Below are 72,089 nucleotides of genomic sequence, written 5' to 3' on the forward strand. Positions count from 1 at the left end.
TTTTTGCATGTTTTCTATTTTGGTTGTTATATGTCTGTTTTAAGTATTTTGAAACAGGTTGAAAATGAGAAAAGAATTAAATAATGTCATTTGCAACAACATGAAAAAGTTTTATATACTATTAAACCTATGGTGTTCAAAATGGTAGCTACTAGCCACATGTGGTTATGAGGCATTTGAAATGTAGTTAATGTGACTAAAGGACTGAGTTTTTAGTGTTATATTCTTTTTTCCGTGTACACATACCCATTTCAGGTGTAAAACAGTGATTTTTTTAAAGTAACTTCACTGACTAATGCAACCATCACCATAAATCAGTTTCAGGACATTTTCATTCCCCAATTTTATATATTTTAAATTTAAAATTGAAAACTGATACTTGATTTAGATATTAGAAACCTTACACAAAGTTAACAAGGCTTTCTTTTTCATTTCAATACTCGGGTAAAGGGAAAGTAAGGGGTATGAGGGCAATGGCACCCCACTCCAGTACTCTTGCCTGGAAAATCCCATGGGCGGAGGAGCCTGGTAGGCTGCAGTCCATGGGGTCACGAAGAGTCAGACACAACTGAGCAACTTCACTTTCATTTTTCACTTTCATGCACTGGAGAAGGAAATGGCAACCCACTCCAGTGCTCTTGCCTGAAGAATCCCAGGGACGGGGGAGCCTTGGTGGGCTGCCATCTGTGGGGTCGCACAGAGTTGGACACGACTGAAGCGACTTAGCAGCAGCAGCAGCAAGGGGTATGAATTCATACCCTTTCCTTTATTGCTCAAATCTACCAATTCAAATCCATGCCACCTTTCTTTTTGATATATTACCCCTAATTCAGCATTTCTTCAAATTCCCCAAATATATCATTTTTTGACCCCTCCTATTCTGTTTTTATCACTCCCCAGAAGGAAACCGTAGTCAGGGTTCTTTAAACAATGAGAAAGTGAGCAAGGAGTATGTTCTAGGATTTAGGTGGTGATGGTGGTTTAGTCACTAAGTCGTGTCCAACTCCTGCAACCCCATGGACTGTATCCTGCCAGGCTCCTCTGTCCATGGGATTCTCCAGGCAAGAATCCTGGAGTGGGTTGCCATTTCCTTCTCCAGGGGATCTTCCCAACCCAGGAATTGAACCCAGGTCTCCTGCATTGCAGGCAGACTGTTGACCGACTGAGTTACGAGGGAAGCCCTAGGATTTAGGTATCTGAATATAAACTGAGATGACAAGAAGGCAGTGTTCTGGGAGTGGAGATGTAGAATAGGTAGTGATAAAAGGTAAGAATCTTTCTGTAGTAAGAGTTGTCATATGATCCAGCAACACCACTCCGGGGCATATATCTGGACAAACCACAATTCAAAAAGAAACATGCACCCCTATGTTCATAGCAGTACTATTTAAAACAGCCAAGACATGGAAACAACATAAATGTCCACTGACAGAGAGTGGATAAAGATGTGGCACCTATATACAGTGGAATATTACTCAGTCACAAAAAAGAATGAAATAATGTCAGTTGCAGCAACATGGATGGATCTAGAAATTATCATACTAAGTGAAGTAAGTCAGAAACAGAAAGACAAATATCATATGATATCACTTATATGTGGAATCTAAAATATGACACATATGAACTTACCTATGAAACAGAAACAGATTCATAGATATAGAGAACACACTGGTGGTTGCCAAAGTGGAAGGGATCAGGGAGGGATGAACTGGGAGTTTGGGACCAGCAAATGCAAACATATCATACACAGAATGGATAAACAAGGACCTGCTGTATAACACAGGAACTTTATTCAATATCCTGTCATAAACCATAATGGAAAAGAATATGAAAAAGAGTATAAATATATGTATTACTGAATCACTTTGATGTACAGCAGAAATCAACACATTACAAATCAACTATACATCAATAAAATAAATTTAAAAAAAGAATCAGTCTATGGTAATGTTCCTCAGACATGAAGAAAGTTCTCCAAAATTATGTTTAAAGAGTTCCTGAGTAAATTTTACAATGGTCAACCATATGAAACAATTACTATGTGAGATAAAATTTCAGACTTGAAAGGATTTGGGCCAGTTCACATAGTATTTTTATAACCTTTAGATGTTTTCTCAAAAGGTCAATTTCTGCCATCATAGGTAAAATAAGCACTAATTGTTAAATGTGAGATTTGCCAACTGTAAAGTACTTTGTAAGCTGTACAAAGATTAGCTTAATGAAAAACTACCAGAGGATAAAATCTTGTGCTGCAGAGCCAGAAGGAGAACAGATGGCAAGAGTGTTAGAGAAGGCTTAACCTGCAAGAAACCAGATTTAGGTCATTGCTGGGATGAAAATTAGAAGAGAAGCAAAGAAGACAAAGGAAAAAAATAGAGAAAAACATTTAGTAGGAAAGGGAAAAAAGAAACTGAGGAAATAAGAAGTCTTCTTAAGTCATTTATTTTCACAACATTTCCTTGAAAGGACTGGGGCCTATATTATATAGATTCCACAGCATCATGTACTTATATTTAGTAGCAATTTATTATAAGCAATTGCCTATTTATTCATTTAATACTTGACTCTGTTCTGTACTGGAGTGGGTTGCCATTTCCTTCTCCAGTTACAGTATTTAGCACAATTGCTTATTACATAGCATGTATTTGTTCATAAATACTTGTTCAATAAATAAGTAAAATTTCCACTGTGGCTAATCTTACATTATTAATAACTATGTAATGGTTATATGCACTCTAGAATCAGACTTCCTAGAGTCAGAATCTTAGCTCCATCAAAAACTAGCTGTGCCACTTTAGGCAAATGATTTAATTTCTTTGTGCTTTAGTTACCTCACCTTTAAACTGGGGATAACAAAATTGCCACATGAAAAGTGCTTCACACACAGTTATAGAAAAGTTATGTTTTTTTTCCCTATTATTAACATAATGGTGACCAATAATACTTAAAATCAGATACTACTTGACCTCAAAACCACTAGATGTCATGATTCTGAGTTGCTTTAATATATCTAATTTTTTCAGGCTTTATGGATAAAGATTTTTTTGCTTATTTTTAAATTTCTGAGCTCAAGGTTTAGTTATTAAGAAAAAGATTAAAAAGTTCTCTGATTAAAAGATATTCAGGTAAAAATAAATCCATATATACATCTTTTAAAAATCCGTAAAAATCTATACCAAATAGTTAAGAATGAATGTTGTTGGAGGACAGAGCACATAGATGTTTTCACTCTCTGTATTTTAATTTTTTATAATAATCATGAATTATTAGAAAAAAAAACAATAGGATATTTCTATTTAGAAAGCTTTAAAATAAAAATAGAAAAAAACCCTAAAACACTAGAAACCTTGAGAAGGATATATAATCCAATCAAAGTGACCAATAAACCAATAATATTATTAGCAGTGTGTAACATCTTTTTTGGAGAATCTATACCCTGCTGGCAATGGCACCCCACTCCAGTAGTCTTGCCTGGAAAATCCCATGGACGGAAGAGCCTGGTAGGCTGAAGTCCATGGGGTCACTAAGAGTCGGACACGACTGAGAGACTTCACTTTCACTTTTCACTTTCATGCAATGGAGGAGGAAATGGCAACCCACTCCAGTGTTCTTGCCTGGAGAATCCCAGGGACGTTGGGGCCTGGTGGGCTGCCGTCTATGGGGTCGCACAGAGTTGGACACGACTGAAGCGACTTAGCAGCAGCAGCAGCAGCAGCATACCCTGTTGGAGAACAGCAGGGGCTGCCAGATGCAGGGCCTTGTGGAAGGGATAACTGATAAGTAATGACAGGCCAGTCAGGAAAGAGCTGTGAATGAAACAATGAAAATGTAGGACTGGAACAGAGCACTCTTATAGGATTTTAGTATGGGAGTCACAATAAAAGTGAATGCTTTCAAATGATTATCATGAGAGCAGTTTGCAGGATCAGCTTGGGGGACAGACTCAATATAGTAAAACAGGATGCATTCAAAGTTTAAGGGTCTTGAAAGTGCTGTGTAATATCTTTACCATATCGTTTTTCTGGTAGAATATAGTTTCCTGTTGGAGAAGGCAATGGCACCCCACTCTAGTATTCTTGCCTGGAAAATCCCATGGATGGAGGAGCCTGGTAGGCTGCAATCCATGAGGTCGCTAAGAGTTGGACACGACTGAGCAACTTCACTTTCATGCATTGGAGAAGGAAATGGCAACCCACTCCAGTGTTCTTGCCTGGAGAATCCCAGGGACGGGGGAACCTGGTGGGAGGCTGTCTATAGGGTCACACAAAGTTGGACATGACTGAAGTGATGCAGCAGCAGCAGCAGCAGCAGCAGCAGCATGTTGCCTGTAGAAGATAGATTGTCAACAGTCAGAAAGGTCTCTCAATCAGTGTAAAAAAGCATAAAATAGTGCTGGGTATTTGGAGAAGGCAATGGCAACCTACTCCAGTACTCTTGCCTGGAAAATCCCATGGATGGAGGAGCCTGGTAGGCTGCAATCCATGGGGTCGAGAAGAGTCAGACACAACTGTGCGACTTCACTTTCACTTTTCACTTTCATGCACTGGAGAAGGAAATGGCAACCCACTCCAGTGTTCTTGCCTGGAGAATCCCAGGGACAGTGGAGCCTGGTGGGCTGCCGTCTATGGGGTCACACAGAGTTGGACACGACTGAAGCGACTTAGCAGCAGCAGCAGTGTTGGGTATTGGAAAGTCTGCGAAATTTTAATTAAGTGCTTTGTCTGGATCCATCAGAGACCCCCTCCTCACTCTCCAGTGGAAGATGCTTTTTTTTTTCTTTCTTTCTTTTTAGAGCATTAGCCCTCAATTTTCTTTGTTGGACACTAGATGCTGTTGTTCAGTTGTTAAGTTGTGTCAGACTTTTACAGCCTCTTGGACTGTAGCCTGCCAGGCTCCACAGTCCATGGGATTCCCTAGGCAAGAATATTGGACTGGGTTGCCATTTCCTCCTCCAGGGAATCTTCTTGACCCAGGGATTGGACCCAGGTCTCCTGCACTGTGGGCGGATTCTTTACTGACTGAGCCTCCAGGGAAGCCCTGGAAGATGCTTTTGATATCACTCTTGGATAATAAAGGATAGAGGAAGAGAGGCAATGAGAATTGTATTGGTAAAGTCCTATTTGACTTGTTGACTAGAATAAGGTAGATAACTAGGTACACTGAGGGTATGTAGGAGGACAAATATTGAGGAACATATTCAGCCAATAAGTCAGGTAAAAAGCAAATTAGGCATTTCAAAGCCGTTGCAGCTTTTCCTTTCTTCTTCCTCTTGACAGGCGGCTTAGAACTGGGAGGAAGAAAGGTTGCAGGGGACACATTATTCTGGTAATACCACTAAGCTACATAAAGCCTTCTTAAAACAGAAATTACTTCTTGAATCAAAGACAAAAGTATAGTTTTGATTTTTCTCTCTAGCCCAAGGTAAGGCATTTCACCCACCACTCTGGGTGAAACCAGATAGTTGTGAATGATTATAATCAACAGGGTGCTTTGCATTCTGCCTTGTATTATGCTATTTTTGCTCTTGAGCATCCCTTGGACTGCAAGATCAAACCAGTCCATCCTAAAGGAAATCAGTCCTGAATATTCATTGGAAGGACCGATGCTGAAGCTGAAATTCCAATACTTTGGCCACCTGATGCAAAGAACTGACTCATTGGAAAAGACCATGATGCTGGGAAAGATTGAAGGTGGGAGGAGAAGGGGATGACAGAGGATGAGATGGTTGGATGGCATCACTGACATGATGGACATGAGTTTGAGTAAGCTCTGAAAGTTGGTGATGGACAGGGAAGCCTGGCAGTGCTGCAGCCCATGGGGTTGCAAAGAGTCAGACATGACTGAGCGACTGAACTGAAAAAGTTACTATTTCTATTTCCTTATCTCTTCTCCTACTTCCCCGCCATTACTGAAGTCTGGCTAATGGCTTTCTACAATGTATACAGAGTCACTTAATAAAAGCAGCCAACTTAAGAAGTTTAAGGGTGTTTAAGTAGAAGAGATAAAGGAAACTTCCTACTCTCCATTTCACCTGCCACTCTGTAAGAGTCTTAAAACTAGATAGTTGTGAATGATTACGATCAACATGGTGCTTTGCATTCTGCCTTGTATTATGCTATTTTTGCACTTGTTTTCTCACCCTTAGTAAATTCAACTTGATGGAGGGATTGGACGTTAATTCTTGGTTCCTCCATATCCACCCCATCTAGCAACAGGGAGAAATCAGTAGAAACATAAATGCTCTCTCTTAAGTACTCCCTTGCACCAAATACAGTGATAGTTAACAAGTGTGTGCATGCATGCTTAGTTTTGTCCAACTCTTTGCAACCCCATGGACTGTTGTCTGCCAGGCTTCTCTGTCCATGAAAATTTCCAAGCAAGAATAATGCAGTGGGTTACCATTTCTTCCTCCAGGGGATCTTCCCAACTCAGAGATCAAACCTGCATCTCCCATATTAGCAAGTGGATTCTTTACCACTGAGCCACTTGGGAAGCCCCAGTTAATAAGTAGGTCATGTCAAAGATCATGCAGTAAAATTGATTTCTGGTAAAATGAATTTAAATATTAACACTTTATAAATATTTTTATTCTATGAGAACCATGATTAATAAAACATGCTAGTATTTATTTTTGTTTACTTAAGAAACACATGAATAACATGTCAATCAAGCCTCATACTATCTGGGTTCCTCTGAGTAAGAACTGTATAAAATATTTAACAGAAAAAAGGATAGTCTACCTGTTTGTCCAGGGAAAATAACAATTTCTCCTGATAAATAAAAGCTAATGATTAATTTAACACAAATTTCAGACACTCTCTGTTTAAGGTCCTAGGACATGTAGTAGGCAAAGGGAATACAGAGAGCAGTAAGAATTAAACTCTGTAATCAAAAGACATACTATCCACAAGAGGAGGAGAGACTAATGTAAAACTAACAACAGTGCAATGAGGTCATTTTAAATAAAATTGCAATGTGGCAACTGAGCTGAGGCTTTAAGCACTTGGAGATGTTTCCTCTCTGATTACTTGTTCAAACTTAATTCGTAAAATATAGAAAAGCACAGGCAAGTTTAAGGGGGAAAAAAAAAGCACAAGTTCTCCCACCAGGGGGGAACCACTATTAACATTTTAGTTTTTTTCTTACATGCTTTTTGTTTTTGCTTTTTAGATTTGCTTAAAACAATGCATGCATATGGCAAAAAGTTCAAATTGTAAAGAAAGGCATACCATTGAAAAATGTAAAAGGTACGCTCCCCAGAGATACATCCAAATAAGTTTTTTAGGCCCAAGATGGAGTCGCTCCTGCTGGGGGTGTCACGGTAGCAAACTGAAACTTCAGGTTCCTGTAAAAGGTCAACTTGACCAGAAACGCAGTACACCCAGTCAATCTTCTCAAACGCCATACTTTTTAGGCTGTAAACTTATTTCCTTGTTCCTTAATCTTTCTAAATAAGGTCAGATACACAATCGCAGGCCATCAAACCCGATTGCCTTGCTGCTTTTAATGCTGTATTAAGCTCATTCTTGCCCAAACTCCCTGGGGTAGTGCCCCACTGTTTGTGAGTCACCGTACTCTTCCAACCATGAATGGTTTTCATTTGAGTAAAGGACATTAAACTCGTTACTAAATTGTCTTGATTTTTGCCATTTGACAGGTAGACAGTTTCCTTGTGAATCTCTCTGAAATTAAGAATTCGAAACTAATGCATAAAACTGTATTCACAAATGCATATATTCCTTAAAATGTATAGAGTATCACATTCTCTAGATAAGTGTTCTGCAATCTTGCTTTCCCCAACTACACAGAGAAATATCCTTTATTCCTGTTTCTAGCACAGCTGGCCCTTATTGCATTGCGTGCTCGGCTGCTATAATATAACCAGAGGGACTGCAGTGCAGACGACGGCAGTAGGTGGGAGACAGGATCGTTTCAGGATGCGGAGAATTAATGGACGCGATTGTGGGTTCGGGCGGGGGAGAGCTAGCCAGTTGAACCAATTTGGTTGGCATATAGGGTATTAGAAAGTGAGATGACCTGGGGCCAGAGGACGAATGCTGTAGTAGTATCCCAGGCCAGTATTTTATACTTTATTTTTACCTTTTGCAATGGAGAGGTGAGTAAGTCAGTTGTTTTGCGTAAGATATGGGTTGTTTGAAGGGCTTGACAAGCTGAGACATGTTCAGAAAGGAGCTCTAGGGTTGGAAAAACTGCAGGGCTGGTTTCTATTCTAGCTTTTAGTGCTCCCTCCCCAGTCAAAGAAAAAACAATTTTTTTTGTCCACACCGCGGGCTACAGCTTTTCCTTTTACCTAGGCCGGAAGCTAGGGCAGACCTTTCGGAAGTCTACCAAACAAGACCCGGCAATCTTTACCCGCCCCCCGCGCCGCGGGAATTCCGAGATCCGGGTGAGCCTGCTTCTATGCGCTCTAAAGAGCAGATGGGATACTGAGACCGCCAATCAGACATATCGGATACCCGGATGTGAAGCGGTGAGCCTTACAAAGGCAAGTTTCCACCCAGAGCTTCGTCAGGGTACAGTGGCCAATAAGCATGACTCAGAAGATAAATGACAGGAAATATAACCAGTTACAAACTAGTTTTTCCCACGCATGTGGAAATTCTCTAGATTAGTCTAACCCACTACTGATTGTGATTGGATAGAATTGTGAAGAGCGGTAGAACCGTCTAATGAGAAGCGGGAGCGAGAAAACTCGCAGCCAATAGGAGGATTCTCAGGAGTGGGGCGGGCCTAGACCTTCGCCTCGGCGGCAGAGGAGACTCGGGGGCCATTTTGTGAAGAGGCGAAGACTGAGCGATTGCGACCGCGTTGCCGACCTCGAGCAGCAATCGGCTTCTCCACGTAGAACCCAGGGGTAGGAGATTCAGAATCGAATCTCTTCTCCCTTCCCCCTCCTGGTAAGTGGAGGGAGCGGAAGCAGGGGAAGCGCTGGGTTCTTTGGGGAGCGCGAGGTGGAGTGGGAGAGAGGACGAGGGAACCCTCCCCTCGGTAGAGTAAGCAGGCCCCCGTTTATTCTCTGGTTTGGGGGATTAGATCTTACGCAAGAGTTTTCTAGGCCTCGGCCCTTGCGTAGATTTTTAACCCAGTGTCCTCTAGGCCACAATCGGCAGGGAAAATGCTGTTTTTCTTATTCTCTCTCCTGTGTTAACGGCTGTCCTTTAATTTTCTGTGACCATGAGGACTCTGAGATTGTGAAAGGGATGATCAAAGATGCTCATGAATGTAGTTCAAGTTAATGTAGTGCCGATGCTTCCTGTTAAATTGAAAATTAAGTGGGGGATGGGGAAGGGTTATCAAGCAGAAATTTTTTGTACCGCAAGCCTCCAAATTCTGGAGCGTACCGCAGGGTATAAATATGAAAATAGGTTTAATATTTTACTGATTACTTTTTAGTTTACGCCTCTCTGAACAAATGATGGACCTTGAAATATTTTCAATTTTATTTAAAAAATTGTAATCTGATTTACATATTAACAGTAATAATTAAAGCTGGATTTTTATCTGCAGGTTACAAATCACTTGAAATATATAAGTTAGTGGAACTTGCTTGAGGTAGGTATTACTATCTTTCATAGACAGAAACCGAGGCATGAGTGTTGATTGCCTGGGTCATATTAATCAGCCGAACTAGTAAGGAATTTGGTCTCCAGGTTAAGTCAAGTGGCTTTACCTCCCTGTTGGAATAGTAGATATTAAAAGTAATTACAGCAAGGACTAGCGGTAACTGGAAATCCCCAAACTGCTCTTGGGGAAAAGATTATGAGTATTGCGTTTATTAGTGTAACGTCCTAAGATTTTGTAAGTTTATTTTCGGGATATTCTGGCATTAATTTTCCAGACCATCCCAAAGTTGGCAAAAATGCATAACTATATGCCTTTTGTTAAGCAGGTATTATGGTGGTTACTATTTGCTAAGCCCTGAAAATTACTAAACAATTTTTGCTCAGTTTGTAGAAATTACATAAGTTTCAAAGTATCACATTCACTTACCCAAGAAACCGCTGTTTTTTAAATATTTTTGTAAGCTTTAGGTGATTTTGTTTTTCGTAATGTGTTACACATTCACAAAAAGTAATGTTAAGTACAGTTTAAGCCCATGCTGGGTAAATTTGTCCCTTAGGAACAGAAGCTAAAAAACTGTTACTCTAGGTAGCTATGTATCAATCCCTTAGCATATAGATTTTGTAATAGGAATCAAAAGCTTTGCCTTAAAAAAAATAAAAGCTTAAGCATTTAGATTGTCACATGGACTTTTAAAAGGGCAATGATTGGTTAATTTAGGAAATCATACACCTAATATTGTTGGCAAATAGAAATGTATGAAATCAGTATTTAAGAATGGTTAAATTCTTAAATGGCAATAAAATTATTTGAAGGGCACTTTTCTTGCCTTGAGGTGTTAGAAATGTGTTCCTTAGGATCAGCATGTACCAAGGTAACAGTTTAATATCACTCATCCGGAATGATTTGGCCACAAAATTAATATCTGAAATAATTGTAGATTTGATTTCAAATAGATAGGCATTAGTAACATTTTCATGTTGGCTGGAGTAGAGGGATTTAAGAAGGGTGGGTTAAGTTGGAGGACTCTGTTTCCCATGCTCATGCCTCCTGTTTTCTTTGGTAGAGGATATAAACACACCTTATTCCTGATTAGGTCTCTAGAGGGTTTTGCATAGTGTGTGACCTTGTTTTGGATGGAATTGCTGTAGAAACAAGCAAGGAATAAGCTCCAAAATAGCTAGTTATTCTAATCTTAAAGATTAGTTTATATTAACCGGTGGATGTGTGAGATGTCAAGTGGGGAGTGTACAGTTGAAAGAACCCTGGTCTAGGAGTTAAGAGAACTGGATTTTTGCCCTCCTGCTGCTTATTACCTACCTGTTAGGCAAATCAGTTAAACTTTCTGAAATTCAGTTTTATATTTATAAGGGGGTCTTAGACTTCTTACCTCTTAATTTCTATTTTTTATAATTCAAGTCATTTGTTGCCAGAAGGCTAAATAGTGTACAGAAATAGTTTTATTGTGTGACAACAGTTTTTATATATTAGTAATTACTGTTAACTGTCTTAACAGTATTTCAGTCTTCACGTCATTTTATTAGTTGTCTGGGGAGCATTATTTGCTCATACTTAATATATAGTCATTCATTCTCATTGGGATCAGGGAGCCTTAAAATTTTGTACATAATAGATTTACTAGATAGTTGACTATGGTGAAAACCAGAACTTTAAGATGTAGCATAGCTGCATGTGTTCTCTTAGACACTGGAAATCTAAAGTTTATAAAGGGAAAAGGAATTTCTGTAGGGCTTTGTGGTATAGCGTTTAGTGTGGTAGGTTATAATCTTCGAGTTAGTATGTTTCGATACTAATTAGGGGATAGAGATTCCTTATTAAACTCTACACAGTGGTTCTTAAACATGAGCAGACATTAGGACCAGCAAGAGGGCTGGTTAAAACAGATTGCTGGGCTCTCCATCACCACTTTCTAATAAAGTCAGTCTGAGGTAGACCCTGTTAATGTGCGTTTCTGATATGTGCCACGCTATCTTGGTTGGCAGCCCTCACTTTGAGAATACCCCTTTAGAAGAAGGGATGCAAATCTCCTAGAGGTTTGACAAAGTAAAAACTACAGGTGTACTATTAATTGCAAAAGTTACAATTAGGTGTTAAATTTGGTTAATCATTTTTATGAGGGGGTAGCTCATCAATTAAGCATAGTATCTTGGGAGACATCTTAAGTTCTTGAATTTGAAAGATGTAAATGTTTTCATATTACTTTTTAAGCTTATAACATGTTTACTGAGGATTTGTTTGTAGATGAACCAGTTATTTAACATCCTGACATTACTGAGTACCAAGTTCAGGCTGTGATTCCAAAGAAGAAAACTGAATGTCTCACCATAATTGAACATCCCTTACACTTACACATTCAAAATGTATATTTGAATGTACGTTCAAATAATTGTACATTTTCTGTAACTTTTTTTTAATAGTTTGTGCATTTGTAACATTTAACACATCAGTTAAAATTTAACACAGTCTAAGCGTAAAAGTAGCTTATTTGGTCTACTACTTCTCAAAAATAGAGTTAATAGTACCTTTTCTATTGCTGTAGTCATTAATTTGTAATTGACTTAAGGAACACTTTTTAAAAGCTCAGCTTAAATTTTTTAGTTCACTGACATTTGGAAAGGAGAATAAAATCTCATGGCTGAATATTAAAATGCAAGTACAGTCATTCTTATTTGCTCAAAGACCTACAATCTAATTGCAAATCTTAGCCAGTCTGTTGTGGTATGTATCAGATTCTTAGAATTCCTATCTTGGAATTAGCAATATGTACTATTTGTAAACAGTGGGACCACAAAGAAACAAACACATACTTTTTGCCTGTTTTTTTTAACACTGTATAGTCAGTAGCCATAATAATCTTTTTTCCTTCATCTGACTTTTCATTCTGTTACTGAGTGGATTAATGTGCTCTTTATTTAAACTGGTTCCCTGACAGGTTCTGTCAGGTCTTATAGATTGACCACTCATTGGTTTTGAGACTAGATGTCATCTCTAGTATGTATCTTTAGAGTAGACCCTTCTCCTTCAATTTGTATGGTAGGAAAAGCTACCTGGGCCTAAAATTTAAAACACAAATCTGCTTTCTGCTGTTTGACATTTGCTCACTTCATCTCTGTGTACCTGGTTTTCTACATTTTCTTTGACCAAACTGATTATCAAGAGGAGTGTTTGAATGTGGATATTTTTCTGAGACCCTTAAGGGAATACAGGTGCATATGTAATTAAAATAGTCACCTACTGACATTGAAGAATTGTGAAGCCAGTCAATGGTAGAGGTGGTAATTCTATAGAGGCTCTCCCCATCCAGTGGGATGTTATGTTTTACCAGAATGTTACATGAAATGGACAGATATTTCTGTCTTGGGGGTTTAGGGCACAACATTTCTGAGGAACTCTGACTCAATCTGTCCCTTCTCCTTTCACAGGGCAGCAAGGCGAACCCCATCCCTACTCACTGGAGCTCAGCTTTGATTTTTAACCTCCCTTCCCCACCCTTCCAGAACACACACATTCCCATTCCAAAATTGATTTTATAAAGACATTTTAAACATAATGATGCAACTTGGTGTGCACTACGGCAAATTTACAGGTGGTTTTTTTTTTCAATTGTTTCCAAAAACGGGACTTGGATTTAAGATGTAATTTTTAAATTTCTATTTCTATTTTTTCTGCAGCAATTGGGTTAGAGGAGGAGGAGCCTTTTAGCCTCTCATAAACTGACCTCTCTACTTCCTCGTGTATTTTTAAGATTGATTGATGATGTGGAAAGGGCTTTGCTTGTCTGCTACTGAGAACTTCACCCTTGGCGGTTTTTGTGGAAACTGCTTTTGGAAAGAGAAAAGAAATGAACTTTACTGACTTGACATTTTTGCACCTCCCGTTTTTCTAATCTGGGCTATTTTTATTTTTGTTTTTTTACAGTGAGATTTTTTTGATCTTCAGCTACAGTAAGTTATTCCAATTTTTTTTTTACATTTTTCCTGACTTTCCGCTGATTTCCTTTTTATTGTTGTTACTAGTTACTATTATTTATTATACTTAATGATGGTGATGATGATGATGATAATGACACTGATGATTTTTAACCGGATTAAAATCGAGTTTTTCTGAATGTTCATTAAGAATTTCTCCGGCCTCCTGATTGACTTTGGAGTTTTACATCTTGGGAGAGAAAGTGAAGGCATTAGCATTTTTAAGTGGATTGATCACATAAACCTTTTCTCTCCCAACCCTCCCCCCTTGCCCTTATCCCCTTCCCCACGCTGGAAAGAATTTTACTGGCTGTTAAGTCTGTGACCTTATTTTTCCTGATCTTTAACTTAACTGTTTTAGAGCATCTCTGGACGTCTGTATTTTTTATTTTTTTATTTTTGTTTTTTTTATTTTTAATCTTTCATTTGTTAAATTTTTAAACTGTGCTGCAATAAAATGTGTGTGGTATTACTTAACACCTATGATGGTGATGGCATTTTCCCAGAAAGCCATCCCCCTCCTGTTTCCCTTGAAATCCCATCCTGCTTTTCCTGTACACTACCCATCATCACAAACCACAAGCTGCAGCAACACGGATGCCCAGCCTGGAGCAGCAGCAGCCAGGATGACCTGGAGCCAGGGGGGCCTTCGGAACAGATGCACACCCTTCCTGGGTGATGGTAAGAGGTGTGAGGTCCACTTGGTTTCATTGGAAAGACTAGGAAGTAACACCTGTTTAAGTTGATGTCGTGCAGGTGATAGCTTCTGGAAATGTTTAGGTTAGGCTTTTGTGTGTGTATCTCAAAAGATGTTTCCTAAGGAAGAACCCTTCAGGGTTTTGTACACTAATGGAATTATGAGTGTCAAACTTGGGGTGCTGAGGGTTTTTCCTAAAGCAAAGAGCAGCTGAAGTTTACATATAGTTTAGAATGAAAATGACGTTTTAATGATCAGCAAGACAAAAATGTTAGGTATTCTTTTTTTCTTAGATTATTGCAAATTAGTAAACATTTTGTGTCATTTAGAGTAATCTTTACATTGTGACAATAAATTTGGATTGTATTTAGGCTTTTTTATCATTAAAATTTAGTGTGAATCAACCCACAAGAAACATGCTTTGATATTGAAGTGCTATCTGACTGGAAGGTTTTTTTTTTTAAAGAAAAGGATAAATAGACTTTTTAACCTCAGAAAGCAGGGAAATCTGTATAATCTCTGTATCCAAACCAGGAAAGATCAAGGATTGACCTCTTTTTCAGTGATTACTTGTGGCCCAGCTACATATTAGGGAATCGACTGTGTTCCAAAGGTTAATGAGACTGAATATTCACAAGAAAAATGCAGAGATTAATAAGAATGTGGATAGTCAAAGTGTTAAAAATAATAGCAGCCTGTAGAAATCACAGAGAGTAGGATGCAACTGAGTGACTAATACACGGTAATATTTTAACAACGGTGAAACGTTTTGATAATTCACTTGAGAGTTGCTTTAATGTTGAGCTGGGGTAAGGCCAGGAGAGAAGTAGAGTGGCTTTTAAAGGTATACTTAGCTGTGTGTACTGGAGTAAATCACATACTTGACCCCTCCCCTTACTCCTATTGAAAGTAAAATCTAGTTAAAGTGAAAACTGAAGGCAGCCTCAAAGGAAAACAAAATGGGAGAAAATTAAGTAAAACGCTGTGAAGTTGCCTGGAAGAGGAATGGAAAATTTTCTTTTAGGTCCAGGTTTTATTGATATCGTTTTACAAATCCATTATTTCATGGGTCATGTTCTTCTGGTTTGCGGAATGCGAAAAGGTGTAATAGTTCTTCGGGGACTCATAGCCTTGTGAGAGAGACTGATGGATGATATAATGTCACTGTGGTTAAAGGTAGGCACAGAGCCTATAGAACTGTGCAATAGATGGGCGCCTCATTGACTCTTAAGAGTTCAGGAAAGGCTTTTAGAGAGTTAAGGCCAGGTTATAAAAATTTTAATACCGCGCCAAGGAATTTGTACTTGATCCAGAAACTGACGACTATTAAAAGATTCTGAATTGAGGAATGATATCAGATTTTCATTTTTAGAAATGTCATTGTAATAGCCATGAGGAAATGGCCGTAGAGGAGAATGAGATTGGAGTAGGTGATAAGTAAGAAACTGGAATAGAGGGAAGAATAATGAACTGGCTTTACTGGCCAGTTCACTGGGCAAATATCACTGCCAAAAGCAATGGTACTGGGATTAGGAACCAGTAAATTTAGGATTTGGTGGTGGCTGTGATACGGAGAGTGACAGATTTGGGAAGATTCCCAGCTTTCAAGTTAGAAATGTTGTTTATTAAACATTGGAGTGCTTATTCTGAAAATCACCATTAGGCTTGGGCATATACAGGTGAACAAAACATGCTGTCTCCTCCCCTCTTGAGTATTGTAGACCATTGAGAGAGAAGAGAATAGCACTTTCACAATCTAGATCCATGAAGGAAAAGAGATGATAGTTAAGGGAGCCAGATACAGATATGGCAATGAAAGGGTGCTGCCAGCAGAGAGACCTTAGGAGCTAAGTGTAAGTAGGACTAAAGACTAGATTAGAAGACCTGTTAAAATAGGCCACTGTCTATTCATCTCTTGAAGCAGATAGTAATCCTAGGCCTGAGGGCACTTGGCCCTGGTTTTACAAATAAGATTTCTTTGTGTGTATTAATGAACAAGAGTTTGAAGAGGATATTTAATTAGGCTTTAGGAAGTTAGTTATTTCTCTAACACCCCTGTTGAATCAGACCTGACATAATAGCTTTCCTATTTGAAAGGAAAAATGAAGTACAAAAACTTCAGTTTCTTGAAAGTGGTAAATGGGGAACTTACCATGTGTCCATTACTGTTAAAGTTCCTGTATTAATTATAACCTTATGTAAATATTACTGTCTTTTCACATTTCAGAGATGAGACTATTCAAGCACAGATTTGCATAATTTGCCCAAAGTTAGACATACCTAATAAATGTCAAGTGAAGCATGGATTCAACCCAGGCAGTTGAAACTATAGATATCAAGTCATAATCATACTAGACTGACTGTACATGACATGTGAAGTATTCTAGAAAAACATCTTTGATTAAAGTGCCTAAAACAAAAAACTGCTCTGGACTTCTGTTTTTAGCAAGTTTTAAGCAAAAAGTCACTGTTAAACTATTTTGTTCAGTTTACAACAGTTTAAATAGCATGACGTATCCAAGGTAGTTATTTGGGTAGATACAGGTTTGTAGTATGATTTTCAAGACTCTGGTTGTAGCAACATTCTTTAGGGAAATAAACAATTAACATTTAAAAGTGAGTTTCAGTTGGGAGAAAAAAAGTAATCATATAATTTATGGTTTTAAAAAATGTGTAACCCAGAGGGATTTACTAAATCCAGTGGTCCTTTTTCAGTCCCTATCAGTCTTGTTGGTATGATTTAACCAGTTGAGCTGCCACTTTTTGAAAATATTTTTTACGTAGCTTCCAGGTTTCATTCTCTTTCTGGCTATTCCTTCTCCCACTTAGCTCTGTGGTTCAGTTCTTCCACTTCACTTTTCTACTCATACTTCCCTGTGTCATTTCATTCAGTCACATGATTTTTTATACTGTCTATAAGCTGATGATGCCCAAACATGTATCACCAGCCTGGACTTCTCTTTATTGTCTCTATCCAGTTACCCAACTGACAGCTCCTGTGAGTGTACTTTTAAGTATATATCAGTTTAAAAGTCCAAAACTGGGCTCCTGCTGTTCTTCTCTCAAACCAGTTTCTTCTGCAGAGTGTTGCCATTTCAGTTAATGAAACTGGCGTTTTCAAGTTTACTTTGGTTAGCCATCCTTGACTTTTTTTTTTCTGTCATACCTCATCTTTGGCATTGTAGAAAACACTATCATTTCTGCCTTTTAATTCTAACAAGGATTCACCACTCATTCTGCTGTGACTTGATCCAATTTCAAGCCGTCATTTGTCTTTGGCAGATTATTACAATAGATTTATATTTCTTTTATACCTCTACCCCAGTGTGTGGTAGCTAGATTGATCCTATTAAAGTAATAATGTTTGACCTGAGTTTCTGGTTTGAAACTCACTTAATAGCTGCCTATTTCAGCATTCAAGTCAAAATTGTATTGTGATTTACAAGATGTGCTGTATGATCTGTTATGCACCTCCTCCTTGTTAATTGTATACTACTCTGCTTCAGCCACACTGGCCTCCTTAACTGAGATTTGAATATACTAAATGTTCCTACCTCAAAAGCCTTTTTTGGGTGGGGGTGGGGCGGGGGGGTGGTTCTTCCCCAGACAGATTGGATTGCTCAGTTCATTTTCGTTCTTACTCAAAAGTCATCACCTCTGTTGTTTTCTCTCATTTAGCCTTCTAATTTCTCTTTAACACTTTTCATCAGCTCACATATTATAGAAGTTTATTTTCTACTGTGTAAGATAGAAATATCTGGAAAGATGCACGTGAAAACATCATTGATGGATTACTTCTGGACAAGCGGGAAGGACTTAGGGTTAGAAGGAAACTTGCTTTGTGTGGTCAAAGACCATTATTGAGCAACACAACAGTATTTTGCTTCTAATTAAACCTAAAACTCCTTGTTGTCGATATACTTCAGCTCTTTGATTTTATGTCTGAATATAAAGAGCATAACTGGCTTCTGTGGTAGTTTAGTAAGTGACTTTTTTTAGTTGTAAAAGCAGCCTTAAATTAGGTTTGCCTGTGATGGAATGAGTCCCATTTGAGGATGTAGGCTGCTGTATTGCTGGTGATGGGGCTTTAATAAAAATTTGAGAGAACTTGGTCATTTTTTAAGGATTTATTCTCCACTGGGAATACATAGCCATTTTTAAGCAGTAGCCATAGGGAAGGAAATGGCAAGCCACTCCAGTATCCTTGCCTGGAAAATCTCATGGACAGAGAAGTCTGGTGGGCTGCAGTCCATAGGGTTGCAGAGTTGGGCATGACTGAGCGACTAACACTTATAGTAGATTAAGGGCTTCCTCTGTGACTCAGTGGTGAAGAACCTGCCTGCAAATGCAGGAGACACAGGTTCCGTCCTTGGGTTGGGGAGATCCCCTGGATTAGGAAATGACAATCCACTCCAGTACTCTTGCCTGGAAAATTCCATGGACAGAGGAACCTGGTGGGCTTCATCTATGGAGTCACAAAGAGTTGGACACGACTGAGCACACATGTAGTAGATGAAAGGGCATCTGAGTTTTTCTTCCTATCTAATCTGATTCCAGATTGACCTTTCTGAAATACTCTTCCTATTTATTGTTTACATTAACCTGTGGCTTTTGAGTTGGTTTCAGAACTAATATAGCTTCCTGGAAATTCATTGAACCAGTCTTAGGCTTTTCTAACTTGTCTGGAATAACATTTAGGAATAGTTGAATACATGTTAAATGAGAAATTTCCCTTAGTCCTCTTACTCAATTCTGAAAATTGTGTAACCATAGTGTGCTATAACTCCTTGAATTTTTAAATTTAAGGAAGTACAGTCTTTGCCTTAGTAGTTTTGTGATAACTTTAAAAAACTTTAGAGCTAAAATTGAGGTAATAAAGTGTTTTTTCCAAGGAAAAAATTTCCCTTGTTATCCTTGAAAGTTTGTTGGCTTCCTGTGTTGGAATTAACGGTTTGTGTTAAGATTTAGTTTTACTGAAACTAAAAAGGAAGACTAATCAAATGACTTGATTGATGTGAATTTTTAAAAGAAGTTACCCCCATCTTTATTTTGGCCTTAATCCAAATTAAGCAATGCATGCACATACAACATTTAGAAAATGCAATGGAGGCCCATCAAAAAGGCATACTTACCCATCCAGAATAAAAGTTTTGATGTGTCCTTTCAGACTTTTTTTTTTTGGTGTATGTATGCTTTTGAAAAAGTAATGTTCTACATATGACTCCTGTCTGTGGGATTTCCCAGGCAAGAATACTGGAGTGGGTTGCCATTTCCTCCTCCACGGGCTCTTCCTGACCCAGGGATTGAACCTGCCTCTCCTGTGTCTCCTGCATTGGCAGGCAGATCATTTACCACCGAACCACCTGGAAGGCCCCCTACATACGGCATATACATTTAAGTAGTCGTCTTTTTTTTTTCAGCATGAACGTAACATCAGTATAAAATGTTATTAGATACAGCTCTCCTAAAGATTATAATAACTGCATAGTATTACATTGCATACTTACGCAGTGTTTTTGCTTAACCAGTACTCTATTGTTGAGTTCTTACGTTTTTCCTTTTAAAAGCAATTGAATAGTCTTACAGCTAAGATTTTGTGAATAACTCTTAGTTATTTGCTTAGAATTAAGCCCTAGAAGTATAACTGTTCAAGAGCATGCATGTTTTAAAAGCTGCAGTCTAGGTTGCTCTCTGAAAAAGGTAAAAACAGTTTACTTAATGTAAGTGACCACTAATATTTGACTTCTAATTTTGTTAATTTCTTGAGTCTCTTTCACTGTGTTTCAGGGTTTGGTCCTGAAATTTAAATGTTCTTCATGTTTGATAAGTCTATTAATTGAAGAGTAAGAATGTTTAAAGAGTTAATACATTTTCTGAGTAAAAGGCTCCCACCAGGTTAATTGCTACGAACTTGTCTGGCTTTGGCAAATTTGGGGTAATCTTGTTTTAATCTATACCTACATCCATTCCCTTCCCTTCATGTTTTTTTTTTTTTTTAATTTTATTTTAAAACTTTACAATATTGTATATAAATAATTGATTTATTTCATCTATAGCTATTTCATTGTTTCTTTGAAAGATAAGGACTCTTATCACACAAAAACATGTAGTAAAATATATTTGAAGACCCTAAGGTGGTACTCTTTGAGGACTGAGTAAGGCATTCTCTAGGTGTGTTTTTTCTATGGGAATGGTAGCTTGGATGACTGTTTTTTTGCTTACGTGTTAAGTTTTGCTTATTCCTTCCTAGAATTTGGAAACTTCTGTTAATCAGAGATAAGTGTAAAATTTTGAGTGAGAAGCTTGGTAATGATTATCCTCATGTGTGATAAAATTTGAGTTTTCAGGCTAGCAAAAGATGGAATTTGCTGTATTCCATATACATTTTGGGCTTCCCAAGTGGCACTAGTGGTAAAGAACCTGCCTGCCAACGCATGAGACGTAAGAAACTCTGGTTCAATCCCTGTGTTAGGAAGGTCCCCTGGAGGAAGAAATGGCAATCCACTCCAGTATTCTTGCTTGGAGAATGCCATGGACAGAGCAGCCTGGCAGGCTATAGTCGATAGGCTCACAGACAGACACGACTGAAGCAACTTAGCACACATACACATTTTACTACTAAATTCTAGGACTGTGCTTTAGTTGCTTGGGTCTGAGAGATGGAGAATGATGTAGTAACTTTAAGTTGGGTTTCCCTATTAAAAATTATTTTGTTGTACCATCAGATCTTTTGTTCTCAATTCAGAAATCCGTGACAGTTTTTCATGTTTGATCACAAAACCTGACTTCAACTGACATGAGATTATTTATAGTCTTTGTTATATTTAGTGACTATGCTTATGTATTAATTGCAGAAATGTTAATGTATTATATCTGGTAACTGGATGCTTTCCCAGATCCCGCTCGCTGTTACATAGCAAAATTATAGTATTATCTTTGCAAAATCTGAAAAATCTTGATTTTTTTCCTAATGTGTCTCCTGGTGAGACTTTAAAAAGTTTATTTGTTGTTACTAAAGGCTCAGTTTGAGTTCACCGATAACATTGAAGCTTTCTACAAGATAATAAATGAAGTCTTACGTGTAAGTATTGTTGACCCTTGCTATTCAGACTATGATCCACAGCAATAGCATATCATTAATCATCATCTGGAAGCTTTTTAGAATTACAGAATACCATGTCCTACCCTTTCACTCCTTTTTATTACTTGGGAATTGGAAATTTTAATAGACTTTCTGATGAGTGTTTTTGCTCTTTGGGGAGCATAGTTGAGGGTCATAAAGTAGCCACATTTTATGTAAATTTGAGATAATGCAGTATTAAAGATGACTCATGTACAAATTTTGAATAATGACTCTTCCTAATTACAAATAGAATTAAAAATCAAGTAATTACCATCAGGCAATCTGAATAAATGGCTGAGCCACTTAAGCTAGTAATCAGATATACATGCCATCCTGAAATGTGTGTATTTTGAATTATCTGAGCTCTTAGGCAAATCATATGTAGTGTGACCAACGTGTAATTATTTCTTTGCAGTAAATGATAGCTGAAACATTTGAAAAATGTAACCTTGTAGGTCAAGGTGGCTCTGAAGTTATGACCATTTTTTCCTTTTCCCAGCTTTTGAGACATAAGAAAACAGAATAATGAATTTCTTTCACCTAGATTGCTATGTTTGCTTTTTCTCAAATGTTTTGCTGAAAACAGTCAAGATTTATTGGCCTTAGTGAAGTAATTCTTAATTCTTTTGCTGTGAAAAGCATTCTCTTACATACTCCTAATGCTTATAGATTCAGGAACTTTTTTTCAAATGGTTTAAAATATTCTGAGGAAACAGTTGTTGATGGGGAGTTTTCCTGTATAGAAGTTGTTTTAGTTAAGAATATGGTGGGTTTTTTAATGCTGTATTTTTTCCCCTACCCCCTAAAGTGTGATGTAATAACACTCATAGAATAGAGGTGACTTAACATTTAATGATGGGTGAGGAGGACGCATTAGGAGTATGGAATTAACTGATAGAAACTACTAAACATAAAATAGATAAGCAAGGATTTAACTGTTTAGTAAATACAGGTGGCATTGTGGGTGAAGAACCTGCCTGCCAATGCAGGTTAGATGTAAGAGATGGGGTTTCAATCCCTGGGTCAGGAAGATTGCCTGGAGGAGGGCATAGCAGCACATTTAACTATTTTTGCCTGGAGAATCCCATGGACAGAGGAGCCTGGCAGGCTGCATTGCATACTGTCGCATGAGTTGGACGTGACTGAAGCGACTAAGCACGTGTACACAGGGAATTATACCCAATATCTCTGTGTGTTGGGACTGCCAACAGACATAGAATGAGAAACACCAAATTACAGAATGCAACATCTAGTGAAAGTTTTGTTGTCCTAAAGATGCCCATTTCCTTGATTTTACATAGATCTGAATTTCATTAAGGAGGGGAAGCACTCAACTTTTCTAACTTCTGTTAAGAAATTTATAGAAAAACATTGATGACTACACCAAGCCATATAATCATTAAATTCCAGGGTAGCATGAAGCTATCTTTACAGAACGAAAAAATTAAGAACTGTTACAGTATTAAAGAAAAATTTGGAGAAAAGAGTATTCTAAAACCTCATGATCTTACCACATCCTGAGATGTCTAACACTTTAGTGTGTTGTCTTCTAGATAATTTATATATTGTGTATGCTTAACATCTTGAAAATCTCTTGGTATCAAGTTTTTTTTTTTATTATTATATATATTTTTGGCTGTGCCATGCAGCTTGCAGGGTCTTATTTCCCCAGCCAGGGATGAGCTTGTGCCCCCTCCAGTGGAAGTATGGATTCTTAACTGCTGGACTGACAGAATTCCCAATTAGTTATTTTTTTAAAGTTGCTGCTTGTTTCCAGTTAGACTGATGTACTGAAATTCATTTAGTTTCATATTATGTGTTTATTTTCCAATTTTTCACTGTAGTATGTCCACATCCTTGATTCCTTCAGATAAGTTCTCAGAGGTAAGATTATTGAGTCACAGAACATGCATGAGGTTTTTTTTTTTTTTTTTTTTTTTAAGAACATGTACAATTTTAAGGCTTTGATAAAATAGTCCACTTCTGAATATACCGTTACCTGTTCATACTGTCAGAAATAACGTGTGAAAATTTCAATTTAAAATATTTCTACTTGTTTGGTAGGTATAGTGTTTGGTTTAATTTTTAATCACCTTTTGTGTCCTTGTGTCTATGTCCCATTTTTTATTGGTATGTACCAATAATAGAAAATGATGTAGTAGTAAGAGCAGCTGCAGTGGCTACACTTGCTGTGTGCCAGGCACCATGTTCAGTGTTTTCTGTATCTTCACTTACACCTCATACCTATCCTTTGAGAAAAGTGCTTTCAACGATACTCATTTTATGATGGAAGAATCTGGTGTTTGAAAGGATTGGCTTTCCAGAGGGAAGTCCACACCACTTATGTGGTTAAGTTTGAAATTGGAATGTCTTTATTTTTTAATATACAGTATTAGCTTAAATTGTTGTGGACAAATACATATTGCACACATTCATCAGTTTTTTGCTTTTTAATGAGGGTATATTTTAGTATGGGGATGTCTCTTTCGTATTTTCTATTCAGGAAGTTCTCACGTCAAAGTTAGTTACTCCTTTAAATGTAGTTCAGTCACAATGGGCATGGCGTGACGGTGGGGATAGGTATCTTTGTATATACCTTTTCAGTTGAAATATTTTTTGAAATAGGGTAGTCTAAACTTTCATAGTTACTAACTTGGCTCTTAGAAGTAAACCTGGTTAGAGCTTTTCAGTATACAGAACATTCGCAGAAAGGTTTTTCAGTTGAGATTAATCTTATTAATTATCATTTCAAAACTAAAATACGGCATAAAAAAAACTTTTGAAAGAAAATTGTGTTAATCTTTGTTGTTCATTCGCTAAGTCATTTCTGACTCTTTGCAACCCCATGGACCGCAGCACACCAGCCTTCCCTGTCCTTCACTCTCTCCCACAGTTTGCTCAAACTCACGTACATTGAGTAGGTGATGCCATCCAGCCATCTCATCCTCTGTTACCTGTTTTCCTGGCTTTAATCTTTCCACCATTACAGTCTTTTCCAGTGAGTCAGCTCTTCTTATCAGGTAGACCGAGGAGTGGGTCTTCAGTGTCAGTCCTTCCAATGAATATTCAGGGTTGATTTCCTTTAGGATGGACTGGTTGGATCTCCTTGCAGTCCAAGGGACTCTCAAGAGTCTTCTCCAACACCACAGTTCAAAAGCATCAATTTTTCAGTGCTCAGCTGCCTTTATGGTCCAGCTGTCACATCCAAACATGACTACTGAAAAAACCATAGCTTTGATTATACGGACTTTTGTCAGCAAAATGATGTCTCTGCTTTTTAATATGCTGTCTAGGTTTGTCATAGCCTTTCTTCCAAGGTGCAAGCGTCTTTTTAATTTTGTGGCTGCAGTTACCATCCACAGTGATTTTGGAGCCCAAGAAAGTAAAATCTGTCACAGTTTCCACTTTTTCCTCTTCTGTTTGCCTTGAAGTGATGGGACCAGATGCCATGATCTTCCCTTTTTGAATATTGAGTTTTAAGCCAGCTTTTTCACTCTCTTCTTTCACCCTCATCAAGAGACTCTTTAGTTCCTCTTCACTTTCTGCCACTAAGGTAGTATCATCTGCATATCTGAAGTTGATAATTCTCCTGGCAATCTTGATTCCAGCTTGTGATGTTCAGTGTTTCTCATAATGTACTCTTCATGGAAGTTAAATAATCAGAGTGACAGCATACAGCCTTGACATACTCCTTTCCCAATTTGAATGAGTTTGTTGTTCATGCCCACTTCTAACTGCTGCTTCTTGACCTACATACAGCTTTCTCAGGAGACAGGTCAGATATTCCCATCTCTTTAAGAATTTTCCAGTTGGTTGTGATCCACACAGTAGCTCAGCTGGTAAAGAATCTGCCTGCAATGCAGGAGATCACAGTTAAATGCCTGGGTTGGGAAGATCCCCTGGAGAAGGGATAAGCTACCCACCCACTCCAGTATTCTTGGGTTTCCCTGGTGGCTCAGATGGTAAAGAATCCGCCTGCAGTGCGGAAGGCCTGGGTTGGGAAGATCCCCTGGAGAGGAAACAGCTACCCACTCCAGTATACTGGCCTGGAGAATTTCATCGACAGAGGAGCCTGATGGGCTACAGTCCATGGGGTCGCAGAGTTGGACAGGACTGAGCAACTTTGACTTTCACACAATCAAAGACTTAACATAGTATAGCTTTAGTGTGTTAATCTTACTAAACTTTAAAATGACGGATGAGCCCGCTTATAGTATGTTGAAAAAATCTGGAGAATTGGGAGAGACTGTTAATACTTCACACAACAAAGTTTGAAATTTTCTTCAGGTTGGAACCAAGGACTAAGAATTAGATAGAAGAGGATTAAATAGTATATGAAATGCAGAGTCTTGCACTTAACAATGAATTCTGCAGATATTGACAGTGCTAAAGATAACAGACATGATAGCATCTGGGTAGCATCTAGAATGTGGTTCAGAGCCTGTTAAGTTTTAGAATTGAGTATCTTTTTCAGGTTGTGAATTCCTTGACTTAAGTGGCAATTCAAGAAGTTTGATGATTAATCATCCTCAGAAGAATTTGGGGACATTGATCTATGTGATTTAGTTTTTTTTTGTCATTGAGGTCTGTTGCAGTATACTTTTACAGGAACAGTCTTTTATTATCATGAAATACTTATTAAAACTTGGAAACATGCAGAGAAAATATTTACTTAACAGCATCAGCACTCAGAGATAACTATTACCAATATTTTAATGTTTTGATCCATTTTCTTGTCTCATTAGCTATAGATATATCTAATCTCTATATATGTTTTATATTCTTTTAACATCTTTACCAGTATGTGAACTGTCTACAACATGTTTTTGTTAAAAAGCTAATCTTTTTTTACTTTGTCCAGGAATTTACAAAACATCTTTTGTTTCTCTTTAGATTCCAAAATAGGAATTTATTTAATGTCATCAGTTGCTTAATTAGTACAAATTTATTGACCTCCCTATTGCTTAGCACTTAGCTTTAATTAAGATTTTTTTTTTTTTTAAAGAGCTTTTTAAAAAATTAGTTTTTGCTGGAGTAGCTTTACAAAGGATTTTCAAATGAGCTTACAGAAACATATACTAGTTTTACTTAGTTACAGCAGTGTTAGTGCCAGTTTCCTCCTCTACCCCACTGGATGATCATTCTGCATATCTGACAGAAAAAACTGTTTTGGGGGGAACTGGCTCAAGAGTGTGTTGTGGTATGTATTTCTTTTCCATTTGCTGTGATAGGTTCTTTAAAAAAAAGAAAAAACTTGAACAGGTAATGTGTACTTCTGTAAAATAAGCCATTCTTGTCTCAGCCTTCCTGTTCTTGTTCTGGTAACAACTGTCTAAATGTACCGTGTTTGATCTGTGTCTTTCCCCCTCCTGAATGATACTAAAGTTACAGGCGTGATACTTGAGATGGGAACTGCAACAAGGCAAACATTGATTCAGTATTATCTCTTACACTATCTGCATTAAATTTCTCTTGTTTTCACAGAAAAGATCTCTTTCCCATGGTGTTGCTTTCTTAATCTTCCTACTCTTGAGGAGTCCTAACAAGTTGTGTTGTATAATGTCCCCACAGACTTGAAATCTGATTGTCCCTGTTGTATTGATTCAAGCCAAATATTTTACTAAGAATATTGCTTAGGTGACATACGTTTATTTCGTCAAATCAGGAAGCATATGTTAGATCACTTCATATAAGTGGTGACTCATTTCTATAGTAGTAGAGGTACTTTTTTTTTCCTTTTATAGTTAACAGTCAGTCATACTTGGAATCCATGTAAATCCTATTGTACTCTCAACAGTCTCTTCACCCAGTGCTTTTGCCATATATTGACAGTTGTCTGAATCAGTTCTTATATTGGTATAATCGTCACTGATTTAACAGGTTGTGGTCTGAGTCTTTTTCAATATACTTTTCTTAAAACACTTCTTCATGTTAACAGTTTATTATTTTATTCCCCTTTTTTGTTGCTCATAACTTTTGGGGGGACCATTTTGTCTTACTGTTTTGACAGTTATGATACTTCTGGCCTGTAGAGTGAGACTGGTCTACGTTTGTTTAGATGGCTGTGGGGTACCATTTTTACTTTTAATCTGTTTTTGTTTTTCAGTTTTAATATTTTTATAATTGGTTCTGGAAGTATAGTTGATTGACAGTGTTGTATTAGTTTCAGGTGTACAATGAAGTGATTCAGTTCCATGTAGTTTATCTTAAAATGGTCAATTTGGTGTTCTTGTGGCCTGAAAGTACCACCATGTGCTATTTTTTCATGTTAATAGTCTTTACATGATAGTCTTTACCTTGGGACTGTGTCTGTGGTTTGATAAATAATTAGCTTTGGGAATGAGCAAATTACAGTCCTTTGGTATCCTAGGAAGATTGATTCTAGGACCCTGGCAGATAACCAGATTCTGGGATGCTCAAGTCCCTTGTATAAAATGGTATATTTTATATACACCATTTGTGTATTTGCATATAATCTATACACATCCTCTCATATACTTTGTTTCTAGATTACTTATACTACCAAATATAATATTATAATTATATTAATAATACCTTAATGTAGTATAGTTGTAAAGAAAATACAATGTAAAAAAAGTAAATTTGTATGTTAATGCATATATATGGAACCTAGAAGAATAGTATAAATGGTCTTATCTTCAAAGAGGAAATAGAGACGCAGAGAACAAACATGGATACTATGGGGAAGGGGATGTGAACTGGTAGATTGGGATTAACATATATACACTACTATGTATAAAATAGATAACTAATGAGAACTTCCTGTGTAGCACAAGAAACCCTACTTGGTGCTCTGTGGTGACCTAAATGGGAAGGAAATCCAGAAAGGGGGCTCTTTGTACACGTTATGGATGATTCACTTTGCTACACAGCAGTGTAAAGCAACTATATTCCAAAAAAAGGAAAATCAGTATGTGTCAGAAGCACCAAACACAGTGCTTAGTGGGGTATTGTACATTACAGTTAATTCATTTAAAGACGGTGGCTGGCTGGCTGCTTGCATAAACAAAGCAGTACCTGCTCTGTGCCAGTTCATATATTCTACTGTTGAAAATGTTCTGAAAATAAAACATACCTGAGTTAAAAAAAAAAAAAAGTAAATATAGTGTAAATGTTATATAAATGGTGTGTAGCAAATTCAAGTTTGGGGTTTTGGAACTTATAAATTTTCCCCCATAATATTTTTTGATCCATGATTGTTTAGATCTACAGATGCAGAATCTGCAGATAGGGAGGGCCACCTGTACACTGGACAACTTTCTACAGACATGGGCAGTTTATTGTTGCCTGCTGAAGGAGGCCAGAGGGAAATAGTTGATGAATGCAGTGAAGACACATAGGAAGCAGAGAATATGATAGGGGTGGGGAAGAATAACAGGAAAGTAGTGTGAAAGGGACTTAAAGGGGCAAAATAGGAGCTTAAGTGTGTTAAAGGAAAGCAGTTCAGATCAGGTGATGTTGCTCTAAGTAGGCAGAGAAATTTATAGTATCTAAGAGGTACTGAGAAACTCTTGATAAGAAATTGTGAAAGACAGTGTGAGATAGGAAGTCTTTGGATTCAAGAAGATGGCTATCATTTAAAAAATTTGTCAACTCATTGCTGCCATCTAGTGACACTTTGTCTTTAAACTACTTCAGAGAAAGGAAATAGCATATTAGGCATATGGGAGTTGCACACCGTAACTCAAACTTCAAGATGAACAGTTGAAAATAAATAAAATTGACAGGTCAGCTTGTGTTCCAACTCCATTCCAAATCTACGTGATGTAGATTTCATGAGTTTTGGTATAGGATATGAGTGATGTGGTAGAATTGGTGATAGAAACACATTTCTGTATCCATGAATCTTGAGCAGTTCTTACCCTTCATAGAGCCACTCATTGCTTTTACTGCTTCAACATAAAACATAATCAAATGGACACATACATCCTTTGGTGTAATCAAGTAACTCAATATTCTTGGTTTTGACTTTTACTCACCAATCTTAGTAATTCTTTGATGATAAAAAATTGTGAAAATAACCTGGGGTGAAAAGATAGCAAGCACACACACATGTATGCATCTATTAAGTAGAGGTTTGAATTCTACCACCCTGTAACCTCTAGGGAAATACTCAATCTTTTTCCGTTTATACTGTGATGGGATTCTGCTTTTCTGGAAACCACTTGATGTCTGCTACTGAGTTGAAACAGTTCACAGAGTAACCAAAGAGTCAGTCATTCCAGAAATACTTCCCTATTTGGTTTTAATCTTTGAAACTAATTTTAGGAAAGAAATTGATTATGGTGTGTTTTTTATTCTATGTGCTTTTATTTACTTACAATCTTTAAAAAGTTAGGAGAAATTGACTTGTCCGATAAGGGTGACTCCAAAATGTAAACTTCTGTGACCCATGAGGCACCCTCAAATACACTCATTTAGATCTATTTCGTTTCTATTTGTCTTTAAAACAAAAAAAAACCCAGCTTAATGAATTATTATAAAGCAAAAGCCCTGTAGCATCTACTCAGGTTGAGAAAATAGAACTTTGCCAGCAAGGTTTATAGTTTGGAATGATTCTGTGGCAGTCCAGAAGTAAATGGAGTATATTTAAGGAAAGAAAATGTGATTCAGTGATTTTACACCCATTGAAACTGACAGATACAAAGGACACAGGCAAACTGTTACTAAAGTTGCAGGAACTGATAAAACTATTTTCAAGCTGTTTCTAAATAATAATGTTAAGGATAAGCTTGAGTTACCATTAATCCCTAGAGAGATCTGGTAGAATTTTTAGCATGAATAACATTACAAAAAGATACTACTACTTGAATATAACCTTGCAGAAGTGTCACACGTGAGTCTGATCAAACCTTTGGTCACAGCTTCCAATTTCTGAAAATACGAAATATGTGGAATTATGCTAAAGGTATGAAATTTTAAAAAACTGCAGGACAAATGCTCAAGATTCTTCAACAGATAAATGTTAAAGGGGAACTTATCTAAAAAGAGCATTAAAAGACATCAAATCTGTATCAGTGGGTAAGAGTATTACTACCCAGGGCTACACATTAGGTAGTAGAATTATTTTAAAAGGAAGAAAGTGATTTTACTGTGAAGTTAGTAGTTTTAGGAGGAGGAGGGAAGGGATTGAGAAAGGAATGCACATGGGGCTTCTAAGTATTGAGATTCTGTAGAGACTTGAGCTGCGTTAGCACCTATGGACAGTTTTACTGCAGTACCTTGTACTCACCCACTGTTGACTCAGGCAAGACCCTCCCTGTTGAAACTGCTTTTCCTAACATTTGTTCTTTTCCTTTCCAGTACATACTACCTGGATATTTTGATGTTCTTCAGTTTTCTGGCACTTCTAGGCGCCTAGTTACTTCTTCTGCTTCTCCCACAGTGATATATAACATGCATGTTAGCTTCTGACTTGCCCTTACCACTGTGCATTATGGAGTTTTGTTTGGGATGCATTGACACAAAGTTGTATTCTGTATGCTCTTCATAGGTTTTTGCTTTACTCACAATTAATTTCTTCTTCTTAAACTCAAGGAGAGGGATTTACCTGGTGGTCCTGTGGTTGAGAATCTGCTTTCCAGTACAGGAGCCTGAGTTTGTTCCCTGGTCGGGGAACTGGAAATGACCCCACATGCTGCAACTAAGATTTTGCAGACCACAACTAGAGATCCTATATGCTGGGGCAGAGATCCAAGATCCTGCCTGCCACAAATAAATAAATACTAAAGAAGAAACTCAGGGAGCTTTTACCTGGATTTATCACTTGTGTGTATATATATGTGTGTGTGTGTGTGTGTATATATTTTTTGTGAAAAAATTTGCTGAAAACTGGCTTATGTCTCCACTTAAAATAATAGCAAACCTTAAGAGCCACGCAGAAGTATTATTTGAAACCAGTTAGGCCTCTTAGAGAAGGCAACGGCACCCCACTCTAGTACTCTTGCCTAGAAAAATCCCATGGACGGAGGAGCCTGGTAGGCTGCCATGGGGTCACGAAGAGTTGGACACGACTGAGCGACTTCACTTTCACTTTTCACTTTCATGCATTGGAGAAGGAAATGGCACCCCACTCCAGTGTTCTTGCCTGGAAAATCCCAGGGACGGGGGAGCCTGGTGGTCTGCTGTCTACTGGGTCACACAGTCGGACACAACTGAAGCAATTTAGCAGCAGCAGCAGCAGGCCTCTTAGTAGGTTTCTGTTTTGATTCCTCTTGGAGTTGTAAGGCTTTTTGGTGTTCCTGCTTAAGTTGAAAGGCTGTTAGTGGTTCTGAGTAGCCACTGTTAGGTTAATTTTTACTGCTGAGTGTCAAAAAAAATTGTAAAGATACAATTTAGAAACTCCAATAAAGGCAGGCTGTTTCCTGAATTTCAGAAGGCTAGGAGCTTTAAAGTTTTAGACTCAGTATGTGTGTGAAAAGACAAGATATTTGAAGGGTCAGAATGGTAGTGGTCATGTGTAAATGTTATACCATCTTTTTTTTTTTACATGTATATAAGACCTTTACATAATCCACAAGAACTAGTTTGTCATTTTCTTCTTGAGGATTGGAAAGTTATGGCACCCCACTCCAGTACTCTTGCCTGGAAAATCCCATGGGCGGAGGAGCCTGGTAGGCTGAGTCCACAGGGTCGCAAAGAGTCAACGCGACTGAGCGACTTCACTTTCACTTTTCACTTCCATGCATTGGAGAAGGAAATGGCAGCCCACTCCAGTGTTCTTGCCTGGAGAATCCCAGGGACGGGGGAGCCTGGTGGGCTGCTGTCTATGGGGTCTCACAGAGTCGGACACGACTGAAGTGATTTAGCAGCAGCAGCAGCAGCAGCAGACACTGCTATTCAGTACCTTTCAAGGGGTTAAATGGGAAACAACCTTAAGAATGTTATTCTAAATCTAGGGTAGATCCCATCTTAAGCCCTGTTTAACTTTGGTGGTTGGAGTGGGAAGGAGCAGAAGATGAAAAGCTGATAGAAAAGTTAAAGAATATCAAAACATCTTGCACTTTAAAAGACCTAAAATGATTTCGTGAATCGCCACATGGTTACAGACTATGCCTCTGTAACATATATAAAAATAATTTTTGTTTTGAAATGGTCTGAGCAAAGTTGTGTTTTCTTCCTTAACTGCTTCTGGTTCTTTTTTGATTAAGGCAGTGTTCTACCTTCTAGTTTTATCATCATCACCATCCAGCATTATTAAATGTCCTAGCTATATTTTGTACTGTTTTTACATAAAGAATCATAACGTTCTGTAAAAATGATATTGATATTTAAGTATCTGTTGGATGCTATAAATCAATCAAAGTACCTGGAAATAGGTTATTTCCAGAGTGAATGAGTTGGTTCTATTTATTGCCTTCATATAATAAAGTTAATTAAACTTTAAGGGCAGAGTGTCACTTGTCCACATTCATCTAGCTAAAGAATAGTTTGTGGGCAGAAACTGGAGTTCTTTATGTGGCAATGAGTGAGACTCAATAAAAGCAACATGCAAAAAGGTGGAGTTATTGATAGATGGCAAGGGATGGTTCGATTAGCATGACTGGGACAGTGAAAAACAGAAATTTATGGTAGAGAGATTAGGTTCTGATTTGCTTGAGGAATTTTAAATAGTGAAGTCACTTGGGATTAATAATTTCCAAGAGGATTGTGTGTATTATGTGAAGAGGAATTTTCCCCCCTTGAAGTGATACTCTAGCAGGAATATATTACAGAAGAGGAGGTTGAATTTCTATAAGGATATATATTCATGGGCTCAAGTCTCTGAATACTAATAAACTTGATGCTGTGAGATCCATTTTGTTTAAGTTGACTGATAACTGTAGGTAGAATGGTTCAAAATAAGAGTAGAACAGGTTTTTACCAAGGATTATTTTGTTTTTAGCATCTTTTCACCTGAATGCATTTTTTTCCCCTCTCAGTTTTTCAGCTTTGTGAGGCACCATATCATCAAAGACAATGGCCAGCAATGTTACCAACAAGACGGATCCTCGCTCCATGAACTCTCGTGTATTCATTGGGAATCTCAATACCCTTGTGGTCAAGAAATCTGACGTGGAAGCAATCTTCTCAAAATACGGCAAAATCGTGGGTTGCTCTGTTCATAAGGGCTTTGCCTTCGTTCAGTATGTTAATGAGAGAAATGCCCGGGCTGCTGTGGCAGGAGAGGATGGCAGAATGATTGCTGGCCAGGTTTTAGGTAAGATCTGTGTTGAATTAATTTTTCATTGATTATGTAATTCAGATCTGGAAGTTTTTCTGTTCATGTTTTCTTTCTCTTTCTCTCCCTCTCCATAAAAGCTGTTCGTCAGAGAGGTGTTCTGCGTGTTATGTCTGACATCAGCCTAATAAAAATTAAAAATCAGGTTTATAGGTCTAAAGAGAATTTTAGACCTATAAAATCTTACCATTTGGTGTAGTAGAAACTGGATAACCCTTAGTTGGCAGTCTTGAGTAAAGTAGGAGAGAGAGGAACAATACTTCATAAGGTACTTTTGCTGCCTAAAATGTCTGTGTCATTTTGAACACAGTCGACTGGGTAAAGACAACAGAGCTTAGTCATGTGCTCTAGAGTCAGATATATGTTAGGGCCTTATAACTATGTGTTGGGCAGCCTACATAGCTTTTCTTTGTTAAAATGTGTGTGTGCGTGCATGCGCTACCTCGGTTTATTATCTATTCCTGAAGGTAATACTACTATGTGGTTGTCAAGAGAATTTAGATAACATGAGAGGATTAATTGAGGTGATTCATAATAAAAGGTTGTCTTATTTTAGTTCCCCAGTAGGGTTCGCCTCTGATCTAGCATGTTGAAATTTTTGAGAAATGAGATCTGAGCTCTATTCAGACAATTTATATTCTAAACTTGAGATCTCATTACATATGTTTCAGTCCTTTGCAAATTGTTGTTTGAAACTTGAGATATCTCATCTTTGGCCAGTGGATAGATCACCTTTAAGTTGGTTCCTGTGTCCTTGAGACCTTACTCTTGTGATACTACATTTCTTCTTGCTTACTGCACCACAGGATATTCTGGGTCATCTGTGTATCTTATAAGAGTGTTGGCTCCTTTTAATGGGAGTTATTTGGAAACCCACTCCCTGTATACTAGGAGTGTTTATTGAATTTTAATTGCATCTTGTTAGTTTCAGTGGGCAGAATAGGGGACACTTAGGTTTTTAAGAAAACAAAACGTCAGATTTTTATGTGCACATTGTGCCACAGCCTCAAGCAATCATATCTCTGTTTTTATCAAAATTACTCGATTTTGGATATTGACTTAATACAGTTTTCCCTTGATGGAATAATACATGTTTGAACTGCATGGATTCACATCTACATGGATTTTTTTTTTTTAATGTGTATTAACATTACTACAAGAGCATTGGTAGAATCCCAGTGCAAAACCACAGATAATGAAGGGCCAACTGTAAATTTATATGCAGATTTTCCACTATACAGAGGGTCAGGGCCCTAACTCCCACGTTGTTCAAGTGTCAACTGTACTATAGTTTAGAATATCACGAAATAATTCTATGAGGTTGTAAAATCAGTTGGATACACAATGTAGTTAACCTTGTTACTACATTTTTTAAACTGCTTTAAAAAAGCCTACCTTTAGTTTTATAAAATCTTACGATTCCAGAGTCAAAACTGTAAAAGTAGGGTTGTTACAAACATTAATTACTAAAAATTAGAAATGAGTTTAGTGAACTAAGAACTCTGAAGATTATTCATAAATGTAATGGTGTTTAGCAGATAAGACAATGTACTTAAAAATCTTTTTCCAGTGGTCACTTGATGAACTGAGTTTTGGAGAGCTGGCTAGCTTTTATTTAATTGTTTTTTTGAGAAATTATCTCATCTGTTAAAATATTTGGGGGAACATGAATTCTTTGATAGGTAGTGGGTGGCATGGTGAGTGACTGGGCAGTTTGGCATAGATGTTTTAAAAATTATGTTGTATAAGGAAACTAGAATTGTTTTCTTTCGATTCTTTGCCTTGGAGTGTGTGCATGCATATGAAGATTTACTTTTATAACTGTTTACTTATAAGCAGTTCACTGTACAGTGTTTATTTTTTAATGCAACTTTTCAGTTTATCCTATTTGTAAGGAGAATAAAAATCCCCAGTTTCTCATTGAGGTGTTCAAGTCGAGGGTAAAAGGTATTAAAGGTACTTCATGTGTTTTGCATTTCTGTTTTGTTGTTACAGAACAGAGGACAAAGAAATGGAGGATTAAGTCCTAACCTTGTAAAAAAAATCTTGAGCATATTTTATATAACAAGGAAAGATGAGATACATCATTTGACTTTTGTTAATTATATGGCCATGTACACTCTAGAAAGGTGCAGTTTGAGACACCTCCCTCCCAACAGAGTTGTCAATAAAGTTTTTTTTTCCTCCCCCAGATATTAATCTGGCTGCAGAGCCAAAAGTGAACCGAGGAAAAGCAGGTGTGAAACGATCTGCAGCGGAGATGTACGGGTCAGTACCAGAACACCCTTCTCCGTCCCCTCTACTCAGGTCCGGAACTTTATTATTTATAACTGCATTGTGTCCATCAGTGGGCATCTTCTCTATCTGTTTTCTGGATGTGGGGAGGGTTAACTGTAGTATGTTTTATGTATGTGAAAGGACTGCTTTATTAATTTTGTGTTAATAGGCTTCATTTTACCCCATTTCCCAGAAAGTTGTTGGAATTCCTGAGATTTTTTACTATTAAAGAGTAGTTTGTTATTTAAAGTGTTAGTTGCTCAGTTGTGTCTGACTCTCTCGTGACCCCATGGACTGTAGCCTGTCGGGCTCCTCTGTCCAATGGGATTTCCCAGACAAGAATAGTGGAGTGTGTTGCCATTGCCTTCTCCAGGGAATCTTCCTGACCAAGGGATCAAACCCAGGTCTCCTGCATTGCCAGCAGATTGCTTAGTATCTGAGCCACCAGGGAAGCCCTACTAGTATAAATTAAATTCCTTCAAAAGGAGTTACTTAGCTTCCGAGAAGCTGGGGAGGGAGTAAGAAAGGGAAAGAGGATGACATAAGAATGTTTAATCTACTATTGTGTTTTTCCATATTCTTATTTTAGCTCTTATGTGTTGTCATTTTAGCAATCTTATGGCTAAATTTGTAGTTTGGCCACTGTATGTCCAGTGGCCTAAAGTGGTTGGAATTTAGTGATCTGTTGCTTAATGATTGGGCATTAGTCCGTGCTAATCTTGTTGATCTATTTGTTGGGTTGGTTTAGGGTGGGGTTTTTTTTTTTTTTTTTTTTTCCCATCTGCTGTTGTCAACAGCTCCAAATTAATCCTCTTTGGTATTTGTTTTTCAGCTCATCTTTTGACTTGGACTATGACTTTCAACGGGATTATTATGACAGGTATGTTTAAGATGTTTTCTCTTCCAATTAGAGGCTGTCTAGTGAGAATCATTTATTTTTCTATTTTGTGGTAATGTTCTATTTTGTAGTAACGAATAACAAACATGTTTTCAAATAAAGCCCCCTCTTTTCTGTCAGAACATAATGAAAAAAAAGTGTGTTGTTCAGTCGTGTTTGACTCTTAGTAGCCCCATGGACTGTAGCCATCCAGGCTCCTCTGTCCATGGAATTCTCCAGTCAAGAATATTGACTGGAATGGGTTGCCATTCCCTTCTCCAGGGGATCTTCCTCATCCAGGGTCTAACCCAGGTCTTTCACATTGCAGGCAGATTCTTTACCATCTGAGCCACCAGGAAGCCTAATGGAAAAATAACTTCTGCAAATCATTAGACTAGATAAGGGTTATTTTTTTGTTGATTTTATAGAACCAGTTTATATATATACTGACAAAGCATATGGAGACATGACAGGGCAAATGTCCAATATTTTCTGGACTAACACTTTTTCTTGACAAGTCAGTTTTTTGTTTTAATTTGTGCCACATAAATGTAAGGACTGACTTGCCTAATGATAAGTGGAGCAGTCTCATGTTCTCTATTATTTTTTTTGCATATTAGCTACTTAGATTTGCATTGTAGACGATTACAGCAAAACTATAAAAAAAAGATTCCTTAAAATTTCAGTAATCTTTAAGCAAACCAACCAATGCAGAATAGGATACAATAAGCATAGGTAATGAATTTACAATGCAGTATTGTAGATTGAAGATGATGATACAGTTTTAAAAGGCAGAGGGATTGGAATAATGGTTTCTTATGCCTCCAGAATAGCATTTATATTTGAAAAATCATGAGAAAGTTGATATAGATGCATCATCTCATTCTAAGTAAGGTTGGGAAAGGTTGTTTTAAGTGATGAATTTTGAAATTGAGTAAAAGAGATAGCAAGGAATAATGAAAACACTGAGATGTTTACAGAAATACTTTCATATGTCTTACCACTGCTATTTGGTCTTAAAAATTGATAACAACACCACTGTTGGCCTCACTAGTTTTTCAAGAGTGAGAGAATACCTTTAGTTGTTAATCTGTATTACTTGGTATTATAGAGTGACAGTGAAAAGTAATGTTTTTGACCTTCCATTCTAAACTTGGCCAATAAAAAAAGATTTCTGATGACTGAGTAACCAAACAGTGGCTTAATGAAGAGCTCCTTCAAATATATACTGAGGTCTAGTAGGGAAAACAAGCATGTTTACTTAAGAATGGAAAAACTTAGGAAAATGGTAGTATCAGTTTTCTCGGAAGTCATCCTGAAGATACTTTGTTCACAAGGTTAAGATATTTATTATCCTTAGTAACATCATAAATTAGATTCTTTAAAAGAAGATGGGAAATTGGCTCTGAGATGTGCTGAAAGCTCTGTGTCCTGTTATATAAGTGGGGGTTAAATCAGTCTGCTTAGTCACACCATTAAGAACATGAAATTCACATGAATATTTTAAGACATACATTTGGCATTTCTACTGCCTATTGTTACATTAGGGCTGCGGCTGATAGAGGAATCCAAAGGCTTAGTCACTTAGCAGAAAGGATTATGACCAGAGTCATATATCACTTCAGTTTTCTTATCCCTAAAATGATAATGCCTACTAATAGAGTTGTTATGAAGGCTAAGGAAATGTGGGCAAAGGTTGCATTATGTATAACCCTCAAATACTATTACGCTTCAGTTAATCAAGAATTAATCTTGGGTTTCCCTGGTGGTTGGGTGGTACCTACAAATGCAGGAAACATGGGTTCAGTGCCTGGTCTGGGAAGATCCCACAGGCTGCAACATTAACAGTGACATACATTATTGCTTCTGCATATATTGTTGACTCCCTTCATATTAAAATGAAGGGAATCATGGACACCCCACCATTCCTTTCCACAAAATCTAACGTCTCTAGCATGCAGTTCCTTATGTGACAGAAGTCTAAACTAATGCATAGTGAAATGAAGACTGGTGTTTATCTTGACATGTTTTTTAGTAGTTATTTCAAGTTTTTTGTTTACTAATATAGAACATTTTAATTTATATAAGAAAGTAGTATATCAGTGTAAGTTAAAGACTGCTTTTATAAGCATAATGACATTTTATAACCATAATGACAATACCACTTATACTTAAGATTGGAAGATTCCTTAATCATCCAAGTTTTCCAGACTTGATTTTGCAGGTTGTATTTTATGTTGTTTAGCATGTTAACGTGTCATCTGTATTTCCTCTGAACTAGTGGGGTAGATTTGGAGCCTAGTTCAGATTCAGGTTGTTTTCTTCTTTTCTTTTTTTGACATAGGGGAGGTCGGAGAGGAGACCAGAGTATTTCATTAAAGGTATTATGCAATTTAATCATCATTACCCTGACTTTTGTCAGAAACTTTAGGAATGTAAGCATTAGGTGTTTCTTGAGGAGATACATTTTTGATATCAGGGAGTAGGTGATTAATGACATTTTGTTAGGGGAATTAGAGTGATTTTTATTTTTGCTTGGGTTTTCATGGGTTTTGATGCACAAATTCCAAAGATTGTAAATACTTTTCATACTGGAGAATGATCAAACGTTAAAATTTGAGTCACTTATATATTAGTATATGCTATCTCTGAGGAGGCAACAGAGGATTGGATTCTACAGTCTTAATGCAAATTACTTTTTCATAAATTATGTAAATTAGGCCTGTCATTTTATTTGTTCTTAAGGCCATTTCTGATATAATATGTGTTGGAAGTTCTTAAGTGAATTTAACATAAACTACCAATGTGTGTGAGACTATCATTTTAGATATTTGTTAATGTTACTCAGATACACTGTCAGCTCTTTCAAATGGGCTATAAACTGTCATACGTAGTTTATAATTACTCAAAGATTTGTTAACACATTTTTTCTGGTAGGAAGACAAGCCCCAAAGTAGCTTTCTGATTTAGGGTGACTACTCATGGTAGGGGCTGATGGGCATGCTCAGTCCCGACTGTTTTCACCCCATAGACTAGCCTGCCAGGCTCCTGTGTCCATGGGATTTCCCATGCAAAGAATACTGGAGTGGGTTGCCATCTCTTCCTCCAGGGGATCTTCCCATCTCTCATCTCCTGCATCTCCTGCATTGCAGGCAGATTCTTTACCCCCTGAGCCATTGGGGAAGCCTTCATGGTGGAGGAGGATCTCCGCATCAGTTACCTTGATGTTGAAAGTCTTACAACCTGTAAGCTGACAGAGATCCATTTCCACTTGTATCCTGTTGAGTCTTGTTGCTTCTAGGGAAATCGTTGCTGGAGTAGTTGCTGTTGGAGGACTTCTTGTGTGAAGCAGTTCCTTTGAGTGATTTTTCTTTCAAATGCTTAAATGAATTTCTCTTAATTTCTCTTTCCATATAGATATTTAGTCATTCACTTTTGATATTAATGCCGATTAGAAAGCAGATTGTGCCTTTGTGCCAGAAGTGCTATAATAAAAATAATTGGTACACTGTTGGAAATAGGCATTAAAGCTTTAATTTTTGTTGTAGCACAAGGAACCCTACTTAAATATAAAAACATAGCCATTTTTAGGAAAAGCTTTCAGATGGACTTTTTGTAGTAGCCCTGCTTTTCTTTCCCTTATAATCACCCAGGAAAATACTCTGGAATTACAGAGTTGTAATGATGCAGAAGTTTGTGAGAATACTAAAAATCATTAAGTTGTATGTACTCAAAGGGTTTATATTGGTTTGGTATGTGAATTATGTCAATTTAAATAAAAGAAATAGCACTCAGTTATGACAATGGAATAGTTCTTTCTCAGTCATTCTTCTGTAAAGAACTTTGGAACACAAGAAAAATCACATGCTTAGATTTGATAATAGGCTGTGATATGATAGCTAAGACTTGGCTAACACCTGTTAAGCAGGTTCAGAAGGACCCTGATTTTAGTTCAGTGGTCTTTGAGGACTTTATAATAAATAACTTGTCAGAAGTTGCACATGTTATTTGGATACCAGTGTCAACAGTGCATAAGGGACTGAACTGTGAAGTTGTTCCACTGGAGGTTTTTCAGAGTGCTGTTATTATGGCACATATAAGTACATTAAGTATTGCTAGTATACCATGAAAGGAGGAGGGAAGTAAGTCTACAAGCAGATCAAATGTGGCACATTTATGATGAGCACTATGTTATACAGTGAAGAAAGTGCTGTGAAATTAGTTGGCTGCTGTGTGTTCTGCTTTATACAGGATTGTCCCATAGAAAGATGAATTGTGTGCCCTTGGGGGAAGTGTGAGCTCCCCTGTTAAAATTTAAAGAGCTCCAGGTTGTTTCACAAAGGGCAATATTTGTACCTGCCTCTGATATTAAACAGGAGGTTTTTAGACAGACAGGGTGAGGATACAGGGTTATGAATATTCGTAGCATATTTGGGGAAGCAGCCAGATGTGATTGGAAAGAACACATTAAGTAGTTGTGTCCTATTAGCAGTGATACCTTATTAACAACCCCATGACTAGAAAAGAGAAACTGGAGGGGGAAAGACATTTACATTTACATTTGTAAATGTTGGAATGTGGAGAAATTTCTGAGGTAGACTAATCTTGGCATGATTTATTGGGTCACAGTTATCAGAGCAGGTGCTTTCTGGGGCTAAAATAATAAGTTGAGATGAGATTTTTATTTTTATGAAGAGAATTATGCCATTAAAGGCATAATCTTTTGTTAAGTGACAAGTCTGTGAAAGGTTTGAGTTCTTAGAATTTGGGGAAATAAGCAATTCTGTTGATACTTATCCTACAGATCTTTTCCAATAAGATATGCTTACAGAAAGTAGAGAAAAGAAATTGAAGTGGGGGAATCGCCATTGAAAATGCAAGACAAATGAAAGATGGTAACAACCATCATAATTGTTAAACTAATATCTGAGCCCTTATTTTGTTCTGCTGCTAAGTCGCTTCAGTCGTGTCCGACTCTGTGCAACCCCATAGACGGCAGCCCAGCAGGCTCCCTCGTCCCTGGGATTCTCCAGGCAAGAGTACTGGAGTGGGTTGCCATTTCCTTCTCCAATGGGTGAAAGCGAAAAGTGAAAGTGAAGTCGCTCAGTCGTGTCCGACTATTAGCGACCCCATGGACTGCAGCCCACCAGGATCCTCTGTCCTTGGGACTTTCCAGGCAAGAGTACTGGAGTGGGGTGCCAGTGCATTCTCCCTATTTTGTTCTAGGCAAACAATATTTTAGGTTTTGAATTAGTCAAAAAATACAGTATTGGATTTGAGGTGCCAACGCCCTTATTGGTGTTAGAGGAGCTGTCTTCTTGGCTCCCTCCTTTTCTTTCAATTTTCTGATATTCCTGAGCAACACTGGATCTGAGAGAGAGAGAGAGAGAGGTTTTGGATGTATGTACAAAAGAAAAGTGTGGAATATTCAGGTTTTGGAGAATTGAGTGAGATCATCTGCTTGGAAAGGCATGTGATTCAGAGAACCAGAGAGTTCTTGGCTACTTGGGAAAGCTGAGAAATGTTTCTTTAGTTGACAGTTAAGATCTTCATTTTAGGCAAAGGGTGAGAATTTTCATTTGCTAATAGCTCTTCTGTTTGCTTCTTATGGGAAACTAAACATGTAGTTCTCAGATTTTAGATTAATGCGTAGATTTGTATGATTACGCTTTGAGCATAAATGTGATACTGTTTGACTTGAATTTGTGTCCTGGACTCTTGTTGAGAAAGTGGGAGATATGTATTTGAAGGGGAAGCTTTTGCATCCATATCAGAGAATCTGTTTTGTGGCTCTGAATTAAGTGGTGTTCTGGGTATATTATTACCTAACCATAGGTGACCTCTGCTGTTTAGGACTCTCCATTTAGATATGCTTTGTCAAGCTCCTTGATGTTAATTTTTTCTTTAAAAACCTAGCTTTGTTGAGATGTAATTCATTTTAAAGTATACAGTTCAATATATATATTCAGAGTGTGACTACAACCATGATACAATTTTAGAACATGTTATCACTCTAAAAATAAACAACTTACTAGCAGTCATTCCCTATTCTATTATCCCCAGGCCTCGCAACCACTTTCTATATTGTCCTTTTAGTTACTAAATCGTGACTCTTTTTACAACCCCATGGACTATACCCACCAGGCTCCTCTGTCCATGGGATTTCCCAGGCAAGAATACTGGAGTGGGTTGACATTTCCTTCTCCAGGGGATCTTCCTGACCAAGGGATTCTTGTCTCCTGCATTGGCAGGTGGATTCTTTACCACTGAGCCACCAGGAAGGCTGCCTTTCTATCTGTAGCTTTGCTTATTTTGGACATTTCATGTCAGTGGAATCATGAGGTATGTCTTTTGTGACCCGTTTCTTCCATGTTTTTTTCCAACAGTTAACCCATGTTACACTCTGTATTAGTACTTCATTCCTTTTATTACTACTGCAGTATTTTATCCATTCATCAGTTGGTAGATTTTTGAAATGTTTTCCATATTTTGAATAATGCTGCTCTGAGCAGTGGTATACACATCTTGCCTGGGCATATGTTTTCATTTCTCTTGGGTATGTACCTAGGAGTAGAATTGCTGAGTCTTAGGATAGTTGGGGGAAACTGCCATACTGTCTTCCAAAGCAACTGTACCATTTTACTTTCCCATTAGCCATGTATGGCATATATTTCTTTGCCAACAAAGGTGCGTCTAGTCAAGGCTGTGGTTTTTCCAGTAGTCATGTATAGATGTGAGAGTTGGACTATAAAGCAAGCTGAGTGCTGAAGAATTGATGCTTTTGAACTATGGTATTGGAGAACACTCGAGAGTCCCTTGGACTGCAAGGAGATCCCACCAGTCCATCTTAAAGGAAATCAGTCCTGAATATTCATTGGAAGGACTGATGTTGAAGTGGGAACTCCAATACTTTGGCCACCTGATGCGAAGAACTAACTCATTGGAAAAGACCCTGATGCTGGGAAAGATGGAAGGCGGGAGGAGAAGGGGACAACAGAGGATGAGATGGTTGGATGGCATCACCGACTCAATGGACATGAGTTTGAGTAAATTCCAGGAGTTGGTATGGACAGGGAGGCCTGGAGTGCTGCAGTCCATGGTGTTGGAAAGAGTCAGACACGACTGAGCAACTGAACTGAACTGAACTGAGCCATGTATGAGTTTTAATTTCTTCATGTCCTTGCCAACATCTGTTTTGTTGTGTCTTTGTTATTTAAGCTATTCTATTGTGAGGATTATCTTTTTGTGGTTCTTATTTGTATTTTCTTAAAAGCTGAGGTTTAGTTTTCACGTGCTAATTGGTTGTTTCTCTGGAGAAATGTATTCATATATATTCTGTGGCCAGTTTTATATTGGGAAAAGCTTTTTCACATATTTTTGGTATAAGACTCTGAATACAGTAACTGATACTATCATTTTTGAAGTTTATCACTCTTAGTTTTTTTTTTCTTTTAAATAACATAGAATTCTAGACTCTTTGGAAATTATATATAGAAAGTAAGTAGACGTCTGTAAGGAACAAACTAGAACAGTGCTGTCCAGTAGAACTGTGTGATGAGGTCAGTATTCTGTATCTGCACTTTTGGTGTCATAGACGGCCACATATAGAAAATGCGGCTAATGTAACTGCAGAACTGAATTTTAAATTTGTTTTAAATAGGCACATGTGCCTAGTTACTACTTGATTTGATAGTACAGATCTTAGAGTGCTACAAACTTTGTTGTAAGTATAAGAAAGAAAAGGACCAAGGGCTGCTCTTCAGAAGTTAGGGAACCCAGACTAGTTTTAGAACAAGCTGGCAATGTTGAAAGAATATCCAGGAAACTAGTTATTTTTCAAGGGGTGGGGGGAGAGATATCCTTTTGATAAATAGGATAAGATTCTATTTTGATGCAAGGACTTACCTGGTGGCTCAGATGTAGAGAGTCTGCCCTGCAATGCAGGAGATCTGGGTTCAATCCCTGGGTCAGAAAGATCCCCTGGAGAAGGAAATGGCAACCCACTCCAGTATCCTTGCCTATAAAATCCCATGGAAGTAGGAGCCTGGCAGGCTGCAGTCCATGGGGTCACAAAGAGTTGGACACATCTAACACATACTTTGATATCTTAAACTATAATCAGAGGAACAAGAAAAGAAGTCTACCAAATAGAATTTGACTTGTTTAGGTGGATAAACTTCTTTTCCAGGACTTTTATTTTACAGGGATAAGTATCTTATTACTATGAGATAGAATAGTTTAGCAAGAGGAACAGATTGATAGAGTACAAAATGTATACTAGCAGGAGCTCGTCAATGGAAAATTGTCCTTACAGGAAGCATGGCATAATAGTCTTAAATTATATACATTATAGGCACAAGATCTTATTTTTATATTGTTATCAATAGTTTGAAAAAGGATTCAATTTTGTGGTTAAATTATTATTGAACTTTTTTCAATAATAAACTAATTTTCTTAGGGGAAAACTCCAGTAGTTTTTATAAAACTAGAAAAAGGGGAGCTGAATCCTACTGGCTTTCCAGCTAAATGATAGATTGGTTTGTTATTTGTTGTTGATAATGTGACTTGTGATAAATTCTTTCTTATAGGCCAGTGTAGGAAAATTTATTTTCTCAATATTTGTTAAGATCTTACTATGAAATACAGTGGGTCACAGGTAATAGTGGAAAATAGATGGCCTCGGAGAAGATGGACAGGTTGAACACATACAGAGCATGTTAAGATACTGTGTATCTTTAGTTTTTACTCTGAATGGGAGGATGGCCATTGGAGATAGTTGAACAGAAAGGATCTTATTTTTTTTATTATTTTAAGTAGACTATTGTGAAAGGGGCTGATGGAATTACGCAGACAGTCATTTGGGGAAGGACCAGGGAGGTGACAGTGGGAGTGCTGAATAGTGGTTGTATTTGAAGCTAGTGCAGACATACATTTCTTCCAGACTTTTGTGAGGGCTGAGAGAAATCACTGATGTCACCAACGTTTTGGCTAGGAATTTATAGGAACAGTGATGGGGAAAGAACATAGAAGGAACAAAGGTTTGGGGTGAATATAACAGTTGAGTTGTGGCTGTGTTAATATAAGCTCCTTATTAGACATCCACTTTGAGAGATGTTAATTAGGCCAGTAGCAGGTGTGGAGTTCACTGGGGTCAAGGGTAGGTTTTCATAATGGAGGGGCACAAGACTTTATAAAGCGATTCAAGAGAGAATGGAAAGACAAATTGTGGAGACATCATGTTTTTTAGTTGTTAAGTTGTGTCCAACTCTTGCTACACCATGTAGCCTGCCAGGCTCCTCTGTCCATGGGATTTCCCAGGGAAGAATACTCAAGTGGGTTGCTATTTCTTTTTCTAGGGGATCTTCCTGACCCAGGGATTGTCCTCTGTATTGGCAAGCGTATTTATTCTTTTCCACTGAGCTACCAGGAAAGCAGACATATCATACAAAACTTAAATTTTACTCTTTTGGATGTACGGTTTCTACCTGCATAGCCATGTATTTACCAGTGCAATCAAGATATAATTCCATACCTCCCAAAAATTTGCCATGAAGCTTTCTTGTAGTCAACTCCTTCCTCCACTGTGTCCCCTGGTGATCACAAACCTGTTTTCACAGACAACTCCTTTAAAGAAATTTTATTGTAAGTGAGAGAGGTATACTCTGACATGGCTTGACAACATGAGAATTTAATAATGAGTGGTTCTACGTATTTCTAAGTTACTGTTTATAAACAGTATTTTTCATAAATGTTGTTCATTCGCTCAGTTGCTGTGACCGGATGGCCTGAAGCTAGGCTTCCCTGTCCTTCACTATCCTCCAGAGTTTGCTCATACTCAGGTGCATTGAGTCGATGGTGCCATCCAACCATCTCATCTTCTCTCGCCCTCTTCTCCTGCTCCCAGTCTTTTCCAGCATCAGTGTCTTTTCCAATAAGTTGGCTCTTCACATCAGCTGGCCAAAGTATTGGAACTTCAGCGTCAGTCCTTTGAATATTCATGATTGGTTTCCTTTAGGATTGACTGGTTTGATCTCCTTTTGTAGTTTTCGCCTTTTAAAAAAAATTAAAATTGGACCACACTGACAGTTTAAGACATTATCTTTTGGAAAGATCCAAAGTGATATTTGGGAGTGTTTATTGAGTACATCATGACAATTGAGTAATAGTGTAATTCTTTGAAAATTGAGCAGACTTGAAAAGATTTCCATGGATGGAAAGTTTTATAAACAGTTTAAAAGTTATTTTTCCTGATACTATTTTGGATCTAGTCTTGTTTCAAAGGACTCAGAGCAATCTATGTTCTATCACCCAGATTATTTTAGGTGAATTTTCAAATTGCCCTCCCATGAAACATAGTTTTAGATTAACATGGATTACCAGTGAATCCATGAAGAAAATTCAATATAGTTGCTTAACTTAAGCGGCTTTTCATATTTTAATGAAATGTGTCATTGACTTCGCAAGAGTACCTCTGAATACTAATATCACCACTACTTTTCAAAAGAAGATTACAGAGCCAATTATTGATTGCTTTCATTGATTCTACAAATACAGAGGTTATTGATTCCTGCTCTTTGTAAGTATCAGTGTGTGTGGTGTTGCCCAGCTTTGATCACTGTGGTGCAAGGTTCCTAAACCTTACAGAGGTACTGATAAACCTTTGTTTTTCTGTTTTTTTTTTTCTTTAGCTGAAAAAAAGTTAGTTAAAATTTGATGTTTTGGTACCCTTATATATTGAATGAATCCTGCACAGCAGACCTGTTAATCATTAAGTCCCTTAATCATTTAGTTGAGCAGTACTTGCTGTTTTTAATTTTAACTGTTGTACAGGTAAGCTGTATCCTTAATGGACCAAAAGAGCAGTTTAAAGAAAGTTAAGGACCATAAAGTGCAACTGTGTAAATTGACATTAGTAATTGACACTCTGCCTTATGTTATCAAAACAAGTGTTTGTAGTCATATCCAGTTTGGTTTCTCCCAGACTAATCAAGGGAACATTTGTGGAAGGGTGCCTACAAATAACAATTAGAAATTGTTTCTTAATTTAGAAATAAAACAAATTATAATAATTTCACTAGTGGATTTATTTTAAAGGTCAACAGGGTAAATTTCACATCATGAAAACGGGGTTTGAGGGTGAATATTGATACATCATAGCTTTATTTTAATATAAAACTGAACTAAACATGTTACATAGGCATGGGGGGAGAGTTTCCCCAGTAACTCAGACTGTAAAGAATGTGGGAGACCTGGCTTTGATCCCTGGCTTGGGAAGATCTCCTGGAGTAGGAAATGGCAACTTACTCCAGTATTCTTGCCTGGAGAATTCCATGGACAGAGAATCCTGGCAGACTGTATATAGTCTATATTGCAAAGAGTTGCAAAGAGTCGGACATGACCAAGTGACTAATTCTTCATAGTCATTTTTAGCACTTTTCCCTTAGGTAATTAAAGGCAACAGTCTACTCATTCATAAAATAAAACTTTGAGATTTAAAAAAAATAGGTACTATTAAAATTTTATTGTAAATTTAAAAATTTTTTGGCTCCTAAATTATGTGTTTAAAAGAATTTTATACCATAGTCTTCAGTAATAAGTTTAAGATAATTTCATTGTGTTAATTACTAAAAAGCAATTTTAAGACATAAAGTCTACTGAGGGTATTGTGCTGTCAATCCAGTCTAATGAACAATTTGGTAATTTTTTTAAAAAGATCAGAAGACAATTACCTAAATCACTCACATAAGGTTTTTCAGATGGTTTTCTAAAGAGTATAATGTTCAAAGATGCCAATTACTGAAGGCCTTGATTTTTTAATAATTTTTATTTATTTTTAACTGTTAGGTCTTAGTTGCAGCACGTGGAATCTTTCCTTGTGGCATGTGGGCTCTGTAGTTGTAGCCTGTGGCCTTTTAGTTCCCTGACCAGGGACTGGAGCCCACATGTGCTGCATTTGAAGGCAGATTCTTAACCACCAGGGAAGTCTGGAAGACTTTGATTCTGAACAGTTCCTTTAATTCTGGTATTCATGAGTATCATCAGTAGTTGATAACTCTGCTCATCCAGTGTACTGCTCATCCACACAAGGCCAGATAGATAAATGTTGTAAAACTCCTTTTCTTTGTAGAAAATCTGTACAGCATAATATTAGGTAAGGGGTGTGTTGTGAAGGTTTACTTTGGATGATATATTGGGAAACTTAAAATTGAAGTTGTATAAGTTGTAGATTGTTGTAAACTGAAGCATTCACAGAATTTTAGCAGACAGTTGGAGGGAGTGTCTGACATCCAAAAGCCCCCAAATATAGTAGCCTATAAAATCTGACCCTTTTCTAGGAAAATCAAAGATAATCAGGAAGAACCTTCATCTTGAGATTTTTCTGTTGCAGATGAATAATGTAGTGGGAGAAAAAATATTTCCTAACCCTTGAATGAAATTATAATGAGATTGTGTGTTTAAACTGAATTTGATGAGTCAGTATTGTAAGGGGGGCGGTAATCTTAATTGATTGCCTAAATCTGTCCAATTTTTAGGACCAGAAGCAGTTATGGTTCATTAAGTAAACATTCTGGAGAATATAGGTTTTTGCCAATACTTTATTCTAGTTGTTTCTACTTTGATAGTAGTTAAGATGTATTACTAATCAGGTTTTCTGAGACCAGAGGTCACTGTGTTACATTTAGTCATTGAAGAAGCTTGCCTTTGAATGCCTGTACATTTAATAAAGGCCTTGTAATGCTCATGTTTTAGCTTGGAGAACAGGGTAGAGGGGTTTTGTTCTGTTTGTTTTATCTGTTAGATTACTAGCTAATGCGTGTCCAGAAGTGTTTTGATTTATTTAAAATGATATTTTAGTTGCCTTTTTGACTAGATTTTATACCAACACTTAGTGTCCAGGTTCTGAACTCAATGGAGTCATAGTTCTCTTAAGTGTTCAATGCTTGTTCTCTAGTAACAATTTAACTTTCATGAAGACTTTTTAATGGCTTGGGCTTTATAATTAGAGAATTCAGCTCTTTCATTACCTCCTATGATTTACTGTATAACTTTATTGTGGGGGAAGTGGTTACTTAGTTTGTACCTGGTTCTTGAAGCTATTATAGGAAGCTTCCTATTATCTATTCTATAACCAAAAAGATTCTCTCAGTAGGTGTTGTTTTTCTCTTCCTGTTGTCTTTTTCTCATGTTTTCACATTGATGAGCTTTGGCATCTTATAAGGCATGGTCTACTTAAACTTCCTTGGAGGAATGTTTGTGAGTTTTTTGAGAGCCCATTTTTGCTTAAGCAGCAGTTAAGTTCTGTGACCCTAAAAGCCCTTCAGCATAACCAGTTGATCATTTTTCCTCAGAGAACTAAACCATTTGACTTCATGTTCATGATACTATTACATAAATCGAAAATATACACTGTTTCTTCATTTTTGTTACAGCAGTATATACCCTGGTAAGATGAAGAAGTATGGTGCAAAAAAGAAATTACAGTGCCTTACAGCCTAGGGAATCTGGAATGGCTAGTTCATTGGTTTGGAGACTGATGCCGTGAGTGAGTGGGTTGGAAGATAGGTTAGATCTCTAAATCCAGCAGGGCTCAGGCATGAGCTATTTCATGCCTAAAAGGTGTGGTAACTCACTTTTTTACTCCCAGAAATTGTACAGAGTATCACAAAGCAAGGTAGTTTCTGAACACTGATATTTTATAGTTTCTGGATCATTGTACTTTGGAAAATTTGGGGCCAAAAGACAAACAGCTTTATGTAAAAATGGAAGAAAGTAGTTACAATAAATAGTTACCAAGTGGCTCTTTTGGTAATTCCCATAAATGGATTAAAACTGACAAACAGCTCAGTTAATACTCTTCTACTGAGAAGAAACCTCTGCAGAAGCATGAGCCTACTTTCTGAATCATAGGATCTTAAATTTTCTTATTTCCTAGGATTCAAACTTCCTTATTGGAACTTAAAACAAAGCATGACTGTTTTAATAATCAACCTTTAAATTTTCTTATTTCCTAGGATTCAAACTTCCTTATTGGAACTTAAAACAAAGCATGACTGTTTTAATAATCAACCTTACCAAGGGTTGATTCTTTGGCAGAATGGGAAATCAGTAACTACTGTGTTTTAAGAGGGAAAGGTATAGGGTGGTTGGTACTAAAATCTTCAGGATTAATAGTAAGTTATTCCCTCACTTATTTGGTAGTACACACATATTCTTAAATTAGAAAAATGTTCCTGTCATACCTACTTGCCTTGTTAGAATAGAAACATTTTTATATTTTTAAGGTTGAGCAGAAGAAAGAATTGTCTGTGAGACTGCAGAATAAATGTTCTCACTTCCAGGATTGGAGACTGTTATAAATTCAGAGAAAACTAGCCACTGATGAGGTGTATAAGAGGGAAATGCATCACATTATATAAGGGTTTTAAAATTTCAACACTTTCGCCCAGTCGTGTCTGACCCTCAGCGACCCCATGGACCGTGCCCTCCAGGCTCCTCCATCCATGGGATTTTCCAGGCAGGCATACTGGAGTGGGGTGCCATTGCCTTCTCTTTGAGTGGAGCTTATGCTAAATGTTGTTAGAATTGATAGTGGTATGTACATCCAGCTAACACATATGAAATGCCTGTTATCGTAGGCCAAAAGCAGTTAATCATGGAAGTTTTATATAGTTCAATCTAATACTATAAACTAGTGATAATTATTTGTATGCGTCTGTGGGTGAAAATGTCAGGGATTTAGCTAATAATAGCACTGTTTGCAAAGTTGGTTAATTGTAGTCATTTGTGAGTACTTTATTTGCTTATAATATTGTAGCACATATATGAAAGGAATAAGATCAAAGGCAAAGGCTATTCATTGTAAAAAGTAAGGTTCTATAAGTAATGCCATTGTACACAGGAACCTTTATGTCCAGAGCTTAATGCAATCATTGTGTGTATGTGTGCAGTTGCAGTATTAAAAGGAATAAATTGGCCTTTTGAATGAAATTAACTTAGCAAAAAGAAGTAATTGCTAGATGATTGACAATAATATATCATTTTATAAGGGTACAGTTGTTGGAATCTTCCTGACTTAGTTGTGAAGAAATTCTATTTTCCTTGTATTCAATAGGATGTACAGTTACCCAGCACGTGTTCCTCCTCCTCCTCCTATTGCTCGGGCTGTAGTGCCCTCAAAACGCCAGCGTGTATCAGGAAACACCTCACGAAGGGGCAAAAGTGGCTTCAATTCTAAGAGTGGACAGCGGGGATCTTCTTCTAAGTCTGGAAAGTGTAAGTATTACTGCAGCTTTCTGGTTCTGATATTTCTCGTATGTTGAAATTCAGAGATCAACACAGTTAATTTATCTTTGTACAAATAACTTTGTGTAGTCAAATAATGGAAGATGAGAAAATAGTGATTAAGGGGCCAGCTCTAGGTAGCCGTCTGTCCTTAAGGCCTTGGTAATTTGAAAAAGTCATTAGATTTTAAGGAGTTGCAACACCCATTCAGTGTATAAAATAATGTTGCTAAAACTAGAAAATGCTTTAAAATAGAATTGAGGGGTTTTTTTAGCAGGCTTACAAAAGTAATAATGCTGCTGCTAAGGGAATAGAGTCATTAGATTCAGTTTTCATCTAATAATCAAAAGGTCAGTGACCCCCCTTACTAGGACAATCTGGTATAGGCTCCATTTCTCTCCAAGGATCTCATGTTGACTACTATTGTATAGTCTAGAGGGGGACTGTGTTTGGTTATCTGGTAGCTTCTGGTACATTTGATTTTAATCTAGGTTTTTGTTTGTATTAAGTGAAAGGAGATGACCTTCAGACCATTAAGAAGGAGTTAACCCAGATAAAACAAAAAGTGGATTCTTTACTGGAAAGCCTGGAAAAAATTGAAAAGGAACAGAGCAAACAAGGAGGTAAGTGGTCCTATTGCTTGTTGGGTGTAGAGTTAGTTACCTAAGCTAGTTGCAAGTACATGTTGAAATAGTGGGGTGTAAAGCAATTGAATATGAAACTTATGGAATTTGAATTGGGAAGGGCATTTTGTGGGAGGATTTAGATTTGTGCTGCAGTTCTATGATCTGTTAGTGGGGATTGTCTACATCCTGTGGACATTACTTGCCCCTAGACAGACTTGTCCTTCTCATCCCCAGTAGAGATGAAGAATGATAAGTCAGAAGAGGAGCAGAGCAGCAGCTCCCTGAAGAAAGATGAGACTAATGTGAAGATGGAGTCTGAGGGGGGTGCAGATGACTCTGCTGAGGAGGGGGACCTACTGGATGATGATGATAATGAAGATCGGGGGGATGACCAGGTGAAAACCACGGGAAAGGAAAGAAAGAGGTGGTGGAGGGGGGATCAGGGACCCATGGAGTGCCTCTAACTCCATCCTATTTGTGTCTGTTTCTCACAGCTGGAGTTGATCAAGGATGATGAAAAAGAGGCTGAGGAAGGAGAGGATGACAGAGACAGCGCCAATGGCGAGGATGACTCTTAAGCACATAGCGGGGTTTAGAAATCTTGTCCCATTATTTCTTTACCTAGGCGCTTGTCTAAGATCAAAATTTTCACCAGATCCTCTCCCCTAGTATCTTCAGCACATGCTCACTGTTCTCCCCATCCTTGTCCTTCCCATGTTCATTAATTCATATTGCCCTGCGCCTAGTCCCATTTTCACTTCCTTTGACCCTCCTAGTAGTTACGTTAAGTCTTACCCTGTAATTTTTGCTTTTAATTTTGATACCTCTTTATGACTTAACAATAAAAAGGATGTATGGTTTTTATCAACTGTCTCCAAAATAATCTCTTGTTACACAGGGAGTACAGTTCTTTCCATTCATACAATAGTTGCTTCCCTGACAACAAAGGCAGTCCTCATTAGTTGAGTAGAACCTGAGAGCAGCTTTGAGTTAGAGGTATGTGTGTTAAACCCCACATAAGAGTGCTGTGTGGGGCTGTTCAACACAAATGTAACAATGTATTTTTGTGAATGAGAGTTGGCATGTTAAATGCATCCTCTAGAAAAATAACTAGTGTAATAGTCTTAAGATTTGTTTTCTAAAGTTGATACTGTGGGTTATTTTTGTGAACAGCCTGATGTTTGGGACCTTTTTTCTCAAAATAAACAAGACCTTATTAAACCAGGAATTTGGACAAAAAATAAATACCCTGATTTTTTTATTTTTGTATTTTATAATTGTTTACTTCAAATTCTTTGTTTCACAGCAGCCTTCACAAAACCCCTAGAATATACTAGATATATTTATCTTTGAGTCGTAATTATTATGCATACCAACATACACTTCAACTTAGGTTTCATTGGGGTGGGTGTTGAATCAACGAGACAAGTAACTCGGATTGAAGTGGAGATTTGTTTGCAAAAATGGCTTTTAATGCCTAATGAAAAAGTTTGGGAACTTCCTTAAGCCTTATTGTCAATGTTTTGTGATCCAGTTGGCAGCTTTTTTGATATTTTTGTTGAGTGCTGAATTGTTTCATCCTTAAGTAGAAGAGGTTCAAACATGTCAAGAGTGAAACAGCTGGAGAATGAAACTTGTCTTCTCTTCCATTTTGTTTTTTAATTGCCGTTTATAGCCCCAGTTACCAAATGGATTCTGAGTCTGTGCCTCAGTGTTTACTGAAAATTGTAGAGCTATTTCCTGGTCTTCTGTAGTCTGTTCCTTCCTAAAAACTGAGGACAGAGTCACACATTTATTTTACTTTCAATTAATTCAGTCCATTCAAGCTAATTTTAGGCATGGTACTAATTAGCACCCAAACTTGGACTTACTAAACCGCTTTCAGGTTTGTGATGCTTGCCTTGTCCTGAAAGGCCCTTTTTATTTATGTTTCATGCTTCAGTTTTTCCAGCAGGACAGGACAAAAACATGGTTAGCTTGGGCTGTTAAAACTTATGCAAACCTTAGATTTCCCAGAAAGTTGCTTCTGTTTCAGAGGCATTTATATACAACTTGGTAGGGACAGAAGTCATGTCCTATTTATAAAGGTTCCATAAATCACTTTATCTAACAGGTTGACAAAGTAGGATAGAAGGGAAAGGCTGGACTATGGACTCCCCTTGTAGCTCATGTCACTGTATATAAGTAGGTTTTGTTAGAACCTTGGTCAAAAATACTTCTAACGGCCTTGTTTCATATGTTCTCATATGTTACACAAACTCAGAATTTAGCACATGACCGATGACAAGAAAATAAACTAGATCCTTAGAAGAAGGGTCAGATTTCTAGGTCAAAGTTCCAAGATGCTATTTTGTTAGCCATCAGTATTTTAAAATACTGGCCCACTTAGCCCAGGCATGAAAAGTGTCTGTTTTTCATTCCATATGAAACCAAATATTGAAAAACCTATGGAAAGCTCAAAACAAATAAAATACAGTGTTGCATTTGCTTGGATATAAAATTTAGAAAAATGGGTCTTCTCAGCATACCATGAAATCTAATACCCTTGAAGCTTTAGGGTACTTTTATTTAGAGATCAGTTTTTAAAATGTACTTTTTCTGAGAACACATGGCTGGCCTGTGACCACACTGACTGACCATTGTTTAGTCGCTAAGTTAGTTGTATCCAGACCCCATGTTCATCACTGGTGAACTAATTTTATTTTCAGGAGAGAACCAGGAAGCATCATTACTGACTATACCTGGGAGAACGAAGGACTTAGCCACATTAAAAAGTTCTGTACAGTTGACCTTTTTATTTAGTATGAGGAAAATTCAGCTGCACCAGTATAAAGTGGGGTTTGAATTTGGGGACCCTAGTTAAGATCACCTTGACCAAGAAAATGCATTTCAGTTGAATTCAGAGGGGTCAAAGAAAAAGTAGTACCCTGATTACTTGCAGAAACTAGTTAACAGTAGTAAGCATGTGTGACATAGAAATGAGGGTGATGAGTAAATCTTATATATAATAATGCAGAGTGGGGATACTAAGTAGCTTTAAAGAGCCTCGCTTGCTTTATCAGTGCTGTAACTCACAGAGAACAGGTATTTCTACTGTGATGTTTGAATAATAAGGGACACTATGTTGGAGGATTTTTAGTGTTTGGAGAAACATTAGGGATAAATTAAAAATTTGGCCAGTTAAGCTGTAGAGAAAAGGCTGGGTATAGATGGCTACCTGACTGGAATGGCAGAATTCCAAATGTTTAGAGAAGAGATTAAATTCGGGATTTTGAAGGTTCCAAGTTATCTTTATTAAGTTAATCGAGAAAGCCTCAAAACTGTAGCTGATTGTGTCAGTAACTTTCAGGATTATAAAAAATTGTAGAATCCCAGGTATGAAAAGCAGGACCTGTTTAGAGTGTGTTAAAGAATTACAAGTCCTATTGTTAGCTAGAGTGGGACTCTTTTCCTCACCACTTAAAACTATAAGACAGGTTAGGAAGAGAGAAGGGATAATGTAATGAGGAATATGCCAAAAAGACAAAACAAGTAAACGGGAAGGAGTTGTAACCTAAGACGGAATAAAGCTGCTGCACAGTGCACTGGAATTTTCTGAGATGATGGAAATGTTTCATCATGCCTTGACCAATGTGGTAGCCTTGTGAGTGAGCCTTTGAAATGTGGCTAATGTGGGGAATTCCCTGGCGGTCCAGTGGTTAGGATTCTGGGCTTTTACTGCCAAGGACCTGGATTCGATCCCTAGTTTGAGAACTAAGGTCCCACAAGCTGTGCAGCCCCATCCCCCAAAATGTGAGGAGTTGGAATTTCATTTTAACTTGAGTAGTCACATGTAATGACTGCCTTCTTGGGTAGTATTAGAGAATATTGAGCAGTTTTTAAACAAGTAATAGATAGTTGATTACTGACTCAAACTTACCTAAACATGTGACTGTTTCCAAGATGTTCCATGTCTGGAGTTTAAAATACTTATTACTGAGCCCTGGGCACTAACTGAAGACTTCCCTAGAACATTGAACATTACCTAGGACATCCCTGGACCCTAAATTGAATATTTCCCTAGCATGAGAACATGTACAACCGCAAGCCTACTCTGTTGTGTAATCCACTCTCTTGAAAAAAAATCCACCATTTTTCTTTCCATCTGTCCATTGAGTACTGGAGTGGTTCATAGACCTAATCAATGGAAAAGTGCATTGTTGAAAAATGTCTGGATAAGAGCTAAATAATTTGTAAAAATCGTTAGGATAGAACAATGACTGCATTCTTTGACCCTGTACTTGAGGCTGTGTGTGTGATTCATGAGAAGCACCTGGCAGTACCATTACAGGAGTGTCCTAAAAAAAAGTCTCTCCCAAAAGGACTTACCAATGCGGAGGGAGTTAGATGACACAGATTGACCCAGACAAGCCACAATAGTGAATTGATGGTGTGACTATGAGACATGTTGGGGGTAGGAGGAAGGTGAACCTGTTGATTTCCAGCTTGGTCCTTGATTAGCAGCTTTACTAGTTTTCATCCAGACTTAGAAGTCTTATATTAGACTTTGATGTATGGACATTTTTTGGGTTTAGGAGTTTTGGGGGTCCTGTTTTGTCCCTGCCTTGAAGGATACTTGCTCCTTCAAGCAGAGCTAACAGTGTCATACTTCAAACACCCTGTTGGTCTTTCTGGGAGAAATCAGCCTAACCAGAGAATTTGTAGTACACCAGATAGTCTGCTCAATAGCAGGCTAGAGCCAGCTGCCAGCCCAGCCTCACCCACAAAATTTCTCTCCCTGCTTGGAACCTGTATTTTACTTTTTGTTAGTTTCCCCATCCAGCCAAACCTGACCTTTCATCAAAATTTTATATGCACTCTTCAAAAAAGTTGTTAGGTAGCAGCAACTAGGTCATTCCCAGAGTCCCAGAAGTTGCCGGGGTTTAGTTGCCAGGAAGTTGTCTGCAGAAAGTCCTGTGGTGGCCTGTACTGTCCTTCACAGGTGCCCCATGTTGGACTGACCTCCCAGCTACAGGTGTTCCGGCCCTGCCTTGGGCAGAGGAGCAGCCTTTGACAGCATCCTCACTGTGTTTTCTCATGACACTTGGAGATGGATGACCTCAGAGTTTGCTGTCAGTGTTTTCATTCCATCTTAACCTGGGCATACAAACTTGATCCATTCTGGTGGGGCCCTGCAAGTCCTGGGTGCATACCCAGGGCTCTACTGTCTCCCCCTCCACCTGAGATCAGGCACGTGGCAGCACACCCCTGCAGTTGTGCTTTCTTGTCCTGTGTCCACCTGAGTGTAAGTATGTACACCTTTCTTCGAAATACTAATACCCCCAGCAGAGTTCCGCACTTCCAGGATTCTGCAGTCTTCACACAAGGGACTCGAAGCTTTGTTTTCCCTAAATCTCTACAGAACTTGGAAAGCTCTGTCTTAGCTTTGGTGTATCTGGAGTCATTTTTCAACTTTTCCCACGAAGATGGCAGCCTCCTGCCTGTCTTCTGTACACTTGATTTTCATTTTGCCTCCCTCGGAAAGCCCTTTGGATGTTTTTTCATCATTGGTTCCCTAGCCATGTTCTCCCCCTGCTCTCTTTTTTGGCAATTTTATGGCAGTCTTCAGTTCTTCTCCTTAAGCAGTATTGACACCTATCAGTTTCAGAATATCCTGGCACAGTTCAGTTGCAACATGGTCACACCTTTTTTGGTAAGAGATGTGCTAGTGAAACATCAACCAAGGTTAACAACACATGTACATTTGCATCTAGCTCATGTAAACACAATTATTTGCTCTGTTTAGAAATAAAGATGATACACCATATATTAATAGCTAGTGTTAAACCCCATGTGCCTTCTAAACAACTGTTCAGTTGTTTTTTTCTCACCATCTTGACTGCCGCCATCCCAGGCCAGGCTACCGTCATGCTTCTCCTGGCTTGCTCAGTACCCTCGTGGATAACCATACCCACTCTGATCCTTTTCTAGTCCACTTAACTACACACCAATCAGTAGTGTTTTCAAAATAAAATGATGGCACTTTTCAGCTTAAAACTCCCCTGGCCTTACTTGCCCTTAGGATAATGACAAAACTTCTTAATAAAGTGTTCAGTCACTTAGTCATGTCCTACTCTTTGTGACCCCATGGACTGCAGCACGCCAGGCTTCCCTGTCCATCATCAACTCCCGGATCTTGCTCAAACTCCTATTGAGTCAGTGATGCCATCCAACCGTCTCATCATCTGTCATCCCCTTCTATCTTCAGTCTGCCAGAGTTAGGGTCTTTTCCAGTGAGCCAGTTCTTCACATCAGGTGGCCAGAGTATTGAAGCTTCAGCATCAGTCCTTCCACTGAATATTCTGGACTGATTTCCTTTAGGATTGACTGGTTTGATCGCCTTGCTGTCCAAGGGACTCTTCAAGAGTCTTCTCCAACACCACAGTTCAAAAGCATCAGTGGTCTAACCTTGCCTATCTGTCCAGCTACTCTACCATATGCTCCTGGTCTTTGTCTTTTTCAACCATATGGAACTTCCCTTTGTCCCACCTACTCCCCATGCTCTTCTCCCTCCACTTTTACTTGTTTGTCCATAGTTAACTTCTATTCATCCTTAGAATTTAGCTCAGGTGTCACTCCAGGCATCCTCCCTACCTTTCCTAAGTAGACCAGTAGGCTCTCAGAACCAGGAATCTTTGTAGCACTGATTACACAATTTGTATGATTATTTGATTAATAAGTTTTAGTTGAAACAATGAAAGGAACCACATCTATTAATGCTCACCAATATATCCCAAGTGCTTAACACAGTATCTGACACAAAAATACATGTTTGATGTATGAATGAAGAAAGGAAGAAATGGAGGAGAGTTAGCCTAGTGTAAGGCAGTCTTAGAAACAGGCAGCAGGAATGCCAAGCAAGGCTGAAGAACTGACTTCACAACACACCTGGAAGAATGTAATGCCTATGCCCATCTCAAGGAGGCGCTTTCCTAATAGGTGAACTTCAGTGCCTTTGCTTCCACTGTTTCACAATCCTCTCCCAATGTTAGCCACTAACAAGTCCCTTAATAATCTGTCTGATGCCAAGGATGAGAGAAAGGGATCCAGAAAAATGGATGTACCCATTGCAATTAACCTTTCAATAAAGTCCAGTTTTTCTTACATAGCCCACTCTCACCTTAGTAAGCAGCTCTCCTACTCTTCAACACCTGCACTTTTTAATTTTTAAAATTAACATGTATACACACACACACTATAAAATGCATACATTTTAAGCATATAGCTTGACTGTAAAGTGAACATGCGTGTTTAAACACCACCGTGATCAGGATATGGAATGATACCAGTACCCCAGAAAACTTCATGCCCCCTCCAGTCATTACACCACTAGGTAACCACTGTTCTGACTTCTGTCACCATTAGATAGGTTTTGTCTGTTTTTGAAGTATGTATGGATGGAATCGTATTGTGAAAGTTTGGGCTTCCCCAAGAAAACACTTGGATGCAGTAGTTTATTGAGGGATTGGTCCTGGGAGATGGAGTAATGACGTGGGGAGAGTTAGTTAAGGGAAAGCCAATATAAAGATGTGTTATTGAGACAACATGTAATGTTTTCCAAAATTGTCTGAGAAATGGGAGAAGAGGCTGGAATACGCTGGCTCCTGTTCCCCATTAACTTACACGATACTGGGCTATAATCAATCTTAATAGGCTCCAGCAGCACTGAAGGACATTTGGATTATTTTCAGTTTGAGATAGTACTGTTATGAACATTCCTAAACCTGTCTTTGGAGAACACATATGTACACATTTATGCAGGGTATATAATTGGGTGGAATTTGTGGGTCATATGGTATGTGTATATTTAGCTTTAGTAGATAACTGCAAAACACTTTTCCCAAAGTTATTATACTAATATATATTCTTACTAACGGTAAATGAAACTTTCAATTCTCCACATCCTTGCCAACACTTGATATTGTTAGTCCTCTTAATTTTAGGTTTTTTAATGAGTATGTAGTGGTATCTCACTTTGTGTTTCCTTTTTGGTAAACTTTTTATTGCATAATTAACATAGAAAAGTGCACAAATTGTGTGTAGCTGTTAACTTTTCTCACACTGAATACACACAATAGCTAGAAGTCAAGAACTGGAAAATCACCAGCGTTATATAGCCCCATGCATGCATGCCCTCTTCTCATCACTGTACCACCATCCAGGGAACATACTATCCTGACACCATAGATTGTTTCTGCCTGATTTTGAACTGCAAATAAATGGTATAATATGTAGTTTTTTGTGTCTGGCTTTTTGATTCAACATCATGTGTGATTCATTTCTATTGTTGCATGTTCATACTGTTGTAGACTATTATGCTGTAAAAATATACTGCAATTTATTCATTCTGTGAATAGGTATTTGTACTGTTTTTGATTTTGGATGTTATGAATAAAGCTGCTATGAACATTCTAGAGCATGTCTTCTTGAACACATGTATCTATTTCTTCTGGTTATGAAACTAAGAATGAAGTTACTGGGATAAAGCGTATTCTCCACACCCTTGCCTACCTGCTATATTCTCTCTCATCTTAAAGATGCCTAGTGGTATCACATTACATTTTTCTTTTATAAAAAATAAGACTTTAATGTTTGATTTACAGGAAAGTTGCAAAGATGTACAGAGAACTTCTTGTGTATCCCTCATCCCAAATTTCTCTTAATGTTAACATCTTAACACTACCATGGCACATTTGTCAAAAATAAGAAGCCAATACTGGCATATTACTGTTAAACTCCAGACCTTACTCAGATTTTACCAGTTCTTCCCTGTACATGTGTGTTGTTTCTGCACATTTTGTCACATGCATAAATTCATGTAACCACCACCCCAATCAGTATTATAAAGAGCTGTCCCATTACCACAAATGAACACTTGTACTATTTATCACTGCATTGTGTGCTCCCCCATCCTCCCACTACCATCCCTAACCTGTGGAAACCACTAACCTGTTCATCACCATAATTTTAAAATTTCAAGAAGTTATATAAATGGCATCAGACAGTATGTAGTTTTGAGTATGGCTCCTTCCCACCCCAACAGCAAAATGCCCTTGACTTTCATCCAAGTTGTTACATGTATCAATAGTTTATTCCTTTTTATTGCTGTGGATATTCAAGTTTGTTAATTGTTCATCTGGCTAAGGACATCTGGAATGTTTCCAGTTTGGAGCTATTACAAACAGAGCTGCTATGATTAACTGTGTATCAGTTTTTCTGGACATTTTATGGTGATTGGTGAGTAGTATGGTAATATGTACATGTTTATTTTTATTAAAAACTGCCAAACTATTTACCAGAAATGCTGTATTATTTTACATTTCCATGGACAATGTGTGAGACATCCAGTTTCTCCATATTCTTGCCAGGATTTGGGATTGTCACTTAATTTTATTTTCACTTTTCTAATAGGTTTGTAGTTTTCTGTTTTTGTTTGCTTGTTTGTATTTCCCTAGTAGCTAATGGTGTTGACCATCTTCTCATGAGCTTATCTGTTATCCATACATCCCTCTTTGGCAAAATAGCTGTTGATGTTTTTACCAATCTTATCACTGACTTTTTAAACTGCTAAGTTTTTAGAGTTCTTTATATTTTCTAGCTACATGTCCTTTGTTTAGATGGCTTGCAAATGTTTTCCCCCACTCTGTAGCTTGGCTTTTCATCTGAACACAGACTTCATGGACAAAAAGTTTTAAATTTTGGTGAAGTCCAGTAATCAGTTCTTTTTCTTTTATGATCATGCTTTCAGTGTCATTTCTAAGAATTCTTTACCAGGACCTGAGCCCTGCCAATTTTCTCCTATGTTTTTCTCTTAAAAATTTTAGAGTTTTAGCTTTTATGTTAAATCTATGATTCATTTAAAGTTATTTTTTGTATAAGATGGGAGATTTAGACTGAAGGATGTTCTTTTTTTTTTTTTAACTATGGCTATTCAATTATTCCAACACCATTTGTTGAAAATACCTTCCTCCACTGAAATGCTTCTGCACTTTTGTCAAAAATGAATTAAGCATAGTTGTATGGGTCTATTTCTAAGTTCTCTCTTTTGTTCCATTGTTCAATGTATTAATCCATTTGTCCATATCATGTTTTTTAAACTGCAGCTACATAGAAAGTCTTAAAATTGGGTAGAATGTTTCTTTCCACTTTACTATTTTATGTTTTCAAACTTGTTTTAGTTATTTCCTTTGCATTTCCATATGCATTTTAGAATACGCTTGTATGTTAAAAATCTTACTTGGATTATGATAGGAAATGTACTAAATCTATAGATCAATTTAGGAGAATCAATGGCTTTAATCAACGTTGAGTCCTTTAATCTGTGAACATGGTGTGGCTTTCCCTTTGTCTAGGTCTTTTCTTTTCGTCAGGGGTTTATAGTGTTATCTGGATCTTGCATCATCTTGTAACCTTATTGAACTCTTATTTAGTAGTTTCGGGTTTTTAATAGCTTCATTGGGAAATGAATTTTCTCAGTGCATTGAGAATTTTATAGATTCATCTCCAAGATAGCCATGCCATCTGCAAATATGAATTTTCTTCCTTTCCAGTACATATGATTTTTGTTTTCTTTCATTCTTGTACTGGCTAGGATTTCTAGTGCTATGATGTATAAGGGTGGTAAGACCAGACATCCTTTCTTTGTTCCCAGTTTGGGGAGAGAAATACACACTCTTTTACCATAAGTATGATGTTAGCTGTAGATTTTCCACACATACTCTTTATCTGGTTAAGATAACTTCCGTCTGTTCCTAACTCACTGAGAATATTTTTTCATGAATGAGCATTGAATTTTGTCTGTAGATTTCCTTGGGTAGTATAGTCTTTTTTTTTTTTTTTTTTTTGGCTGTGCCACACAACTTTATTTAGTTCCCTGGCCAAGGATCGACTTGTGCCCCATGCAGTGGAAGCATGGAGTCCCAGCCTCTGGATCACCAGAGAATTCCTGGTAATATGGTCATTTAAAAAATATTCAATCCAAGAACATGGTCTATCTTTCCATCTGTTTGTGTCATCTTTATTTTCTTTCATCACCATTTTACAGTTTTCAGTGTACAGGTCTCCTGCCTCCTTATGTAGATTTATTCCTGTGTATAATGGATAAACTTTTGTTTATCCATCTACTTAATGGACACTGATTTGCTTTTATCTATTGACTGTTGTGAATATTGCTGCTATGAACATGATGTACAAATATCTATTCAAGTTTCTGCTTTCACTTTTATGGATGTACTTTGAAGTAGAATTTCTGAATCATACACAAATTCTATTTAATTTCTGAGGTGTTTGTCACACCATTTTCTACAATGGTCACACCATTAATTTTCTGGTCACACCACATGGCTTGTGGGATCTTAGTTCCCCAACCAGAGATCAAACCCAGGCCCCTGGCAGTGAGAGCACCGAATTCTAACCACTTAACTGCTGGGGAATTACCTTGGCTGCACCATTTTAAAGTCCTACCAGCAATGCCAAATGTTCAAATTTCTCCACATCCTCCCCAATACTTGTAATTTCTTTTTTTGATAACAGCCATCCTAGTAAATGTGAAGTGGTATCTCAATGTGGTTTTGATTTGCATTTCCCTAATGATTAATGATGTTAAACATTTGGCTGTGTTTATTGACCACTTCTATATGTTCCTTGGAGTAATGTCTATTCAAATCCATTATTTATGGCTGTGCTGGGTCTTCAGTTGTGGCAAGTGGGGGCTACTCTTTGATGTGGTAAGTGGGCTTCTCACTGTAGTGGCTTCTCTTGTTGCAGGGCACAGGCTCTAGGTGTGCAGGCTTCAGTAGCTGACTTGGGTTCAGTAGTTGTGGTGCACGAGCTTAGTTGCCTCATGACATGTGGGATCTTCCTGGACCAGGGATTGAATTCATGTCCCCTGCATTGGCAGGCGGATTCTTTACTACTGGACCACCAGGGAAGTCCCTTTTGCCCATTTTTTAATCCATTTGTTTCATTTTTGTTGGTTAAAGAAGTCCTTTATGAATTCTGGATATCAGTTCCTCATGAGTTACATGATATTCAAATATTTCCTTTCATTCTGTGGGCTGTGTTTTCATTCTGTTAATTTTCTATGAAAGTGAAAGTCACTCAGCCGTGTCTGACTTTTTGCAACCCCATGGACTATACAATCCATGGAATTCTACAGGCCAGAATACTGGAGTGGGTAGCCTTTCCCTTCTCCAGGAGATCTTCCCAACCCAGGGATCGAACCTGGTTTCCCACATTGCAGGTGGATTCTTTACCAACTGAGCTACAAGGGAAGTCCTAATTTTCTAGACTGTTTTTTTTTAACTTATTTATTTTTTAGTTGAAGGATAATTGCTTTACAAAATTTTGTAGTTTTCTGTCAAACATCAACCTGAATCAGCCATAGGTATACATATGTCTCCTCCCTCTTGAACCTCCCTCCCATCTCCCTCCCCACCCCACCCTTCTAGGTTGATACAGAGCCCCTGTTTGAGTTTCTTGAGTCATATAGCAAATTCCCATTGGCTATCTATCTTACACATGGTAATGTAAGTTTCCATGTTACTCTCTCCATACATCTCACTCTCTCCTCCGGTCTCCCCTGTGTCCATAAATTTGTTCTCTATGTCTGTTTCTCCATTGCTGCCTTGCAAATAAATTCATCGATACCATTCTAGATTCCACATATATGCATTCAGTTCAGTTCAGTTCAGTCGCTCAGTCGTGTCCAACTCTTTGAGATCCCATGAATTGCAGCACGCCAGGCCTCCCTGTCCATCACCAACTCCCAGAATTCACTCAAACTCACGTCCATCGAGTCGGTAATGCCATCCAGCTATCTCATCCTCTGTCATCCCCTTCTCCTCCTGCCCACAATCCTTCCCCCTCCTGCCCCCAATCCCTCCCAGCATCAAAGTCTTTTCCAATGAGTCAACTCTCTGCATCAGGTGGCCAAAGTACTGGAGTTTCAGCTTTAGCATCATTCCTTCCAAAGAACACCCAGGACTGATCTCCTTTAGAATGGACTGGTTGGATCTCCTTGCAGTCCAAGGGACTCTCAAGAGTCTTCTCCAACACCACAGTTCAAAAGCATCAATTCTTCAGTGCTCAGCTTTCTTCACAGTCCAACTCTCACATCCATACATGACCACAGGAAAAACCATAGCCTTGACTAGACGGACCTTTGTTGGCAAAGTAATGTCTCTGCTTTTGAATATGCTATCTAGGTTGGTCATAACTTTCCTTCCAAGGAGTAAGCGTCTTTTAATTTCATGGCTGCAATCACCAGCTGCAGTGATTTTGGAGCCCCCCAAAATAAAGTCTGACACTGTTTCCACTGTTTCCCCATCTATTTCCCATAAAGTGATGGGACCAGATGCCATGATCTTCGTTTTCTGAATGTTGAGTTTTAAGCCAACTTTTTCACTCTCCTCTTTCACTTTCATCAAGAGGCTTTAGTATACGATATTTATCTTTCTCTTTCTGACTTAACTTCACTCTGTATAATAGGCTCTAGGTTCATCCACCTCATTAGAACTGACTCAAATGCATTCCTTTTTATGACTGAGTAATATTCCATTGTGTACATGTACCACAACTTCTTTATCCATTCATCTGTTGATGGACATCTAGATTGCTTCCATGTTCTAGCTATTGTAAATAGTGTTACACTGAACATTGGGGTACATATATCTTTTTCAATTTTGGTTTCCTCAGGATATATGCCTAGGAGCGGGATTTCTGTGTCATATGGTGGTTTTATTCCTAGTTTTTTAAGGACTCTTCATACAGTCTTCCATAGTGGCTGTATCAATTTACATTCCCATCAACAGTGCAAGATGGTTCCCTTTGTCCCCTCTCCAGCATTTATTGTTTGTAGACTTTTTGATGATGGCTATTCTGACTGGTGTGAGATGATATCTCATTGTAGTTTTGATTTGCATTTCTCTAATAATGAGCGATGTTGAGCATCTTTTCATGTGTTTGTTAGCCGTCTGTATGTCTTCTTTGGAGAAATGTCTGTTTAGGTCTTTTTCCCACTTTGTGACTGGGTTGTTTGTTTTTCTGGTATTAACTTGCATGAGTTGCTTGTATATTTTAGAGATTAATCCTTTGTCAGTTGTTTCATTTGCTATTTTCTCCCATTCTGAGGGTTGTCTTCTCACCGTGCTTATAGTTTCCTTTGCTGTGCAAAAGCTCTTAAGTTTAATTAGGTCCCACTTGTTTATTTTTGTTTTTATTTCCATTACTCTAGGAGGTGAGTCATAGAGGATCCTGCTTTGATTTATGTCATCAAGTGTTCTGTCTATGTTTTCCTCTAAGGGTAGTGTTTTAGATATTGCTTAGATATTACATTATACATAAAATACTGATCACAGTCTACTATTTTTATTTTACCATTTTGAACAAAATTTTGAAAACTACCTTATTTAGATCCCTTTACCATGCTCCTTCATCATGCAGTTGTCTTAAATATTTCTTTTACTTACATAGTGAACCACAACAGACAATTTCATTTTTTGCTTCAACCATCAAACAGAATTGTTTTTTAATTCAAGAGGAGGATAGTGTATTATGTTTAGTCATATTTTTACTTTTTTTCATTGTCTTTTTCTTAATTACAAATGTCCCAAGATTTTTTTCAAGATCCTTTATCAAAGATCTTGCTTTGTGCTTAGGTTGGTTGACAAAAATTCTTAGTTTTCCTTCATTTGAAAATGTCTTTATTTAACTTTCCTTCTTGAAGGGTATTTTCTCTGGATAAAGAATTCAAGTTTCACCATTCTTCCAGCACTTGAAGTGTGCCACTTCTTTCTGGCCTCCATGATTTCTCATGAGAAATCTAACATTTGGATTCTTATTCCCCTGTAGGTAATGCATTTTTTTCTCTCTACGTGCTTTCAGGATGTTTTCTTCTTTCCTGGTTTACAGAAGTTTGATTATGATGTTCTGGGTGTGATTTTTCTTTGGGTTCATCTTGTTACGAATTATATGCTAGGCTTTCTGAATCTGTAGGTTTATGCCTGTCACCTAATTTGGGGGAAATTTAGCCTTTTTTTAAATTAACGAATTCTCCTTCTCTTTCTGTTCTTCCGGGACTGTGATCATACAAATGCTAGGTCTCTTGTTATTGTCCCACAAGCACCTGAGAGTTCTTTTGTGTTTGTTTCATCTCTTTTCTCCCTGTTTGTTGTTTAGATAGGGAAGCTTCTATTGTTCTATCTTCACATTCACATAGTCTTTCCTCTGTCGTCTCTATTTGTACTATTTTAGCCCATTCAGTTAGTTTTAAATTTCAGTTATTTTATTTTTAAGTTCTAACTTGGCAATTTAGATTGCCAATGGAAATACAATTTTGTTCTAATTTGTATTTTCTATTTCTTTGCTGAAATTTTCTGTTCTTTCACTTGTTTTAAGCTTATAATTCCTCATTGAAGCATTTGTATGATAGTTGCTTTAAAATCTTTTTCAGATAATTTCAACATCAATGTTATTTTGGTGTTCATCTGGTGTTATTTTGGTATTCATTTGGTTCTTGGTATGACAAGTAGTTTTTTTTTGTTGTTGTACTCTGGACTGACTGGGTATTATTTTATGATTTTTTTAATCTTATTTACATCTTGTATTTTAGCAGGCCTCCAATGACACCTTGCTGGTTTGGAGTAAGGAAGGACACCTCTTTTTTCCACTGGGTGTGAGTGAAAATTCATGCTCTCCACTCAGCCTCTGCTGACATGGGGAGAAATGCTTTATTACTGCTGGATAAGGGTAGAAATTTAGGCTTTTGATTAAGCCTCTACTGACATCATGAGTCTTCAGAGGGGTGCTTTGTTACTGTCAGGCAGGAATGGAAGTCTAGACCCTCCACTCAGCTTCTCAGAGAGAATGGTGTCTCACTACTACTGAATGAGGTGGAACTCTACGTTCCTTATTCAGGATTGCTGACTGCATTTTTTGCTTTGGTGATTGGAGTAGTGTGAATATTGCAAAAAGATTTTCTATTCTCCTAGGCCACCCCTTTACCAGTCCTTTGGCTAAAGACAGGATTTGAGGAAGGCCTTTTTAAAAACCTGTAATAATTTTAAAATCAGCTTGCAATTTCTAAAGATTAACTGTTGGGATTTTGAATGGGGCTGAACGTAATCTATAGATCATATGGAATGAATTTTTATAATTTTGAGTCTTCTTTAGTTGTTTTAGTATTATTTAGTAGCTTTCATGCTCTTCATTATTTCAGTTCAATTCAGTCACTCAATCGTGTCCGACTCTTTGCGACCCCATGGACTGCAGCATGCTAGACGTCCCTGTCCATTACCAACTCCCGGAGTTTACCCAAACTCAAGTCCATTGAGTCGGTGATGCCATCCAACCATCTCATCCACTGTTGTCCCCATCCAACCATCTCATCCTCTGTCGTCAGCTTCTCCTCCCCGCTTCAATCTTTCCCAGCTTCAGAGTCTTTTCAAATGAGTCAGTTCTTTGCATCAGGTGGCCAAAGTATTGGAGTTTCAGCTTCAGCATCAGTCCTTCCATGAATATTCAGGACTGATCTCCTTTAGGATGGACTGGTTGGATCTCCTTGCAGTCCTAGGGACTTTCAAGAGTCTTCTCCAACACCACAGTTCAAAAGCATCAATTCTTTGCCACTCAGTTTTCTTTATAGTCCAACTCTCACATCCATACATGACTACTGAAAAAACCATAGCTTTGACTAGATGGACCTTTGTTGGTAAAGTAATGTCTGCTTTTTAATAGGCTGTCTAGGTTGATTATAACTTTTCTTCCAAGGAGCAAGCATCTTTTAATTTCATGGCTGCAGTCACCATCTGCAGTGATTTTGGAGCCCCCCAAAATAGTCTGTCACTGTTTCCCCATCTATTTGCACTTTCATTAGAATTTAATTAATTTTGGATACCAAGGTAAATGCTATCATTTAAGATGTTTTATTTTATAATAACTTTTTCCAATAATTTATTTTTATAACTTTGTATTCAGGTTTTTGCTAGATTAACTTTTAAATTCGTAGATTGATTTTGGACTTTCTATGTATTCAATCATGCTGTCTGTGAATAATAAAAGTTTTGTTTCTTCTTTTCCAATACCTATTTCTTGCTCTTGCCTATTACACACTATTGATAGAAACTGTCCAGTTCATTGTTGAATCGAAATTGTGATAGAGGATAACCCTGTCTCTTTCCTGATCTCAGGGAGAAAGTTTTTACTATTTATTAGATTTTAATAAAACCAATAAACATGATGCTTGCTGTAAAGTTTTTGTATTTATGTTTTGTTAGATTAAGGATATTCTTTATCACTAGTTTGCAGAGATTTTTAAAAATCATGAGTGGGTATGAAGTTTTAGCAAATGTTTACTCTCCATTAATTGTGACAATTATGTATTTTAGTCTTTATTTTGAATGTTTTCTTAAAATTTTTATTGGAGTATAGTTGATTTACAATGTTGTATTAGTTTCAGGTGTATAGCAAAGTGAATCAGTTTTACATATACATATAGCTATTCTTTTTAAAGATTATTTTCCCATATAGGCCATCAGAGTGCTGAGTAGATTTCCCTGTGCAGCAAGTCCCTGTACAGGAGGTTCTTACTGTAGGTCTCAGTATCAGTTTTGTATATAGTAGTGTGTATATGTCAATACCAATCTCCCAATTTATCCCTTCCCTCTGTTACACTCTGATAACCATAAGTTTATTTTCTACATCTGTGACTCTACTTCTGTTTTGTAAATGAGTTCATTTGTACCCCTTGTTTAGATTCTATTTTGAATGTTAAATCAACTTTGCATTCCTAGGATAAAATCAATTTGATGTAATATGTACCCTTTTTATATATTACTATATTTGTTTTGCTAATATGTTATTTAGGGCTTCCCAGGTGGCACTAGTGGTAAAGAATCTGCTTGCTAATGCAGGAGACATAAGACATGCAGGTTTGATTTCTGGGTCAGGAAGATCCCCTGGAGGAGGAAATGGCAACCCACTCCAGATGTCTTGCCTGGAAAATTCCATGAACAAAGGAGCCTGGTGTGCTGCAGTCCATGGGGCCACAGACAGAAAGACATGACTGAGCACACACACACAAATATTTTAATTTAGGATTTTTGTCTCTCTGTTCATGAGAGAAATTGACCTGGGGTTCCTTTCTTACAGTGTTGTTTCCAGGTGTTGGTTGTCAAGCTTATATGGGTCTCTTATAATAAATTAAACAGAATTTCCTCTTTTCCTACCCCCTGGAATTTTCTGTGTAATATAGATGTTATTTATTCTTTAAATATTTGAGAATTTTTACTGATAAAGCCATCTGGGCCTAGAGTTTTCTTTGTAGGGAATTTTTAATAATGGATTAAAATTTGTATTAGCTTTAGGACTATTCTGATTATTTCCTCTTTGTTTTGATAAGTTGTGCTCTTTAAGGATTTTTTCTATTTTATTTAAGTTCAAATTTATTGGGATGATTATTCATAATATTCTTGTATCTTTTAAATCTTTGTTGTATCTCATTAACATTGTGATTTCTCTTTTAACTCTGGTTATTTAGAAGTCTATTGCTTAATTTCTTAAGTCTATTCTTTAATTTCTAAGCAGGATTTTATAACTATCTTTTTTATTTATAGTTCAATTCCACTGCATTCAGAGAACATACTCTTTATAATTTCATTCCTTTGAAATGTGTTAAGAGTTACTGTTTGCCAGGTATATGTTCCATTTTGGTAAATATCCAAAGCATATATTGCTTTAGAAGAATGTGCATTCTATGATTTGTAGGTGCGCTGTTTTATGTATATCAATTTAATTAGTTTTTTATTCACATCCTTTATATCCTTTGTGATTTTCTGTCAGCTTGTCCCATCATTTAGTGACAAGAGATGTGTTAAAATCGCCAACTATGATTGTAATTTAATCTGTTTCACCCTATGTTCTATCCCTTTGCTTTATATATATTTGAGGTTGTGTTATTAAATGCATATTAATTTTAGGATTATTACATCTTCCTGTTGGGTTGGCCCTTTTGTTATTATGAAATGCCCTTAGTCTCTCCTAAAGCTCTTTCCTTTAATGTCTACTTTAACTTGTATTAGCATAGTTAAACTAGATTTCTTTTTGTTAAAATGTGCATGGTATATATATTTTTCAGTTTTTTTACTTTTGAGTTTTGTCTTTATATTTTAGATGCGGTAGCTCACATAGGAAATGCAGAATAAATGTTTGATTCTTTCCCTTTAAATCCTAGTTTTCAAGACACTGAATTAATTCCCTCTTAGCTTCCAAATATGATAGCCAGCCCTCTTGGCTGGCCCTTACAGGTCCTTAGTAGGGCTGACCTGAGTAACCATCAGAATACTGTGAAAGTAATAGTGT

General features: G+C 37.5%; 1 protein-coding gene across 10 annotated transcripts; it reads left to right on the plus strand.

Moving 5' to 3' along the window:
• Positions 1–8,763: 8,763 nt before the first annotated feature.
• Positions 8,764–53,955, plus strand: HNRNPC (heterogeneous nuclear ribonucleoprotein C). 10 transcript variants are annotated; one of them, XM_070797152.1, is made up of 11 exons: positions 8,764–8,918; positions 9,529–9,573; positions 13,026–13,189; positions 13,522–13,547; positions 33,334–33,611; positions 35,825–35,939; positions 36,742–36,789; positions 51,899–52,059; positions 52,578–52,691; positions 52,929–53,089; positions 53,189–53,955. In XM_070797152.1, exons 5-11 carry the CDS (start codon positions 33,371–33,373, stop codon positions 53,270–53,272), a joined length of 924 nt encoding a protein of 307 aa, XP_070653253.1. In that variant the 5' UTR covers positions 8,764–8,918; positions 9,529–9,573; positions 13,026–13,189; positions 13,522–13,547; positions 33,334–33,370; the 3' UTR covers positions 53,273–53,955. The 10 variants fall into 10 exon arrangements, with proteins under 10 accessions (XP_070653253.1, XP_070653254.1, XP_019823958.1 ...); XM_070797153.1 differs by lacking the exon at positions 9,529–9,573; XM_019968400.2 differs by lacking the exon at positions 13,026–13,189 and having other exon boundaries at positions 8,765–8,918.
• The last annotated feature ends 18,134 nt before the right edge of the window (positions 53,956–72,089 follow it).

The sequence above is a fragment of the Bos indicus genome, chromosome 10 (assembly GCF_029378745.1).
Source record: "Bos indicus isolate NIAB-ARS_2022 breed Sahiwal x Tharparkar chromosome 10, NIAB-ARS_B.indTharparkar_mat_pri_1.0, whole genome shotgun sequence".
Taxonomy (NCBI): Eukaryota; Metazoa; Chordata; class Mammalia; order Artiodactyla; family Bovidae; genus Bos; species Bos indicus.

Coding starts and splice junctions, on each gene's coding strand:
- HNRNPC (XM_070797152.1), top strand. CDS start 33,371: ATGGCCAGCAATGTTACCAACAAGACGGATCCTCGCTCCATGAACTCT. Junction 35,940..36,741: donor TCTCCGTCCCCTCTACTCAG/GTCCGGAACTTT, acceptor TTTGTTTTTCAG/CTCATCTTTTGACTTGGACT. Junction 52,692..52,928: donor GGAACAGAGCAAACAAGGAG/GTAAGTGGTCCT, acceptor TCTCATCCCCAG/TAGAGATGAAGAATGATAAG.